The sequence below is a fragment of the Protopterus annectens genome, chromosome 14.part0, assembly GCF_019279795.1.
Source record: "Protopterus annectens isolate FY-2018-M chromosome 14.part0, PAN1.0, whole genome shotgun sequence".
Lineage (NCBI taxonomy): Eukaryota > Metazoa > Chordata > Ceratodontiformes > Protopteridae > Protopterus > Protopterus annectens.
Window position 1 is genome coordinate 451,512,389 of NC_056748.1, and position 72,089 is coordinate 451,584,477.

Consider the following 72,089-nt stretch of genomic DNA (forward strand, 5'->3'; position numbering starts at 1 on the left):
TCCACCGGCTCCACCAGCACCGACTCCAACGGTGCCGAGGCTGTTGGAGGAGGAACCAAAACAACAGGGTGGACAACCGGCTCCAAAGCCGACTGGGCTGGAGCCGATACTAACTTTTGAAAGAATGGAGACTGAAACAGCCTTTGAAGTACCCTGTCAATATCCAAATCAGACATCCTCGAGGACCGAGAAGAGACCGATCGGGCCCGTGTTGACTTCTCCGCCGGTTCTGAAAGACTGGGGGACCGGCTCCGAATAGTCTCAAGTATTATCGGCGCAGAGGGAGATTCCACCAGTACAGCAATTTCCCTCGGAGCCGACGGGGACTTTGACGCCGAGGTAGAAGAGTCTGAGTGTGCGATCTTTCTCGGCTCTGAAACCATTGGAGCTGAAGAAGGTGACCCACCTCTCGATGCTCGAGCTCTCGGCTCCGAGGACAGAGGAGTCGAGGCTGGAGGTACCGAGGCAGACCGTTCCGACCTCGTCTCCAAAGTCCGTGGAGCCGACGGAGAAGCCTGCCTTGATTTCTTTGCTGTCGGCTCCGACGGACTGGTCGGAGCCGAAGACTTCTTCTTCCTGGAGGGAGAGGGGGAAGAAGATAAAGCCTCCAGAAAGGAAGGGGAGATCATCCCTTTCAGTATCAATTTGTTTTTCCTCTCTTGGAGGACACGGGAGGAAAAAGCGTGGCATACACTACATGACTCTTGAAGGTGCTTAGGCCCTAAGCAATAAACACACAGAAAGTGATCATCCGTTATCGACATTTTGTACCCACACTTGGTACATTTTTTAAAACCTGAAGCTCTGTGTTCCTTCGACATCACTAGAAGCAACCAAAAACCAACTAGGGACAAAACTTAAGCACACAATCCAAATCCCTCTAACTTAAGTAGGATCGACCAAGGAAACTATAACAACGCTCTAACAGAGCGCGAGAGCAAGGCCCCTCTAACTAAAACAGGACCTAGACGTTTAGAGAAACAAATACCACACAAAACAATTATACAACAATTTTACAACAATTTTTTTAAACAGCAAGGCCTGAACACAGCCCGAAGAAGAGCGCGAGGGAACCCCCACCAGTTAAAGCGGGAACCTAATGCCAAGAAATTCACACAACTTTTTTCACAAACAAAACACTCAACAAGTGATAAGTAGCTGTTAAAACAGCTTTTGGGTGAAAAATTAGAGAAATTCTGACAGAAAACTTGTCAGTAAAGAGTACTTAGCCCAGCCAAGTCGAGACCGCGCCTACTGCTGTCAAGCGGCAAACGAGATCTGGGGAAGTAGTGGTGGTGCATCCTGGGATATAGAATAGCTCAGCCAATTAGAGACTTTGCTCTATAGTATAGCGTGCCGAGTCGGAGCCGAGGATCGGCTCCGAACCCATCAGTGCAGAATGTAGGCGAGATAGGATCACATAACATCCCTTTCTCTTGGTTTAACAGTAACAAATAGAAAAGCAATGTTAAGTAATTAATATATGTATACGTCTTTATTTAAAATCAGAAGCAGCAAGATGCTCATACTGTCAGCAAATGCCATTCTGTTTTGATTTTCTGGTTTTGTGATAACAATCTGCTGCTAAAAGAATGAAAGCCATACAGTACATGTAGTTGAATGTGATGATGATTTGCAGTATAATATCATCTGGCTTTACTTCAGTTATTCTAATCAGCAGATTGAATCACAAAATGTATCAACCCCCCCCCAACACATACACACACACACACACACACACACACACACACACATATATATATATATATATATATATATATATATATATATATATATGCTTTCAAAAAGGAAAAGTACAACCCCATTTACGCGAAAGTGTACTTTGGCGACTATTGGTTCAACGAACCGGTAATATCAACAACAAAAAAAAAAACCACTGCAAAAGCATTTTTGCCCCCTATGCCCCCCCACACCCCTGCTACTTTATATATATTACCTTCGAGATCACACTACAGTGGGAAGACAGGTATATTCCCTATTCCCTTATCCTCACTGTAGTGGGCTTTTTTTGTTGACATTACTAGTTCGATGAACCGGTAGCCATGAAAGTCCACTTTAGTTTAAGTGCACTTTCACGTAAATGGGGTCGTAATGTTCCTTTTCAAAAGCATAAGCTTTCGATAAGAAAAAGTAGACCCATATTTTTATATATATATATATATATATATATATATATATATATATATTTATAGGTTCATAGGTTCACAGGTGTGTACTAGGCTAATGGCCTTGGGGCCTTTCCAAGCCTAGCCATAGGATTAACCTGGCATAGTGTCACCCGACCTTAGTTCCCAGTGCCTCTGTCGAGTAGAGCCACTGGAGTTATCCCCAGGGTGAATTTTCTGTTTTCCATCCACTCATCAAAATTTCTCTTGAAGAGGGTCAGTGAGGTGCTCTGCTTGACAAGTATGGGAAGTCTGTTCCATAGCATGGGCAATCTCTGGGTTTTGAACCTGTCCCTCCAGCATGTTCTGTTAATTGTGGTAATGAGGTTGAGGTCTCTGGAGTGTGTGGTGCGGAGGGATTGGGATTTCATTAGATGTAGCATTTCTAACAGAGCTGGGTCAAAACTCGCTTTGTAAGTCTAGTAGTGATCGCCTCTAAGTATGCGATATGAGACAGAAAATAGTTGGAGTTTTTTGAGTCTGTCCATATAGGACAAGTGTTTAAGGTCCAGGATCCTCTTTGTGAGGTACTTTTGTGGCCTCTCCAGTTGTTGCAAGTGTCTAGTGAGGTACATGCCAAATGGGGAATTGTACATGATGACTAGCCCAATGAGGGAAGAGTAGATGGAGACAATGACCTCTTTCATCCTGGATGCAAAACCCTTAGTAATGAGATGCTCCACATAGAAGGACTTTCTGATCACTGACTGTAGCAGTGTGTCATTTGGCAGGGACAAAGCCTGAGGTGAGGCTGTGATTAAAGAGGGCACACAGGTGAGGTGCTAGTTCACTCTGTAGTTCATGTAGAACACAACCAGGGATACTGTCAGGTCCAATAGAAGCTGCATTCTTGGCCTTGGACAGTGCTGTTTTAACCTATGTATATACACACACTATATATATATATATATATATAAACACACACACACACACACACACACACACACACACACACACACACACACACACACACACACACACAAAATAAAAAGAAAAAAAAAGGAACTAAAAACTGTAATATGAGGCATGACAGATTAACAACAGCAGAGCTGCCCTTTCTAGCAGGACCATTACTTGTGAAACAATTTTTAACTCCCAGTGTTGGATGTAAGAATGAATAAGTAAATCCTTTATTTTACAACAGATAAATGACTTCTTATTATTTCATGTCACTGATGTAAGACATAAAGCAAATGTAGTCATCGCAAACACTCATTTTAATTTTGAGTGCAAGTAGTTAAGTAGCAAAATAATGTCTCCAGTACAGTGACCCTCCACATTGCAACAATTAAAGGTTCCCGATTAGAAGACTGTAGACGCATTCTTTCAAATGCATCTTGGTCAAAATCAAAAGCCTGAAACAGCAAAATATCGAAGCGGCATTTAAGAGAATTCTTTCATTGGGAAAGAAGTTGCTTGGCCGCTTCGTTACTTTGCCATTTTCGGCACTGTAGTGTGATCTCGGAGTTGGTATATTTAAGTAGGGGGGGGGCAAAGCCCCCCACTTAATGTAATCTTTAAAGTGTTTTATTTATTTATTTTTTTGTTGGAACAGCAATTTTTTTTCCCTAAGAAAAAAATCGCTGTTCTGACAGTTCGAAATTGTAAGCTTTCACTTACATAGGGTCGATTAATCACCATTCACTTTTTTAAGCATTCGGTGATCTAATATAGACCCCAATTAAAGCATAATATTTACTAACACCATGCACTCATACCTCTCAACTTGTTTTGTTTGAGAATAACATACTAAGCCAATAACAATGGGGATAATGGCACAAATCAGGAGTACCTTTTAAAATTACTCTGTTTCACCTTTAAGTGCGTGTGTGTGTGTGTGTGTGTGTGTGTGTGTGTGTGTGTGTGTGTGTGTGTGTGTGTGTGTGTCTGCTAGTTAAAGGACATCAGGATTTGCAGCTGTGGACAGAAAAGTGCTGACAAGGTGACAGATAGAAGGTAGTGACACTAAACAAACAGATTTGCCCACATTAACCATAGGTTCATATGTTCATAGGTTCATACTAGGCTATCTGCCCTAGGGCATTTATAAGCCTAGCCAAAGTGTGTTTGGCTTTCACCACCCATTTTAAATTAATTTTGCTATGCCCTTTTTCGAGGTTAGTATTCTGTGCCTCTGTCTAACAGTGACACAGAAGTGATACCCGGGGTAAACCTATGATCTCCCATCCACTCATCAAGATTCCTCTTGAAGAGAGTCAATGAGGGACTCTGCCTAACCTGGACTGGGATTTTATTCCAGAGTGAAGGGAGCCTCTGGGTTATGAATCTGTCCCTCCAGCATGTCCTATTTATTTCAGTGCTGAGGTTCAAGTCTCTCGAGCGCGTGGCTCGATGGGATTTGGATTTTCTGAGGTGCAGCATGTCCATTAATTCCGAGTTAGACATGGCTTTATACGTCAGGCACAGATCGTCTCAGAGCAGGTGGTATGCCACTGAGTAGAGCTGGAGTTTCTTTAACCAGGCAGCATATGGCATCTGTTTGAGCCCTTTGATCCTCTTGGTGAGGTACTTTTGGGGTCTTTCCAGTTGCTGCAGGTGTCTGGTAAGGTACATCCCATAATGGGCATTGTACTCAATTATGGGCCTGATGAGGGATGAGTAAAGAGGCACGATGACCTCCCCTGATCTAGATGTGAATCCCTTCATGATTAGGTGGGCTATATAAAATGTTTTTCTAACCACTTTGGTCACGTGGTTGTCAAATGAGAGATTGCTATCAACTTGGGTCCCCAGGTCCCTAATTACTTCTTCTGTACTTAATGGATTACCACCTATGTGGTAATTTGTGGGCACTTTGTTTTTGCCAAAGGGGATGACTATACACTTTTTGGCGTTTAGCCTGTGGCCATGGCTCTGGCACCAGTTGTCTGTTTCTATGAGGCCCTTTTGGAGGATGCTTGTGTCGGCTGGAGAGTCGATTATGGCGCCCAGTTTGCAGTCATCTGCGAACTTGGTCAGCCACAGTCCTTCCATGTTGGCCTGTACCTCTGAGAAATATATACCGAACAAGAGAAGTCCCAGGACTGAGCCTTGTGGGACGCCACTTGTAACTGGTTTGGAGTCTGACATGGCTCCAGCAATTCTAACCATGTGGGTTCTGTCCTTGAGCCAGTTTGCAACCCATCTAGTATGTACTACTGTTTGTGTGTTGGGGGGGGGGGTGTAAAAGAACTACAATTAGACTACATAGTTGATTACATGATTAACACCTAATGGTACAGATTTATGTATCTATAAAAACCACCAAACACATGGACCCTGATAAGTATATCCTCATAGGTGCATTTATAAGTCTTACAGCAAACCAGTTTTTCAAAGTTCTCACATTCAAGTTTTACTACTGAATTTCCTAGCTACAAACACTACAATCATATAGAAGCTAGAAGCAAGATGACAATTTGAATATTAAAAGCATCTGTATTCTAATATATAATCTAAGATATATTTCATTTTTAACCTATTACAATTATATGTTTATGTTCCTATAGAATTCATCTCATTCATCTCAATCTCTCCTGAACTATATCCCATCAGCTACAATCTATGTTTCCATTACAAACTAATCTTTCCTTATAAAACCTCAACACCCACTCTATCCTCCATATCCCTCACAAATCTTTCAACACACATCACTCAAGCAAAACAATCCAAATACCTCTACTACATAATCCAACTTCTAACATCCATACTCTTATCTGGAGATATACACCCTAACCCATGCCCAAACACCTCCTCCTCTACATCTAAATCCATCCTACTAGCATCTCTTAATGCACAAAGCTTGGCTAACAAAATTCCAAACCTACATGCCTGGTTACTCCACAACAAACCAGACATCCTAGCCATTTCTGAAACCTGGCTAAAACCTCATATAAAAGATGCAGAGATAGTGCAACCTAATTACTCTATCATCAGAACAGACAGAACCCAAAAAGGGTGGTGGAGTAGCTCTACTCCACTCATCCTCTCTATGCATTGCTTACTATAAAAAAGCCATCCCCCAGTTCACCAATGCAGAATTAATACTCACTCAACTTCAGTTAACTTCAGTTAAACAAACACAAATATATATGCATAGCCTCCCTTTACATTCCCCCTGGAGACAGTGTCCCAGTACTTGAAGATATCCTGTCCTGGCTTTCAACTAATATCTCTAATGAAACTATTATCATGGGAGACACCAATATTAATTGGCCCTCCATTCAGTCCCCTACTCACTCCCTAAACATCAACCTGTATAACTACTCCCAACTCATCAACTCTGCGACTAGGCCCTCTAAAGACTTCACTAGTGGCAACATCTTAGACTGGATCCTAGTCTCTCACCCCCACTACTACCCTGACAGTGGAACTCTTCCTGACTCCCTCAGCGACCACCTTCCCATCTTCGCTAGGCGTCTTACCTCTCCCTTACAAGTTACTCATAATTACATCACTACCCGATGCCATAGAAACTTCAACCCAGAAGCCTTCTCTGACTCCCTAAAATCACTTAACTGGTACCCCTTAAAAACTCTACCCCTAGAAAACGCAATTACACACTTTAATGCTACTTTCTTAAATCTTCTAGATACTCATGCTCCCTTAAAAACCAAAAGAATAAAAAACAAAACCATCCCCTGCCTAACAAAAAACACACTAACCACCATGCGACTTATAGACAAAGCTTGGTCACATTACCAAAGGAACAAATCTACCTCCACCCTCAATGAGTACAAAACTCTTCACAACTCAGTTAAAATGCTTATCACAGCAGACCGTCAAAACTACTCCTTACTTCAAAGCAACCATAAAACCAACCCACAAAAGTTCTGGAGAGGTATAACTACCCTCTTAAAACCTGGTACAACAGAAAACCCAATCCCTTGCCCAAATGTACAAGACATTGATCTTGCCACCCAGTTCAACTCTTTCTTCATAGACTCTATCTCCAAACGTACCTCTTCATTCTCTAATAACAATTCACCTCCTACTTACACTTCTCATCACCCATCACCCACTCTCTAATTCCCCATCCTCTCAACCTCCTCCATTCCCCATTAAACCTATCCCTATTTCCACTGTTCCTCACCCATCACCCCCTCCATTTTCATTCTCTCATTCCCCATCCTCTCAACCCCCTCCTTTCTCCATTAAACCTATCTCTACTTCTACCACAAATAAACTCCTGCAGAAACTAAAACCATGCACCAATGCCCCTGATAACATTCCCTCATACTTCCTCAGTATAGCTGCCGAAGCCATTGCCCTCCCTATCAGTATCCTAATCAACCGCTCTATCCAAGAAGGTCTTGTTCCACAAATCTGGAAAAAAGCTTACATGATTCCCCTGCATAAAGGTGGCAATAATACTAATATTACCAATTTCCGGCCCATTGCCATCCTCTCTCCCATTTCAAAAATCCTAGAGAAATGTATCCATCTTCAACTCCTTCCCTATCTCTTGGACAACAACCTATTAACTCCTACCCAACACGGATTCAGGCCCAATCATAGCACCATGACTGCCCTCCTATCCTTCCTGGAAACTGTGAATAAAGCTAGAGATTCTGGCTTCACTGTATCTATCATCCTACTCGACCTCTCTAAGGCCTTTGACACTATCTCTCATAACCTACTCCTTACTAAACTGTCTAACCTAAACCTATCACCTTCATCTCTCAATTGGTTTACCAGCTATGTCTCCAACAGGCAACAAGCTGTCAAGTGGAAAAAAGCCACCTCCTCCTTCCTCAACACCCCCACATGTGTCCCACGGGGTTCTATACTGGGCCCCCTCCTCTTCAATATATTCATTAATGATTTTTTCCACTCAGTCCCTTATGCTAACATTATTCAATATGCAGATGATTCTACAATCATCTGCGCTGTCTCATCCATCCCAACTCTCTTAAAGTTGACTCAAGATGCCTTCTCTACCACAGAACAGTGGATGAAAGACAACCATCTAGCACTCAATGCAGCTAAAACAAAACTTATGATGTTTACCCCCTCTAAAACTAAACCTTTGATAGAAAACTATTCTCCATCACCAGCCAAAATAATACACCTCTTGAACTGGTATCTGAAACCAAACTACTAGGAGTCCAAATCGATGACAAGCTTAAATTCAATTCCCATCTACTACTAAACATAAAAAAAACCCACCAAAAACTTGGCATGCTCTACCGACACAATCGGTTCCTCACCTCAGCTACTAAGTTTACTCTCTCTACTACATTTCTCTTACCCTCCCTTCTTTATGGTGCCACTCTTCTAACAAACCTACAATCATCTCTCAAAACTAAACTGTCCTCTTGTTATAATAAAATAGCCAGATTCACCATTAGCAACAAATCATCAACCCATCACTGCACCTCTCCACAAACTAAACTGGCTAGAGCTTCCCATCTACCTCTCCTATACTCGGCTCACCTATGCACATAAACTCATTTTCCAGCCATCCCTCTGTCCCTCCCACTCTACTACCTTTAAAATGCACCACACACAAAGACTTCTAAGATCAACCAATCAAAACCTAATAGAAGTTTACAGACCCCTTCGCCCCCCAGGACAAAATCTCCTGTCCTTTTCCCTAGCACTCCTATGGAACTCCCTCCCTCCATTCGTACCATCACTAGCCTCCCATCCTTTAAAAAATCGCTCCACTCACATCTAACATCCACATGGGAATGCTCCTGCTCCCATCCCTCATAACCTATTCCCCAATTCCTACAGTTTTCCATCTCACAAAGTCCAGATAGCAAATTCATATTTGCTTCTAGTAAACAACTTCTTATTTGCATCTAGCAAATTACTTCTTATTTGCATCTAGCAAATTCTAAGCCTACTGCATCTAACTACTTATTCTTAATCCTACTAGAGCAATGTTCCCCTCAAAAAAAAAAAAAAAAAAAAACCTTCTATTTTTGACTGTAATCTCAGTATTTTTTTGTTCTGTTTTTTAACCAGAATTGTTAAAATGTTAATCACTGTAATCTTTTTGTAATCTGTGTGTGGAGCTTTTCTCCCCAGGACTCCATTGAAAACAGGTTCTTTTGGCCCAATGGACTATCCTGGTGAAACAACTGCAAATAAATAAATAAAAATTGAACATTGATTTTTTCTTTATTTTTGAAATATGTATAAACACAAGACATTTCTATTTTCTTTACATAAGAACAACGCTTGCCTGCCGATTTATATAAGTTTCACCCAATAAAGATTTGTTGCTACTGAGAAGTGAAGCTAATTTTTAAAGCAACAAGATTTGTTGTTTTGGTATAAAGAAAGTGAATAGTTTTTTATTAGCAAAAGTGAAATAATTTTGACCGCAACAAGATTTTTACTATTTATTACTACTGTTTGGAGTTTAATTTACAAATATTTCTTACTAATACTGCTTAGCTTAGCTCTAGTAGCTCAAAGGCTATTCTTTCATATTTTTTCTAGTTGTTTTGACCTGAATAGTTGGACCCTGTCCATTATCTGACAGTTTAAGCTAACTAAACTTCAGGGTGCTCACAGTGCTTCATTTCTAAGCTTGGTTATCACACAGTATCTCTGACAAAGCACTCTGTAGGGAATCTTTAAACTCTGCCAACTCATTACACTGCCAGAAAATATTACCTCTTTCCTCCTCATCACTCCTCAGACATTTACTGTCTACTGGAGGAAAAATTCTTTGGAGTCTACTTGGGGTATAAAAATACCTATGTAAGCATTTCCAAGCAAAGATCCTACATCTTCTAGACTTTGTTACATATTTGTGAGACATACTTACATCCCGAATTTTTTTTTGTGAATTGCTTATCCAATCTCACTTCCCAATCCTTTTAACCTCCTTGGATTGATTGATAGTTATCCTTTTTTAATGGCAGCTTCTGTTCTAGATTCTACTAAAAACTCTACCAGTGCTGGTCTTTTGTTTAGGACCCCCCCATTTCTTTCTCTTTGCCTATACTCTGATATCAATCCTTGATAGGGAAGGCAATCTCTAACCTGCAGTCCATATAAATTCTTGGCGTCTTCCCATTCTATTACCATTCCCCCACTTACAATACCTTGGTTCCTTTGCCAGTTTTCTCCAATAAATTTCACCCCCCTCTTTCCTATTGTCTGTATCCTTAAATACAGTCATCGCTATCAGCCGAATCTCCTTTCTCCATTCCCATGTTGGCTTAGTTCTTGGAATACTTTCTGCTACTTTATGAATATAATATTCTGTACAATTATTGTTATTCTCCTTAAAAGTCTGCATTTAAAATCCCAGTCCCTCCTTGTTTCTTGAGCTTCTCCCCTGTTTCATCATCATCCATTTCCACTTTGAATGATAGTTTTCTGCTTGTGTTTTGTATAGCAGCCTTAACTGTGACGCTCTGAAATACCCCTTCAAATCAGGTAATTCCAATCCGCCTTGTTCAATTGGAAGAATCAGCTTTCCTACTTGACACTTGCCATCTTCCCCTCTCATATAAAATCCTTTAGCTCCTTATTAATTCCAATCCACAACTTCACCTCTGGGTGATGAAAATATGCCTCACCTGTGTATAAGACTATATAGACTAAAAGCATTTTAACTGCTTGTATCTTACTATCGATATTCATATAACCGACTTTCCTTTCCCCAGTTTTTGTATTATCTTTTTAGTCTCTTCCCATATATCCTTAGCTGCCACAACAGAATTATTTTTAATCCATACTCCTAAATACTTCATTTTATCATGTCTTCATAAATATGGATATTGCTGAGCCAATTTGTGTGTGAGTACATAATTTACCGCTATTGCCTTTGTATTAGCTTCATTCATTTAATTTTGTATCCCCAAAAGATTTGAAACTGTCTCAAAATGATCCACAACATTGTAATATCCCTTTCTGGTTTTGTCAGGAATAAAATAATATCATCGGCAAATAGAGCCAGCTTTTCTTGACTACCATGCCAATTATGTCTTTGAATTTCTGAGTCCCTTATTTTCTTTGCCAGTGGTTCTAAATATAATGCAAATAACAATGGGGAGAGAGGACATCCCTGCCTGGTTCATCTGCTCAAGAAGATTTTATCAGAGAGGACCCTACCCACTTTAATTTTCAGCTCTGATCTCTCATATATCTTCCTAATCAAACTTTTAATTTTATCATGGAATTCAAATGCTTCCGTTGACCTGCTCATAAAGTCCCAGATTTATCTCTCAAATGCTTTCTCTGCATCAAGGCCAACCAACATCAGTGGTATTTTCTTACATTCTGCTTCCCTCTGGATGATCAATGTTCTGTTAATGCTATTAAATATTTATTTTATTTATTTATTTTACATTTGTTAACCGGGAGAGTCCGACTGGATACATGTCCATTTTCAGCGGAGGCCCGGGGAGAAAAGCCTTCTCTCCACAAAGCCACAATGATCCATATCTATCAATGTTGGCATCACTTTTGCCATTCTTTTAACCATTATAGACATAAACACTTTACAATCATGGTTTATTATTGAAATGGGCCTGTATGAAGCTGGATCTGATAGATCTTTACCCTCTAAGTATTGTAGATACCACCACTTTCTCCCAGGATGTTGGTACTTCTCCTCCTCTTAAAATATTATTAAACAAACCCTTCAAGATCTTTATCAGTTTTTTCCTTCCTAGCTTCCAAACTTCCACAGGAATACCATCTATTCCTGGGAATTTTCCTGTAGATTGGTTACACATCACCATTTTATATCATCTCCTCCTATCCTGTCAGTAATTGAGCCTCATCTGCCACTGACCTTGGCATATTTAATTTTTCCATAAACATTTCCATTTGTACCTTTTATTGATTTCTATATTTCTCTGTTTTATACAGACTTTCATAGAATTTCCAAAGTATTTCTAATACTTCTACAAGATCTCTTGTTATCTTCCTTGCTATAGGTTCCCTAAGGTTGGCAACAGCCCTTTCTACTTTCTGGCATCTGAGTCATTTGTGCTGTAGAGTTATTATCAAAAACAGTTGCTTAACAGCAATCTTTCAAACATATTATTGAGGTAATCCCTTATTTTCTGTTTAGCATTCTGCAGTTGCTACTCTTCCTGTTCTGTTGGATTCCCCCTATTTTGCAATACTTCATCATGTGTCAATCCCTCTAGATAGTTCTAGTTACGTCTTAACCATATCTCCCTTTCTTTTATTTCCACCCTATTTTTAAACTCCTCTTTAATTCTATCCCATTCCCTAGCTATATTTTCAGAAGTAATTTCTATCTTTTCTAATAGCTCCTGAATAATTTCCATTACCCAATCCTTAAATTCCTTGTTCAACAGATAGGTGGTAAAGCTCCACTGTCTCATTTTTATTTTATTACCTTATGTTTTTTATTTCAGTTATTATTGATGCATGATCTGAAATAGTTATTCATGCATATCAAGATCTTCAATTAATTGCACATGTTCCTCTGAAATGTAAATTTTGTCTAGCCTAGCCCAGTTTTTATATTTTGTCGAATAATATGTAAATTCACTCTGAACTCCTAGTACTGAATTTGGTTTACTATCAAAAGGTAGAAAGTAAGGTACATGACAGGCACCTCCTCGAAAATGGTAGGAGCGACAGTCAGTATGTCGACATTCAAATGTACATCAGTTAATAAGGATATACACAAGGCAGGGACATGAAGCATGGTTGGCAACAGCAACTGTCTACATTAATATCGACAAAACATTGTTGATGTTGCTTCGTTGCCCTTTGGACCTACTTAATATTCATGAGTCGAGTATATGCGTTGCATAAAACGTTTGGGGTTTTCAGTTTCAAGCTTTTGATAGCAATCCAGTGAATTCACATCTTCCATGCCAAATATTTTCATAAATTTCTTCAAAAATCGACACTCCTTTGTTATATTTTCCCTTCTGCCTCCCTCCCCAGACACATCTTCACTGCTGAAGATCAAATTCCAGTCCCCATCTATAAGTAATATTCCTTGCTGAAAGCTGATTATTTCCCCCAGAATTTGCTTAAATTCCATCACAGCAGTGTTCAATGGAATACTAATCCTCATCCCTTTACCAGTAGTCCCTTAGTACTACAAATCTACCATTATCTTTTTTATCCTCTTATATCAGTACTGGAGCTCCTCTTGCAATTAATATAAGTACTTCTCTTGTCCTCTGTCCTATGTATTCCACTGAATAACCATCCTGAAAACCTTTATCAAATTCACATGTTCAGTTCTTTCTAAGTGTGCTTCCTGTAGCATAGCTATTAGTACTCTACATTTTTAATACAGTTCACTGCTCTTTCTCTTTTGTATTTATCAGTGAAACTATTGACATTTAAAGACATTATGGGTCTATATTATTAACTCAAACATTTAGAATAGCAAATACAACTCCGGTGACACATAAACATTGATCTACAAATCAAGCGAACTACCAAACCATCAAAAATGAAGACATCCTGAATAATTTCCACTACCCAATCCTTAAATTTCTTGTTCAACAGATAGGTGTTAAAGCACCACTGTCTCATTTTTATTTTATTACCTTATGTTTTTTATTTCAGTTATTATTGATGCATGATCTGAAATAGTTATTCATGCATATCAAGATCTTCAATTAAATGCACATGTTCCTCTGAAATGTAAATTTTGTCTAGCCTAGCCCAGTTTTTATATTTTGTCGAATAATATGTAAATTCACTCTGAACTCCTAGTACTGAATTTGGTTTACTATCAAAAGGTAGAAAGTAAGGTACATGACAGGCACCTCCTCGAAAATGGTAGGAGCGACAGTCAGTATGTCGACATTCAAATGTACATCAGTTAATAAGGATATACACAAGGCAGGGACATGAAGCATGGTTGGCAACAGCAACTGTCTACATTAATATCGACAAAACATTGTTGATGTTGCTGCGTTGCCCTTTGGACCTACTTAATATTCATGAGTCGAGTATATGCGTTGCATAAAACGTTTGGGGTTTTCAGTTTCAAGCTTTTGATAGCAATCCAGTGAATTCACATCTTCCATGCCAAATATTTTCATAAATTTCTTCAAAAATCGACACTCCTTTGTTATATTTTCCCTTCTGCCTCCCTCCCCAGACACATCTTCACTGCTGAAGATCAAATTCCAGTCCCCATCTATAAGTAATATTCCTTGCTGAAAGCTGATTATTTCCCCCAGAATTTGCTTAAATTCCATCACAGCAGTGTTCAATGGAATACTAATCCTCATCCCTTTAACAGTAGCCCCTTAGTACTACAAATCTACCATTATCTTTTTTATCCTCTTATATCAGTACTGGAGCTCCTCTTGCAATTAATATAAGTACTTCTCTTTTCCTCTGTCCTATGTATTCCACTGAATAACCATCCTGAAAACCTTTATCAAATTCACATGTTCAGTTCTTTCTAAGTGTGCTTCCTGTAGCATAGCTATTAGTACTCTACATTTTTAATACAGTTCACTGCTCTTTCTCTTTTGTATTTATCAGTGAAACTATTGACATTTAAAGACATTATGGGTCTATATTATCAACTCAAACATTTAAAATAGCAAATACAACTCCGGTGACACATAAACATTGATCTACAAATCAAGCGAACTACCAAACCATCGAAAATGAAGACATCCTGAATAATTTCCACTACCCAATCCTTAAATTCCTTGTTCAACAGATAGGTGGTAAAGCACCACTGTCTCATTTTTATTTTATTACCTTATGTTTTTTATTTCAGTTATTATTGATGCATGATCTGAAATAGTTATTCATGCATATCAAGATCTTCAATTAAATGCACATGTTCCTCTGAAATGTAAATTTTGTCTAGCCTAGCCCAGTTTTTATATTTTGTCGAATAATGTGTAAATTCACTCTGAACTCCTAGTACTGAATTTGGTTTACTATCAAAAGGTAGAAAGTAAGGTATATGACAGGCACCTCCTCGAAAATGGTAGGAGCGACAGTCAGTATGTCGACATTCAAATGTACATCAGTTAATAAGGATATACACAAGGCAGGGACATGAAGCATGGTTGGCAACAGCAACTGTCTACATTAATATCGACAAAACATTGTTGATGTTGCTGCGTTGCCCTTTGGACCTACTTAATATTCATGAGTCGAGTATATGCGTTGCATAAAACGTTTGGGGTTTTCAGTTTCAAGCTTTTGAAAGCAATCCAGTGAATTCACATCTTCCATGCCAAATATTTTCATAAATTTCTTCAAAAATCGACACTCATTTGTTATATTTTCCCTTCTGCCTCCCTCCCCAGACACATCTTCACTGCTGAAGATCAAATTCCAGTCCCCATCTATAAGTAATATTCCTTGCTGAAAGCTGATTATTTCCCCCAGAATTTGCTTAAATTCCATCACAGCAGTGTTCAATGGAATACTAATCCTCATCCCTTTACCAGTAGCCCCTTAGTACTACAAATCTACCATTATCTTTTTTATCCTCTTATATCAGTACTGGAGCTCCTCTTGCAATTAATATAAGTACTTCTCTTTTCCTCTGTCCTATGTATTCCACTGAATAACCATCCTGAAAACCTTTATCAAATTCACATGTTCAGTTCTTTCTAAGTGTGCTTCCTGTAGCATAGCTATTAGTACTCTACATTTTTAATACAGTTCACTGCTCTTTCTCTTTTGTATTTATCAGTGAAACTATTGACATTTAAAGACATTATGGGTCTATATTATTAACTCAAACATTTAGAATAGCAAATACAACTCCGGTGACACATAAACATTGATCTACAAATCAAGCGAACTACCAAACCATCGAAAATGAAGACATCAAATGCATTACGTCATCAAAAGCGCCATTCAGGTAAGTCAAACCCAACTAAATAAAACTATATTAACACAATTTTTTCAGGGGGGCAAGCCCCCCTGCACCCCCCCATGTGTGGGGGCTGTGCCCCCCACACACACACCCTACTTAAATATATCAACTCCGAGACCGCACTAGAGTGGGGAAAGGATATATTTCCTCATCCCCACAATCATGCTGCTGGTCAACAAATACATTCAATGTCTTCAGGTTCGATGGTTTGGTAGTTCGCTGAATTTGTAGATTGACATTTATGTGTCAATGGAGTTGTATTCACTATTCTAAATGTTCAAGTTAATAATATAGACCCGACATTACAGAAAGCATCATTATATTACAAAATTATTATTCCCACCTTTTATGTATAATAGCTTTTTTTGTTAAATGTCTAGTTCCAGCTTTAAAACATACACACACCCAATATCCCCATAAAACCTATTAACTTAATAACACACAAAAAATGTGCATCTTCAAATATTGAAGTTTTACCCTCGTAATAGGAACAAATCTTCCAAACTGACAGCTACATGCAAACACACACACACACACACACACACACACACATCAGACTTGAGATAACCTAAAATAAAGGTTATCCATGCTAAGATGCATGGTACAGCCTGTGCATCTACTAAGTGCAGTCTGGCTTTGTCTTATCTTTATAGCTCTCTCAGCTGAGAAAACACTTGAATGCTTTCAGAAAACATTTTCTCCAAGCCATTTCTCTTTATCAGATTGTCTTCTTGACACGAGAACCAAACACAAAACTGCCAAGTATACATTTACTAAAAAAAAAAGCCTTATAACATTCAATATTCTTTTTCATTTATTTGCTTTCTCTTAAAACTTGTTACTGGATTAATCTAAGGGCCTTAACCCAGTCACTCTCCTATGCAAGACCGAGAAAGACTACACACATTTTTCTTTTGTGATGTTCTTTTAACTATATTTTTTTACATTGTAGTGCTTACATTTCTTAAAACCAAACAAGGAGAAAGAGAGAAGAAGGAAGAAAGGGAAAAAAAGAAAAAAAACAGGAGCACCTATTTACATTAGTATTCCCATTACACTGAAAATAACTGAGAAAGTTTACTTTATAACTGAGAAAGTTTACTTTATAGGATGTAAAGAAAATCATGCACTATTAAAATAGTAACATTATGAAAAAAAAATGTTTTACTTACAGTTAACTTGCTCTCACCTCTTCCCCTCTCCTGAGAATTTTTCCGAACATTAATGACATGACATAGGGCATATGCTTTAGAGTCCCCTGCAAGTTTAACAAAGTCCTAAAAAGTCCAATATTTAAAGATTTTCTTTTTCTGTCATGTTTCACAAATATAATTATTGCTTTATAATCCCACATTTGTCAATTTCCAAGTTACTGGTTTTATTCCTGTTCATCTCCATCTCTCAAATCCTGTTTGTGCTGGATTTCCAATGTACTCTCATTTTTTGTAGTTGACTCTCATGTTTTTTTTTTTCCTTCTCTCAAGCATTTTCCTTTTAAACATTGGAAAATATTTCACTGGCACAGTCTCTCTGTGGTCTTGGTTACCAGAAGAACAAGCAGCAAAATCTCCTTCTCTTTCACAGCTCACGTTTTGTTGGACAAACTTTTGTATTTCTTCCTCTGCATGTACTTCATCAAAAAACGAGTTTATCCCTGCATAGAAAAATATTCTGAAGATAGCTAGGTACAGAAGTTTGAATCTCATACCTGCCTCTCAACATTCCCTGAATAATGGAATAAATTTACTCATCTTCTGCCTGGTGTATAATCAGTAGTCATTCTCCACAGTCTGTTGTCTCCCACTTTTAGTACTTTGTCCTTCTGCTAAAGTTTCGCCAGACTCAACTCCTTCTGCTAGTAAGACTGCAACTTTCCTATTAAAGTTCTAGGTTGCTTTCTCATAGCCATGTTTGGGGCATACATATGATGTTCCCTTTCAATTAAAAGTTCCTGTTGTGGAATACCAGTCCAGTTGCTTATTTCTGCTTTCATAAAATTAATACAGTCTGTTCCTTCCAGCTTATCTGGTACAGCAGAAAATCTCAGGTTTTCCCTGCCTTCTCTGTCCTCTAATCCTATTATTTTTTAAACATCTATTTTTGTGTAGTTTCATATTCAACCAGCCATTTTCTTCATTTTGAATTCTCAGTTTTGCAGTTTTATCACCTTATCTGAATATCTGTTTAAAGTTTCTTCCATTTTTTCCAGCCTTTTATTGTTTGAGTTGATATATGCCATCAGTGTTTGATTTATTTTAATCAGGTCTGTGTGCAGTTGCCTTATACTTTCCATTAGGTTACTAGAAGTCATGACTGGAGCTTGCACTGTTTTTTGATTAACAGCAGCAGTACTTTTCCAAGTCAGTGTTTCTTCATCACCTTTTTTAGCTGACTTTCCTTCAGGTTCTCTGTATTTTTTTCTTGGCATTCAGGCAGTGCACTTACTAGCCAGTTACTGAAATTACCCAGAAATTTAGATCCACTGGATTGCTTTGCTAAATTTCTGTTTTCAAACTGGGATATACACTGGCTACTCTAAATCAGCTACATGTATTATATTTTCCCTCACTTTTGTTATCTGAGTCATGTTTATGAATAGTCAGAGTGGACTACTTCACTTACTGAGTAACAACTAAATAAATTAAATAAATGCAAAAATCTGACAACACATAAATTTAGTAGAGTGAAATAAGCTATTGCTGTAACAGCCATTAATGTCTACTATAAAAATACAGTATCTCATTAAAACCCAATCTACATATTATATACTGTACATCAGAAACAACCCCATGCATCCATGCATAGTCCTCTAAGTGTCAAGACCTTAATTATGAATTAATGCTGGAACTGTCCATATGATTTACTTTGAAGCACTTAAGTGACACTGATCCCTTCCGTAGGAACCATGAAAGCTTGTTACAGCTGCAGACAGTCATGAAAAGGAGACATATACACCCAGCATGTAGTATTTATGTTGCACATGTAGATTATTTTAGTGGAGTTATGTTGAAGACATCATGGTAGCTTACTGGTTAAGCTTTTTACCTCACATCTCTTTATTCTGGGGTTTAATTCCATTCTCTAGTCACTGTCTGTATGGATGTGCTCTAGTTTCCTCTCAAGAAATGGACTGCATGATCATTGTTTTACATATTGTTTTACATATCTCGTCTTACTTTTAATCTTTTGTTTGGCCTGGATAGTAACTTGAAAGAGTCTAATGACAAGTAAACTTACCCATTTAACAAATGAATATATGAAAACAATAAATACCAATGTAAAAGATTGTGTCAAATTTCCTCAGCTTTTAAAACACTTATTCATTCATTCTTCAAATAAAATTCCAGGTTGCAGAGCAGATGAAAACTTTCCTCACTTGTCTAGAGGAAAACAGTTTTTAGTACTTAATAAATAAGCACCTATTCAGGCATGTCTAAAGGTCAGCTCCTAGTGTTTTCTCCTGTATACCTGATGAATCTGGGCATCTTGGAACAATGCAGCAATTGCCTCATGTACACAGACAAGCCTCTCCTCCTACCACCCAACACTACAACCTGTGAGAGATGCACTTATGTAGCCAAACTGGAAGCAAAGCTCTCTTTACCAAAGACAGGCCTAGACAATCAAGAGGAGAAGGTAAACACTTGCACCGCACCACACTCATCACATAGTCCCTCAAAACCTACACCACCAAAACACACACACAGAACAACAAAACACACACCTACATTCATGGAGGCTCTCTGTACTAATCTGCCCAAACAACAGAGACCTCCAAAAAATGCAAGCAACCTCCACCCCCCAACACAACCCAAATGACACACAGTCCACATACTCAGTGTGCCACTCAACTACAACCCATAAGGCATAACGTACCCAACACTCTAGTCATAGGTGACTCTATAATCAGGCACACTGATGTTCCACTCACCAGGCTAAACAAGGAAAAAGTTACTGTCAGCTGCCTGTCAGGTGCCAGGATCTGCCACATAATGCACGCACTCAGGTCACTCCACAACAAGTACAAATATGACTCTGCCATTGTCCATGTTGGTGTGAATGACCTGAGACGTACCTCCCTGGACTACATGAAAAGAGACATGGAGGAGCTCTCTGATCCTGTAGCCCAGGCAGGTATGACACTAGCCCTGAGTAGCATCCTGCCATCACCCAGAATGACACCACAGTACAAGGACAAAATGATTGACTTTAACAATTGGCTAAGCTTCTGGTGTCATTCTAAGGGAATCCAATATCTGTCTGCCTGGGATGACATGATCGACAGACCACGCTGCTTTGCCAGAGATGGCCTGCACCTGTCGCCCTTGGGATTCCGGATACTGGCAAAGGCTCTTGCCACCCCTATAGTGCCTTTTTTAGGCAAGGTTCAAATGACAAATTCACCACCGTAACAGGTACAAGCAAGCAAAATCTGAGGGCAATGCTAGAAGTCTAAACCTCAAAATGCACTCACTCGAGGCACTCCTTAAAATGAAGAACATTGACATCTGTGCAGTGACAGAGACCTGGTTCAAAGCTCCAGAGAGCACCCCTGCATTACCAGGCTATAATTCATACCACACCTTTCGGCCACCAAACCCGGACCGAAACACTAAAGGTGGAGGCGTGTCCATATTCATTAAGGATATCCACACCTCCAAGCTAGTTGCTCAGCATAATGCATCCAAGATTATCCAAGCTCAACTAACTCTGGGCAAAACCACTATCCAGATTGTAGCTTGCTACAGACCCCCCACCATGCCCCAGGATTCCCACTCCTCTTTTCTTGATACACTGGAAAATATTAAGGTACAACCCAACACTCTAATAATGGGTGATTTCAACTACCCTACCATTAACTGGGAAAACTACTCATGTACCAACTCTTTTGCTCAACGTTTTCTGGAAATCATCAATTCCAATGCTTTGGATCAACTTATCCACACCCCCACCAGAGGCAGCAATATCCTAGACCTGGTCATCACCAACATGGGTGACCGGTGTTCCACACCAGAGGTCAGCTCCTCGTTGGTCAGATCCGACCACAAGCTAAACACCCTAGACATCCACATCCCACTCCCACCCTCCATTAGGAAAACAACCATAAAAAATTTCTCCAAAGCCAACTTCATGCTTCTTAAGACAGAAGTGGCAAACTTCATGACACCCATGCAGATGGGCAATAGAGGTATGACTGCTGAATCCTACACAAATGCACTTTATAAGCACTTACACGAGTGCATGTATAGTGCTATCCCGAACAGAACCAAGATGCTATCCTCCAAAAAAAGGAAGCCAGTCTGGTGGTCTTCTGCCATAAACAAACTCTACAACAGAAGAAAGAAACTGTTGCAAAAAAGAGTAAAATCCCACAATTGGAGGAACTCCCTGGTCAGCCTCAGTAAGAAGCTGAGATCCCTCATAAAATCCTCCAGAGCTAGTTATGAAAACAAAATTGCCACTGATTCTAAAGACAACCACAAAGCATTCTATAGCTATGTCAAAAATCTCAATGGCAACACTCAGATCTGCTCTGAATTTCAGCACAATGACACTAAATATACAGAACCAACTGATATTGCCAACATCCTGACAGATAGGTTCAGTGCTAACTTTACCCCCGTCTCACCCCCTAAAGGGTCCATCTTTATACCGGAAGAATGCAATGTTCCTGTAATCACGGCTGCACAGGTAAAAACTTCACTCTCTAAATCCAAGAACACAGCATCCATGGGACCTAACAACATCCCAGGCTGCCTTCTACATGAACTACAGAATGAACTGGTACCCCACCTAAGTACCATGTTCAATCATAGCCTCACCTCAGGCTTTGTGCCCAATGAATGGCGCACCGCAACAGTTATCCCACTCCACAAAGGGGGGGGGGCCACCACAGACCCCGGGAACTACCGCCCCATTAGCCTGACGAGCATCGTCTGCAAGGCCATGGAATGTATCATCATGGAACTCATAAACAAAGACATTGGAGATCTCCAAACCCTGGACCCCACACAGTTTGGGTTTGTAAAAGGCAGATCACGTCTCCTAAACCCAATAGACTTCTTTGAAATAGTCACCAAAGCCATAGATGAGGGTAAGGTGGTTCACACAGCCTATCTAGATCTTGCCAAGGCGTATGACACTATCCCCCACTCTGGAATTATAGATAAACTCACTAAACTAGGTATAAATCCCTATGTCACAAGATGGGTTGCCAACTGGCTTACTGGAAGAACCCACACTGTGAAAGTAGCAGACTCCAAATCAGACGTCAGACCAGTGACAAGTGGAGTACCACAGGGTTCAGTCCTGGGTCCTCTCCTGTTTGGTATCTACTTCTCTGAAGTACAGGTCAACACAGAAGGTCTTTGGCTAACTAAATTCGCAGATGACTGCAAACTAGGAGCCATAAATGAAACTCCTAACGATGTGGACATCCTACAAAATGGCCTCACTGAGACAGATGCCTGGTGTCAAAGACATGGTCTCAAGCTCAATGCCAAAAAGTGCATTGTCATCCCCTTTGGTAAAAATTCTGTACCCATGAACTACCACATAGGCGGTAGTCTACTTAACACCGAAAGTGTAATAAGAGACCTTGGGACACAGGTGGACAGTAGTCTCTCCTTTGATAATCACATCGCCAAAGTGGTCAGGAAATCCTTCTACGTGGCACACCTCATCACAAAAGGCTACTCATCCAGAAAAAAAAAGAGGTCATTGTTCCCCTCTACTCATCACTCATTAGACCCATTATAATGTATAACGACCCTTTTGGTATGTACCTCACAAGACATCTACAACAACTCGAAAGGCCGCAAAAATACCTCACAAAGAGGATCACTGGTCTCAAACAGATGCCTTACGCAGACCATCTCAAAAAACTCCAGCTTTACTCCATCACATATCGCCTACTCAGAGGCGATCTCTGCCTAACATACAAAGCTATGTCAAACCCAGAGCTGTTGGACATGCTCCACTTAAAGAAATCCCAATCCCTCTGAGCTACACGCTCTAGGGACCTAAACTTGTCACCACAATAAACAGAACATGCTGGAGGGATAGATTCCTGTCCCAGAGACTTCCCATACTCTGGAACAGACTACCTATCTATGTCAAACAGAGCTCCTCATTAGCACTCTTCAAGAAAAATCTTGATGATTGGATGGGTAATAGGAAATTCACCCCGGGGATCACGTCTGTGCTTCTGCTTGACAGGGGCACAGGAAAATAATTTTCTTGGGTGGCGAAAGCCAGGGTACATTTTTGGCTAGGCTTGTATAGGCCCTAGGGCCAATAGCCTAGTACCTATCTATGAACATATGAACCTATATTATATATTCACATAAAAATAAATACACATTTAAACAAATATTAGAAACTTAAACATTTAAATTCATTAGGCCAGTCATTGAATATAACGTCCCTTTTGGCATGTATCTGTCCAGACACATGCAACAACTGGAATGCCCACAGAGATATCTTACTAAAAGGACACAAGGCCTAAACAACATGTCCTACATGGACTGACTCAAAGCCTTGTCACTATACTCAGTATCCTACAGACTACTAGTAGGTCACCTGTATCTGGCATACAGTGCATCCTCCAACCCATTATTTGTGGAATTACTACACATCAGCAAGTCAAATGGCATCATAAATAGTTGGACTAGGGATCTATACCTCTTCTGCAACATCAACAGAATGGTTTGGAGGGACAGGTATGTTTTGCAGAGCATACCATTGCTACTGAACTGACAGCCCAGCCACAAAGTTCATTCCTGTCCACTTTCAAGTGCAACTTAGATCTATGGATGTGAAACAGAAAATTTAACCCAGGATTGTACCCTGTACTATAAATGGACAAATTAAGCTCCTAAACATTGTATCTCATGCATTGGTCCCCTCAAATTATCTATGATATTATCTCAGTTATTCTAATTAGGAGCAAAATATAATTATCGATCATGGGATGGGTAAGACATGTCTGTAACTGAATGAGATAGGTTGTTTGGAGCACAAAAAAGGAAATTGGCTAGGCTTAAAATGGCTCACAGGGCAGCTAGCCTAGCATTTACTTATGAACTTTGAACATGCTAAAAAAATCAGCCTTAACTGTGTTATACAGAAGGGCCACCATTGTCCAAGTTGGTGTGAATGACCTGAGCCGTACCTCCCTGGACTACATGAAAAGAGACATGGAAGAGCTCTCTGATCACGTAACCCAGGTCAGTATGACCCTGACCCTGAGTAGCATCCTGCCTTCACCAAGAATGATACCACGGTATAAAGAAAAAAATTATCAATTTCAACAATTGAGTAAGTTTCTGCCGTCATTCAAAGGGGAATACAGTGTCTGTCCTCCTGGGATGACATGCTCGACAAGACACGCTGCTTCGCTAGAGATGGCTTGCACCTGTCACCCTTAGGCTTTCGAATACTGGCCAAGGCTCTTGCCACCCCCATAGTGTCTTTTTTAGGCAAGGCTCAAAAGACAAACCCACCGCCGTAATTAGCACAAGTAACAAAAAACTGAGGGTAGTGCTACTCAATGCCAGAAGTCTAAACCTCAAAATGCATGCCCTCAAGGCACTCCTCAGTATGGATAAAATTGATATATGTGCAGTAACAGAAACCTGGTTTAAAGCTCCAGATAGCACCCCAGCACTACCAGGCTACAACTCATACCATACATTTCTGCCACAGAACCCAGACGTGGTGGGGACGTATCCATATTCATCAAGGATACCCACACCTCTAGGTTAGAGATCATCCACATGCAACTAACAATGGGCAAAACTGCAATTCAAATTGTAGCTTGCTACAGATCATCCACCATGTCCCAGGGCCCCATTCCACGTTTCTGGAAACACTGGGAAACATAAAGGTCCTACCAAACACCCTAATATTGGGTGATTTCAGTTACCCAAACATTAACTGGGAGAACTACTCAAGAACTAACTCCCTTGCCCAACATTTCCTAGACTTTATAAACTCAAATGCCCTGGATCAACTGGTCAACACTCCCGCCAGAGGTGACAACATATTGGACCTGGTCATCACCAACATGGGCGATCAGTGTTCCTTACCGGAGGTCAACCCCTCGCTGGTTAGATCTGACCATAAATAAATCACTTTGGATATCCACATTCTGCCCCCACCCCTGGACAAGGAAACCACCGTGAAAAACTTTTCAAAAGCAAACTTCACGTTACTTAAGACAGAGGTGGAAAGTTTCAAAGCCTCCATGCTAAAGGATAACGCTGTCTAAGCTGCAAAATCCTTTACTAATGCATTCTATGGGCACCTACAAGAATGTATGGATCGTGCTATCCCAAGCAAAACCAAGACTCCCTCCTTCAAGAAAAGGAAACCAGTCTGGTGGACCCCTGCTATAAACAAGCTATACAATAGAAGGAGGAAACTAGTACAGAAAAGAGTAAAATCCCAAGAAGGGAAGACATCCGTGATCAGTATCAGCAAGAAACTACGATCCCTCATAAAATCGTCCAAGGTGAGCTTCGAAAGAAAAATTGCCAAGGACTCCAAAGATAACCACAAGACATTCTTTAGCTATGTCAAGAATCTAAGTGGCAATGCTAAGATCTGCTTGGAGTTAGTGCAGAATGGCACAAAATACACTGAACCAACTGATATCGCTAACATCCTGGCAAACAGGTTCAGTGCAAACTTCACCCCCCCCTCTCACCCCCAAAAGGGCCCATAACCATCATACCAGAAGAATGTAGAGCCCATGAAATCACAGACACTCAGGTTAAAATAGCCCTCTCCAAAGCCAAAAACACAGCATCAATGGGACCGGGCGGTGTCCCAGGCTGTGTCCTACATGAGCTCAAAGATGAACTAACCCCTCACCTAAACACACTGTTCAAACTCAGCCTCTCCACAGGTTACGTACCCATAGAGTGGCACACAGCAACAGTTATTCCGCTCCACAAAGGTGGAGCCACAACAGACCCTGGGAACTATCACCCTATAAGCCTGACTAGCTTGGTCTGCAAGGCTATGGAGCACATCATCATGGAGCTCATTAACAGAGACATTGTGAACCTCCAAACACTGGACCCTAACCAGTTCGGCTTTAAGGGCAGATCATGCCTCCGAAACCTGGAGAACTTCTTTGAGACAGTTACCAAGGCTATAAATGAGGGAAAGGTGGTACAAACAGCCTACCTAGACCTCGCAAAGGCCTTCAACACCGTTCCCCATTCTGGTATTATAGACAAGCTCACCAGCCTGAACATAAACTCCTACATCACAAGATGGGTTGCCAACTGGCTCACAGACAGAACCCACATGGTGAGAGTTGCGGGAGCTAGGTCTGACTCTAAACCAGTTACAAGTGGCGTTCCCCAGGGATCAGTCCTAGGACCCCCTCCTGTTTGGCATATACTTTTCAGAGGTACAGGCAAGCACAGGAAGACTATAGCTGACCAAGTTCGCAGACGACTGCAAGCTAGAGGCTATAACTGAGTCTCCAGCTGACACAGACATCCTCCAAAAGGGTCTCACTGAGATGGATACCTGGTGTCAAAATCATGGCCTCAAGCTAAATGCCAAAAAGTGCATAGTCATCCCCTTTGGAAAAAACAAAGTACCCACAAACTACCGCATAGGTGGTAGTCTCCTAAAAACGGAAAATGTAATAAGGGATTTAGAGACCCAAGTAGATAGTAATCTCTCCTTTGATACTCACATTGCCAACTTGGTTAGAAAATCCTTCTATGTGGCCCACCTAATCACAAAAGGGTTCGCATCCAGATCAAAAGAGGTCATTGTGCCCCTCTACTCATCACTCATCAGACCCATCATAGAGTACAACACCCCATTTGGGATGTACCTTACTAAACACCTGCAACAGCTGGAAAGACCACAGAAGTACCTCACCAAGAGGATCACTGGCCTCAAACAGATGCCTTATGCAGCTCGACTGAAGAAACTCCAGCTGTACTCGATTGCATACCGCCTACTCAGAGGTGATCTCTGCCTGACACACAAGGCCATGTCCAACCCAGAATTGATGGACATGCTCCACCTAAAGAAAACCTTATCCCCTCGAGCCACACACTCTAGGGATCTAAACCTCACCACAACAATAAATAGGACGTGCTGGAGAGATAGATTCCTATCCCAGAGACTTCCCATGCTTTGGAACAAGATTCTAATCTAAATTAGGCAGAGCTCCTCGCTAACACTCTTCAAGAGAAACCTTGACGAGTGGATGGGAAACAGAAAGTTTACCCCAGGATCACTTCAGTGGCTCTGCTGGACAGAGGCACAGGGAACTAATCTAATGGGGTGGCAAAAGTCAACACATTCTGGCTAGGCTTATAAATGCCTTAGGGCAGATAGCCTAGTACCTACCTATGAACCCATTTGTCTTCTTTTCTTTGTTAGTGCCACTTAGCATGCATTTTGCCTAAACAAACTCTAATATACTCAGCTGTTACTATATTGCTGTATTTGGAAAAGTTCCTCTTCTGAATTGTTTTTGTGCTGCACTTTGACCTCATATTATACTGGACAACCTGCACAAACTGAAAAAAAGGAAAAAAGTAGGTACATCCAGCCAAAAATGGGGACGTCTAATTAGCATAACATTTGAATACCAAATAGCACATAACTGTTCCTGCTTTCAGTAAGATGTGGGATACTACTCAGAAACACATTTAAAAAATAGAGACTGACAACAGTGATGGAAAAAATTAACCACTTATTAAAGAGACCATAAAATCTGTAGACTTTACATTTCAAAATTCTACCACACAGGGTCATTTACTTTTGCTTCTGAAAAAGGAACTTGTAACATATGAGTCCTCTTTATATGTTGATCATCTAGTGCGGTTTTCAAAAATCACGTGATGAGAGGGATTCAATAAATTGCATGAAGTGGTAAATTAAGCCTAAATATATGGGCAAACTTCAAAAAAGTAGGCACATCATGTGAGAGGTAAATCATGCCTGAAAATAGGTATGTTCCTCCAAAATACAGTTCATTGAGAGGTCTATTTCCTATTGCCAACTCCAGTATGTTTTATGGCAGTGATTTCTTCTCTGCTGTTCCTTGGATTAGATTGTGCCTGTTGTTTGTGCCAGCTTTTATAAACTGTGTGTGTGTGTGTGTGTGTGTGTGTGTGTGTGTGTGTGTGTGTGTGTGTGTGTGTGTGTGTGTGTGTGTGTGTGTGTGTGTGTGTGTGTGTGTGTGTGTGTGTGTGTATATATATATATATATATATATATATATATATATATATATATATATATATATATGGGTCCCCTGCAGATGATCAAAATCTTAAAACTTCGACTTTCATATGGCTGAGATCATATGATCGAAGTTTTAGAACTTCGAACATACTGTACGGAGATCTCTGTACAGCGCGAAAAGGGAACATTTCCCTTTCCCTTGCTGTAGTGCGATCTTGCAGTTGGTATATTTAAATAGCAGGGGGTGTGGGGGATGCAGGGGGGCTTGCCCCCTGCAAAAACATCCAGGAAATTTTTTTGTTTTGTTTTATTTTTTTTTTCAGGTGTTCAAACTTTTTAAACATCGATCATATGGTCTTGGCCATATGAAAGTCGATGTTTTAAAAGTTCGATCATCTGTAGTAGACCTATATATATATATATATATATATATATATATATATATATATATATATATATATGCATACACATATATGCATATCACAATTTTCCCCTCTTACTCTACTGTTATACTTCCCACATACACATTTCACCTGTAAAACCCATTTCCATACCCTACTCAAGCAACTTTACTGCTATCATATACACACTCCTGTTTCTATTTTCCTATTTCCCCACTACCATTTAACATTTAGCATACTTCCCAATAACCATTCTCCCTCACATACTGCTTTGCACTATATCCATTTATATTCAGATCCCTCCTAATCAGTATTCAGTACCTATCTATAGTTCTACATTTCATCTTCTACTTTTCCCGGAAAAACCTCACTAATTCATGTCTTAACTACATCCTCATACTCTATCCTTTCAAACACCTCTATTGTCGTTTTAGGTTGTGTTTGAAATGTGTGGTAATGTTGTCATGTTTTAGGGTGGGTGGGACTGAGTTCCAGTGTTTAGCAACATAAGCTGAGTAAAGTAAGTAGCCTGCATTGTTATGAGACTTGGTCCTGGAAAGGAGATATTTGTTTTGTGAGTAGAACTTCCTAGAGGAGTAGTGTGTTTGAGGATGTTTTGTAGTGATGGGTGTTGGGTTTGTGTATTATTTTGTGGACAATAAGCAGTTGGTAAGGTAATTAGGTAATTCAGACCAGTACAGGTGCTTCAGTGCTGGGCAGTGATGTGAACAGATTGGTAAGGTGGAAGCAAACATAACTATTTTATTGTAGCAAACCTCTAGTTTATTTTTTAAGGTGGAGTGAAAGCTAGTGATAATGGGTGCTGCATAGAGAAGTGAAGGGAGAAGATAAGATGTTGCTAAAGAATTCCTTGACTAGACAGTGAGAAAGGATTTGTTTCTGTAGAGGAGCACGATTTTGATGAAGTTTCTTGATGACTTGAGTAATGTGTTGATCAAATTTTAGTTATCATCATTTAAGACACCAGGAAGCTTTGTGCTGGAAACTGTTTCAATTGAAGTATTTGCTGATGTGATTTTGAAGGATTGTTTCTGTGCTGACAGAGGAAATGGAGTCCTGGGTCATCCTGTGGAGTACTAGATTTGGTGCAGAGCATACGAGCATGAAATTGTCTGCATATTTACTCTGGAGGCTTGTTTGAAAAATTTGTGTAGATTATTAATGAAAATGTTGAGTAGTAAAAGGCCTAGAAGAGGTCCCCGAGGTACGACAGCAGAGAGAGATGGAAAGGGGGGGTCTTGTTTCCATCTTATAGCCTGAAGTCTGTTAGTGAGGTAGCTTTGGAGCCAGCTAAAGATGAATGGAAGAGTCCTAGGGGAAAATATTTCATAGACAGGTGTTGGCATGAAAGTATGTTAAATGCTTTTGACATGTCTAAGAAGAGAGAGGATACTAGGTGTGACAACCCACCACTGGACCAGTAATCAAGGAGCCTCAATCCTCACCACTGGCACCAGTGGGGGGCATACAGTGAGAAGATAACAAGTACACACACAGTATTTCCAGATGCAGCTCCCTGCATCACGTGCAATTTCCCTTAAGAGCACACGGAGACCACAGTCAGTCTGGGGTTGGTTTCTCCCTCATTCTCCTAATCCCCAGTAAGGCTTGCCACTGGCACAGCTATAGAGTTGAGATATCAGCTGAGTGGCCAAGCCAAGACCTCCAGTACCCTCTCTGCCCAGCAAGTGCTTTGTATCTCTGCCCAAGTGGTTGACACACTCTTTGAAGTTTGATTTATACACACACACACACACACACACACACACACACACACACACACACACACCTGGGAAAGACTGGCCCAGGTTTACTAGCTATATCCCATTTTTCCCAGACTATAAGGTAGTTATCACTGCCACAAGTCAACTCCTTATCAGATACTTTAAGGCCCTGTGTAATATTAATATTAATACAAATGGTAGTTTGACCAAGAGCAAGGCTATTAGAAGTGGCCCATACAGTGTCACCAAATAAATATGCAAGTACTCTTAAATCTTAAATAGCTCAAGACAGATCAGCCACAATGAAAGGTTTAAATGTTTTTAATAGTAACTAATCAAAGATCAAGATAATACTCAGTATATATTCACAATGACATCAGAGTTCAAAATCACAGGAAATATTTAAAATAACATTGCAGGACAGTCTCAAATAAATAAAGAAAAATATCTAAACTAAGCTTTGCTATATTCTTGACTATATCTAAGAGAGTTACTATACCATAGAAACTTACTTACAGAGCAAGGCAGATGTGGTGAATGGCTCTTGTCAAATCCAAGACAGAATTCAAAATGTTGCATCTCACTAAGATATGCCTCAAATTAATCTCTCAAATATTACTGCTGGGATAGCTTGCAGAATGACATCATTTATTCTCATCTGACTCTATCCCAGGTGAAACCCCCACTGCTGGAATCTGGCAGTATTTAGCATCTACCTGTGAAAATACATAGACCTCAGATCTCAGATGCTGGAAGTCATAAAACAATTACATTCCTCCACATTTCAAGACTAGTAATTATTTCACCCTAAAGACAATACAGAAAGCTCCCTAGTACAGACATTATGTATCTAGCTCAATGAAAACTGAAATATACCATCTTTTACTGCTGAGCCATAAAGTAATTTAATTTCAGCTATTTTTCTGAAGTGAACCTCCTGTATTCCAGTTTCCACTGTTAAAATATATACATTTAAACAGTTACAGTAGTACATGTACATTTCTGTTCTATTCCAATAGGGTACGCTGTGGTTACAGTTCAAACAGAACTTTGCAAAAACCTTTTCAATACATACTCTTGTACTAGCAGTTTGATATCCACATGACAAACAGTTCTAATACATTTGTAACACAAGCATCTTATAGAAATCATGTTGATATTCACAAATGACATATAATTATTTACAAGATTCCAGATAGCTGTGCTGGCAGTATCCCCCTTTGTCAGACTAGGTTGCTGGTGCTTATAATATAGGTTTATAGGTTCATAGGTCTGTACTAGACTAAACACCACTGGGATCTTTTTAAGGTTAGCCATGCATCCCAAATCTCTGACAAGTTCTGGTACCCTTGATAAGTGCAAGCAGGGCTTGGGAGATGAAACATTTACAAGTGGGGGTCTGGGAGATGATCAATTTACAGGCTGCCTGTGCTCATTAGAGACATAGGCGCCAAACCAGGGAAGAATTTCCTGTTCCACATCAAATTGTATAGGGAAGAAATCTGCTTCATATGGATGGGGAACCTGTTCCAGAGGAGTAGTCATCTGTGGGATACATAAATGTCTCATTAGCAGGCCATATTTACATCACAGGAAACATTTAGTCAAAATCTAAGTCAAAGTAAACTTTATTGTCATTCAGAAATCACATAAGTGCAAAAACTGAATGAAATTCCGTGTCTCCAGACTCAATATGCAGACAGCATATAGACTATTTTCACAGACATTTACACATGTAACGCCTCGCTATTACATCACAGACATGCAGGTAGACAGACTAATATTGGACATAATAGAACACATCTTAACACTTTTCAAACTGAACACTTACATGCATGAGACTTCAGTATTTCACAGGTACTTGGTTAAGACATTGCATTGATCCTTGCACAGAAAGAGACATTTGAGTATTACAGTGTGAACATTAGAGTATTGCACTATGGTTAATTTATGAATTTGCATGTCTTGTACTGAAAGAAAAGATATTTTACTGCATTGCTACTGCCCTAGATGGCCTATAAGTTACAGTCATGGTGAATATTGCACTAAGTATTAGGTGAGACTGGTAACCAGGTTCTTGCACAATTTGAGACAGTTTCTCCTGACCCAGTTGAGCATCATGGGGTGTAGTGGTTATTAGAGTTCAGCAGCCTATTGACATTAGGGTAGAAGCTGTTCCTGAATCTTGTAGTTCTGCAATGTATGCTTCGGAAGCGCTTTCCAGATGACAGATGCAAGAACAGTCTGTAAGCAGGGTGAGTGCAGTCTCTAATTATTCTTCTGGCCCTGCTGAGACATCTGGATAAGAACAAGTTGTGAATATGTGGTAAGGTGGTCTTAATGATCCTCTCAGCTGTTTTCACCACTCTGGAGGGATTTGCGCTCAGAGGTAGAGCAGCTTCCATACCATACTACGAGGTTGTTCATCAGGATGCTTTTTATCGTACCTCTGTAGAAGGTAGTGAGAACTGTTGATGGGAGATTCGCTCTCCTCAGCCTTCTTAAAAAGTGCGCTTTCGTGACTATGGCAATTGTACTTATGTTCATCAATGTGCACTCCCAGAAACTTTGTTCTTCTCACTCTTTCAATTGTTTCCCCATTGATGGAGAGGGAAGAATGTTCCTTGCAATTTTTCCTGTACTCCACAATTATATCTTTTGCCTTGTTCACATTTAGTGCTAAGTTGTTATTTCCACACCAAGTAATCAGTTGTTCCACGTCATCTCTATACGCTGTTTCATTGTCATTACTGATGAGGCCCAGCACCGTTCTGTCATCAGCAAACTTGATGATGTGATTTGTATTGTACCTGGCTGTACAATCATGTGTTAACAGGGTGAACAGCAAAGGACTTGGTACACATCCTTGTGGAACTCCAGTGTTAAGAGTGATGTTATCTGAAGAGTTATTTCCTATGCACACTTTCTGAGGTCTTTCTGTGAGAAAGTCAAGAATCTAGTTATAAAATGGTGTGCTGATGCCTAGTTGGCACAGCTTCATTACCAGATGAAGAGGGATGACTGTGTTAAAAGCAGATCTGATGTCAATGAATAGCACCTTCGCGTAGGTATTTTTATTCTCAAGGTGTTCCAGCAATAGATGGAGTGCTAGAGAGATGGCATCTGCCATAGAGCGGTTTGCTCAGTAAGCAACCTGCAGAGGGTCAAGATCAGCAGGCAGCCCAGATGTTATGGCATCCTTGACCAGCCTTTCAAAACAGTTCATCACTGTGGAGGTGAGGGCTACAGGGCGGTAGTCATTTAGGCAAGATGGTGGAGACGTCTTTGGTAATGGAATGACTGTTGTATTCTTGAAGCATTTCGGAACTATTTGCTGACTCAGAGAGTTACTGAATATATCCATAAGGACATTTGTTAACTGTACTGCCCAGTCCATGAGCACATGCCCTAGGATATTGTTAGACCCAGCTGCTTTTCTCAGGTTAACTATGAGCAGTGCCCTCTGGACATCAGCTGGGTTAAGGGTGAGCATCTTCTCATTATGGCTGATGGGCATTTTCTTTGCTGTTGTTCTGTTCCCTTCCTCAAATCTGCTGAAGTAGACATTCAGCTTATTTAGGAATTCCTTGTCCTCACATTGCAAATATAGGGGTCTGTAGTCAGTTATGGACTGGATACACTGCCATACGCGCCTGGGGTCTTTTTGGTCAGAGAAGTAGCTCTGGATCTTTCTGCCATAGGTGCATTTTGCTTCCCTCACTCCCTTGTTCAGATTTGCTCTGGCTGTTCTGAGGGCTTTCCTGTCTCTAGACCTGAAGGCTGCATTCCTTGCTTTCAGCAGTTCGTACACCTCTCTCATCAACCATAGTTTCTGGCTGGCTCATGTGATGATGGTTTTGGTGACTGTCACATCATCCACACATTTCGAGATGTTGCCCATCACTGCCTCGGTGTACTCCTCCAGGTTGATACAGTAGTTCTCAGTAGCCGCCTCCTTGAATATGCTCCAGTCTGTGCTCTCAAAAGAGTCCTGAAGTGCTGAGACTGCACCCTCTGGCCATACTCTTACTTGTTTAACTGTTGGTCTCCCTCTAGTTAGCAGTGGTTTATATGCTGGTAGTAACAGTATGGAGAGGTGGTCACAGTTTCCCAGGTGTGGGTGAGGCACTGCTTTAAATGCCAGCTTAACATTGCTCTATATCTTGTCCAATGTGTTCTCACCACTTGTTGCAAAGTCCACATATTGGAAATAGTGGGGTAGAACTGTTTTCTAGTTGGCCTGATTAAAGTCACCTGCCACTATATGAACACAGTCTGGATTCCTGTTTTGTAGTTCATTTATAACCTGGTATAATGTGGTTATTGACTCATTTGTATTAGCACTGGGAGGACTGTAGACAGCTGTGATGTAGATGCTGTTAAATTCCCTGAGTAAATAAAAGGGTCTGCATTTCAGTGACAAAAACTCTAGCTTAATTGAGCAGTGTGAGGATACTATCTCACAACTGGTACACCAGTTGTTGCTGATGTATATGCAGACCCCCTCCCCCTCTGGACTTACCACTGAGAACATGTATTCTGTCTGCTCTAAAAAGTGATAGCCCCTCCACATGGACTGCACCGTCATTAATGTTAGAGTTTAGCCAAGTTTCAGTAAAAATAAGCACACAGCATTTCCTCACCTTGTTCTGAGTAGATAATTCCAGCCTTATATAGTCCATGTTCCTTTCCAATGATCGAACATTTGCCAGCAGAATGGATGGGAGTGCAGGCCTGTAGGGATTTGCTTTTAGCCTTGCAGAGATTCCAGCCCTAGATCCTCTTTTGCGTGTTCTCTCACACCTCTTGCCTTTCCTTCTCTTACCATGATCCAGTAATGTTGATTCAGTACATACCAGGCATTTTGTTCCATGTTTGAGTAAGATTCCCAGCTCTTTTAACTCAAGAAGTGATGTAGACCTCACAGGCCCCACAGACAGCAGCTCATCAAACCTGTTACACAGCAAGCCTGAGGATCGAATTTCCAGAATAGTCTCTCTACTATAAATTAGCTTAATGTTAGCAATCTTCCCTAATTTACTTTTTTCTCTTAATTTAGACATAGAATAGGACAAACATTGCACATTTCCTTGCTTAGCCAAAGTAGCCACTGCTCTACAGAAAGCCACCATTTTTTTTTCTTTTATCTCTTTTGAACAGGTAATTCTGGTGCTGTTTGTTTTGCAGATATGCAGGAGGCTCATCAGAGTATGGTCTGACAATGCTTTATATGTCAGTCATAGATATCCCCTCAACAGCCTGTAAGAGACAGAATACAGGGATATGGCTTTGAGGCAGTCTGCACAGCACCTTTTACTTACACCCCGTATTCTTTTAGTGAGGAATGTCTGTGAACGTTCCAATTGTTGGACATGTCTGGTTAGGTATATACCAAGGGGGGCATTGTCATACCTCTCAAACTCTTATCAAAAGAATTCTGGACAAAGCCGAAAATAACAGGGGGGCAAAGGCCCAAAAACAGGGACAGATTTTAAATATTGCTAAAAAGTTAGAAAGTTGCTAGAATAACAGGTTTTCTATTTGCATGCATTTTTTGAAAGATATGAAGTCAAACTCAAATGTATCTCATAATTTAGTGACTTCAGTCCTCAGTGATGTTCCAGAAAACCACAAATTTTTTGAGGAAGAGACCAAAAATATGAGGCAAAAATCAGGACAGTTGAGAGATATAGCCACTGTACTCAATGGCAGGTTTGATGAATGCTGAATAAAGTGCAACAATGACCTCCTTGGATCTAGGTGCCATACCTTTGCATATATGTTGCACAAAGTAGAAAGATTTTTTTATTGCAGTAGACGTGTGATGGTCAAAGGGTAGATTAATGTTTATGTGTGCCCCCAAGTCCCTGACTACTGGGTCGACTCTTAGGGGAGTGCTGTCAATGTGATAGCTATCAGGGGTGGATGACTTCCCAAAGGATACTATTATGCATTTCTTGGCATTTATTTTTATTCCATGGCTCTGATACAAGTTATTTGTTTGTGTCACCTCTTCCTGGAGAACATTATTGTCAGTGGAAGATTCAATGACTGCATCTAATTTGCAATCATCTGCAAATTTGCTGCTTCATCTCAGCTGAGTAAAGGACAGCCACTGTCCTCCCTTTAAGCAAAAGCAGAGCGTCTACCAATCTGGGAAATTATAGACCCATCAGCCTAACTAGCCTGATCTGCAAGGCCAGGGAACGGATTATCATGGACCTCATTAACAAGGACATTGGCAACCTCCAAGCACTTGATCCAACACAGTTTGGCTTCATCAAGGGGAGGTCATGTCTGTTAAATTTGGTTGACTTCTTTGAGACAGTCAGCAAAGTCATGGACGAGAGGAAGACAGTGCATACCGCCTACCTTGACCTGGCCAAAGCATTTGACACTATTCCCCACTCAGGCGTAATAGATAAACTCTCTCAACTAAGCATCAAGCCATATGTTACCAGTTGGGTAGCAAACTGGCTCACTGATAGAACCCACCTAGTCAAAATAGGGGAAGCCACCTCAAGCACTAGACCTGTAACAAGAGGTGTACCCCAGGGTTCAGTCTTCGGGCCTCTGTTATTTGAGATATACTTTTCTGAGGTGTAGGCCAAAACCAGTGGGCTATGGCTGACCAAGTTTGCAGATGACTGCAAGATGGGTGCTGTCATCAGTTCCCCTAGTGATGTGGACTTCCTCCAAGAGGGTCTCACTCAAACGACTGGTGCCAGAAACATGGCCTCAAACTGAATACCAAAAAATGCATCACCATCCCCTTTGGGAAGAGTGACATCCACAAAAATTGTCACATTAATAAAAATGTCATAAGCATGCAATCAGTTGTGAGGGATTTGAGCACCCAGGTTGATAGCAACCTGACTTTTGACAACCATGTTGCTTCTGTTGTACAGAAAGCCTTCTACATGGCCCACCTCATAAGTAAGGGTATCTCAACCAGGGACAAGGAGGTCATAACATCCCTGTATTCTTCCCTTATAAGGCCCATTATTGAGTACAATGCCTGTTTTGGCATGTACCTCACAAAGCACATGCAGCAGTTGGAGAGACTACAGAGGTTCCTCACCAAGAGAATCCAGGGCCTCAAACATCTACCATACACAGACAGGCTAAAATTTCTATCCCTCTACTCAATTTCATATAGACTCCTCAGAGGTGACCTCTGTCTGGAATACAAGGCAATCACAGACCCCTCATTGATAGGACTGCTGCATATCCGCAAGTCAAGCTCCACTCGAGTAACCTGCACGCGTGGCCTCAACCTGGTCTGTGACATCAACAGGACTTGCTGGTGGGACATATTTGTGTCCAACAGACTCCCCCACCTGTGGAACAGACTCCCTCTCCACATCAAGCAGATTACCTTTTTACCCCTTTTTAAGTACAACCTGGATAACTGGATGGGAAACAGAAACTACACCCCTGGGATTCCACCCATGTCCCTGCTGGACAGACACATCAGGTGCTGACTTGTCTAGACATGGGCTAAACTCTTGGCTAGGCTTATAAAGGCCTCAAGGCCAATAGCCTAGTAACCTTCTATGATACTATGAATTTTGTCACCAAGAGGCCATTTACATTGGCCTGGACTTCAGAGAAGTAAATGCCAAAAAGGAGTGGTCCCAGAACCAGTCCCTGAGGGACTCTGCTTGTGACTAGCCTCTTTGTAGATGTGGACTCCATCATTCTAACTTCCTGGGTCCTGTCTTTGAGCCAGCTGGCTATGCCCTGGATAACATAAGGGTTAATACCTAACCTCCTGAGTTTGTCAACAATGCCCAAGTTGGGTATTGTATCAAATGCCTTGACCAGGTCAAGGAAGGCTGTGTGAGCCATTTTACTGTCATCACTTGCTTTGGTGACCATCAAAAAGAAGTCCACCAGGTTGAGTAGGCATGATCTGCCCTTGAAGAAACCAAATTGGGTTGGGTCCAGTTTTTGGAGGTTTCTTATGTCATTACTGATCATTTCCATGTTAATTCTTTCCATTGCTTTGCATATGAAACTGGTGACACTTATGTGTCTGTAGTTTCCAGGGTCTGTAGGTGGCCCACCTTTGTGCAGATGGATTACTGTTGTTGTTCTCCATTCATGAAGCACAAAGCCTGCTTGGAGGCTACAGTTAACAGAAATTCCAGACGGCCTAATAAGTCATGTTTCATGCTATTTAGAAGGCATCCTGGGATACTGTCTGGGCTCATCAATGCAGTGTTCTTGGCCACAGAGAGAGCATTGAGGACCTGTTCCCTAGTGGTAGTGGTAGTTGCTGGAGTAATATTTGATGGTATTCCTGGTGGGGGGTTGAGGGGGGAGAGAAGGGTAAAATTACATCTCAATTTGTCTCCCAGTAGGTTTGCTGTATCTTCTAGCTCAGTACAGGTGGCTCCATTAACAATGAGCTATGTACATAATTGTGTATTACCTTTGAGGATGGGAAATAGCTAAAGAATGCCTTTTAGTTGTTTTTGGCCTGGAAGGCCAAATTTACCTCAAACTTGTTTTTGGTAGACTTTATTTTTTCTCTGCATTGCTTGTTTAATTTGAAGAAAGAGCTTTTATCCTGATGTTCTTAATTTATGATATTGGTAAAATTGAGCAGAACAGTAGTGATGTTGTGGTGAGGTCAGAAGCCATGTAGACTGCTGGAGAGGAGATCACTATTGTGAATACAGGAAAGGAGTTGGGAATGAAAGCATTTTCCTAATATTTTAGAGAGTGGAGGTAGAATGCCTATAGGTCGGTAACTGGAGAGGTCAGTGGATGTTCCCCCTTTATGTAGAGGTATGACATGGATTTTTTTCCACTTGGCAGGGGTGTAGCTTTCTGTAATTAATTTGATTATGAGTGTAGATACATGGTGTGCAATAGCATCTTCAGCAATTCTGAGATATTTTGGTGTGGTGGCAGTCTGTCAGCAGCTGGTGTGGAATTTTTTAGTTTTAGGAGATGTTTTTGATAGAAGAGGTAGATACTGGTTGAAGGGAAAAATGGATTTGGTTTGGATTAGTTCTGTTTAGGATACTGAGACTGGTAGATGGTTTGTTGTTAAGTAGGGAGAGGACAAAGCATATGAAATATGTACTAAACTGGATAGCTAAAGGGACTGAGATGCTGGTGGTAGTTGGTGAAGGAGTTGTACTTTGGTCTGCGAGTAATAGTCTTGTGACTGTTTTTCAGAAAAACTTAGGGTACTTTAGGTAGTTCACTTGGAGCTTGAACAAGTATTTAGTTTGGTTTTATCTCATTTTTGTTTAGAAATGTTCCTAAGCTGTCTAATATTGCTATTTTTGTGGTATTTTGTCAGTAGACCATGCTCTCCAAGATTTGTCTCTGTTTAGCATCAGTTGCCTGTTTCCTCTTTTGAGTCATGGGGCGGAGCTGGATTTGATTCATTTTGATCTGATAGGAGCTAGCTCATTTAGTATGTTAAGGAATGTTATTAAAGTGAGTTACAGCATAACCTAGGGGTGTGTATTTCAGAAAATCCCAGTTGTTTTTGTTGAGGTAGCTACTGAATGCGTCATTATTGAAAGAGGAGACCATGTGCACATTATTATAAATTATGTGTTTATGTGCATGATTAGATTGTCTCATGGCAAAGGTCAATAGATTGTCACTAATGTTGTCAGGTAGGCAGTCAGCAGTGCTAATTTTGTTAGAGGTAGTGGTAAGAGTGAAGTCTAATGTAGACTCCCTACTGCTGCATTTGTCTATTCGAGTACCAGTAGTGAGAACACGGGTAAAACCAAAGAGATTAATGGGCAGTGTGCAAGAGTCAGAGGTGATACATATGTAGTCTACATTAACATCACCTCTGATGATGGTTGACTTGTTAATATTGAGATCCAATACAGGATTTCTTCTAGTAATGGGATGTTGTTTCCAGAAGGGATACATATGTCAGTAATGCATATGCTCTTGTGTTTGCTGATTTGCAGGAGAGAGAGAGAGAATTATTTCAGCATTGGGAAAGTTGGGGTGGGTGAAGGGGTAGAAAGTGATTTCAAGGTGTTTTTTTTTTGTATATTGTAATCCTACCACCAACTTTCTTATGCTGTCATTTCAAAGGATGTTGCAACTTGGGGGGAGGACTTCCTGGTCTTTAGTACATGTTTTAGTCAGGTTTCTGTGGCTATTAGTATGTCAGGGTGTGTGAAGCTATATAGGCATGTGTCTGTGGTACTTTATTGTAGATGCTCCTAAGATTTAAGTTCATTAAAAGTAGACTATTACCTTGTTTGAGTGAAAAAGGAGTACTAGAGATAGCTGAGAAGTAGGATTGCAAATATGTAGAGAGGTTCCAGGATTAGGATGGCATTACTTCCATCAACAGCAAGCTTAGAGGAGAGGTGTGTGTAGTGAAATCATTTTTATATCTAGTTTTCACCTTTAAATTATCTTTGTACAATGTAGGTTATTCTTTGATATACTTGTAATTAAAGAAAGCATGGGATGTGATAGTGTATAGGCTGGTGCTATAGCAGGGTGAGAGGGGGATGATTTAGAATTATGGTGCAGTGTTCCAGAGTTAACAGTGAGGTTGAGTAACAATGAACTGTGATAAGATCTGGCTTGGGCAAGAACAAATAGTAGACACGGTAAGTGAAAGGGCAGCATAATGCAGTTATAGCAGAGAAAAGTAGGTTTGAAGAATTTAATAAGGGGTGATCAGTAAAATAAATTAAGGTATTGCTGTTTAAATAGAGGTGGGTCGATGGAATAGTAGGGAGAGGAGAAAAAGTAGTGTGAGGAGAGAAGGGCCAAAAGAAAGATGGTGTGATGTAATATAACTAAGTATAAAAGGGAAAAGCAAATAGGGTGGCTGTAACATGTTTGATTGTTTGTAGGTATGGAATGAGTGGGTTTAGGGAAGCATAAATGTAGATGTAGTGGAGGTAGGTGGTAATTGGGGTAGGGTAAGGGAGCAAAGTGAGCCAAGTTAGAGGAGGGTGAATGAAGCAGGTTCCAGCCCCTTAGGGTCAGTGCATGGCCAAAAACTATCAATACTGTTCACACTGCTAGAATCTGCATTCAAGTAACTAAGAGTGCTTCCCAATGTAAATGCAAAAATAAATCATAGACTGTGTAGTATTAAAAGTAGTAGACTAAAACAATAAAGCCAGAAAGACATAATAGTAATACAGCAAGCAGTTCTCAGTAATACTTCAGGGCATGGATAAGGGAAAAAGCAAAGCAACACAGAACTGCCTACTCAGGCAAAGAGGGAGATTTACAAAAACAGTAGTTGGAAAGAGCAATTAAGAAAGAGCAGGTTACCAGCAAGAGCAGGGTATAGCTCATTAATTAGTGAGGGAAGGGAAGGGGAACAATTAAGGGGCAGTGGAGGCTATTTTTGATTCTACTCTGAAAAACAGCCAAAAAGCAGACTATGTACTGGCCAAGCAGAGAAGAGATATTAAACTTGGTACTACTTTGAACAAAGCATGATAAGGATAACAGAATGAACAAGTAATTTCTCCTTACAATGAGTAAAAAGGTCTAGATACTAGACCCTTTGGGGGGTGCAGTCCACAAATTGAGTAAAAAGACAAGTCTGTAAACTTTTGCAGGGCTGGATATTTTATATACTCTGTTGCAGTATTGGGGGGTGCAGTTTATGACTATATTGAGTGAAAAGACAAGACTGTCAACTTTTGCAGGACTGGATATTGTGTTTACTCTGCTGCAGTCTTTGAGGGGGTGCAGTTCATGACTATCTTGCTAGTGCAAGTGACTGAGGCTGGACAGCTGGGGACTAACTCTCCAAAGAAAACATAATCATGCTACTCCTCAGCTTATTCTGTTCACCTCCTCCTGAGTTGCTACTCATTCCACCATGATTCTATAACAGCTCTCAACAGCTCTCCAACTACGTCCCAACCACCTACTCATATTTCTTCCCTATGCTCCCCATATATTGCACTAAACCCATTTAATAACTTCCCATTACCTTTACCCCAAATATAGACTGATTACCTCCATTTCAACTCAAATAAAAATAAAATTAAGTGGAAAATACTCTCCGAAAACAAGAATTAATAATACCTCAATATACTGAAATCCTCCTAGAAGGAGACATTCACTCCATGTTTCTGAATGTACTTGGTTAGCAGATGGGCAAAGTATGAATTTACATAGCATGGTTTTCTCTCAATAAGTGATGCATTTTTATAAATGAACTACTGCCAGTGCTGACAAGGAGAATTTAGTGGCTATACTGTATCTGGACTGCAGTAGGGCCTTTAGTATGCAGCAAAGAGGGCTCTACACTGGTGAAATGAATAAGAAATAGCTTAACTGATAGTAGGCAGAGGGCAGCAGATGGAGACAGCTGTTGAGAGTGAACCAGAATCCAGTAATTAATAGGATGTCACAATGTTCCATGCTGGAAACCATTCCTTTTGAGTATATTAGTGTCAAACATCACACTAGTGCTGGAGAACAAGATTATCCAGTGTATTAATAACATCAAGACTGAAGTGATGATTAAGTACAAAAGAATCAACATTCTGCACAATGTAGTACGGTTTGCAGGTAGTAACATAGGTGGTAGCAAGTGCACTTCAAAGTACAAAAGCACGTGTTTTTATGCACGTCAATGTGATGAATCAAAGAAGGCTTTGTACTAAGATTACTATTAGGGAGGATAATGGACAGGAAATCCTTTAATTGCTGAAAAATGAATCATATAAAACAAATGAGAGGGCACAGCTATGATGTGATGCATTGTCACCTTTCCATTGTATAACATGTTTATAAAACCTCCTATAAAACTGTGTTTTCCGTTTGGAGAACATACAGGGAAACAGACATTAAAGTGGCTAGGAATGTGCAATAGGTGTTCTACCAACATGATAAGGGGAGACTGGAACATAGAATATGAGGAAAGGATTAGTAGACCGATTGTACACTCAAGTGGGAAACAGAAGGAGAGGTAGAGACATGATAGAAAAGTCCAATGTCATCAGCCACATTAATATGAGATACAACTAAAGAGGAAAAATGAAGGCAAAAGTAGGAAGGCTGACAATTTCAAAGAGAAATTTATTTTATGCCATAATCATTCATTTGCTTATGTAAGTCAACAAATATCACATTATTTGCTTTCCCTATCCATTATCAGCACATAAATATGTTTTTCATTTCTATAGCAAAAGTCTTTTTAAAATTCAATAACTGTTTTAGCCTGATTTGTTTTATTAGTTGAAGTGTTCCAGATTTTAACCACATTTTTCAAAAGCTAGGTCACTGTTTTAATTAGTCTGTTTAGATTAGTTTTTATTTATATTTCTGAACCTGGAAACTTAAGCAATTACAAAAAAGGCAATAACAATCTCTGTATATGTGCATGCATGCTATAAAGCTACAAGTAAATTGCATGTATAATATAATTTATAACGTAAGTAAAAGATGCTACATGAGGCAAATATGCACACAAGTTCTAAGAAGCATAATTACTAGAATGCCTCATCATAATAATTTCATTTGTCAAATTCCATACATAGTACTATACTGAACAAATATACCTATACAAATATGCTCATTTGACAATTAAAAACAAAAAATGAACAGGTGCCAAGTCCAATAATCACTTTATTAAAAGTTAAGCGCTTTCGTCGGTAAGATATCTGACGTCTTCAGAACAGATACATTACTCAAAGTCTTGCCTTAAATAAATTAAAATATATCACATGATTCTGTTAATTGTCTCCTAATTAATCCTTAAAACACTTGACTGAACACCACCAATAAAGGCAAAAAGAAATAAAATAAATAAAACACATGCCATATTTATATATATATATATATATATATATATATATATATATATATATATATATATATACAGTAAGACGTCCTGTTCGATTCTCAGCTAGAGCGTCGTCTGTGTGGAGACATGCATGCATGGGCGTCCCTTCATTGAAGGTTGTGCATCAGGGCCGGCAACTCTGCACGTAAAACTCTACTGCCAATCATTAGAAGGACCGGAGTTCTGCTGTGGCGACCCCTAAACAGGAAAAGCCGAAAGATACAAGAACATATATATATATATATATATATATATATATATATATATATATATATATATATATATATATATATATATATATATATATATATATATATACATATACACACACACACACATGCAAGTACTACTATTTTGTGCCCACTCACATAAAATAAGGCTTACCTATTACAAACTTGAAGTTACTGAACTTCGAATACCATATAGTCAACACCATATGATTGAAGTTCAGTAACTTCGAATACGTAATAAAAATAAAAAATAAAAGGAATGTCAACTAATTGCTATAAGCAGGGGGGCAAGCCCACCTGTACCCCCCCATGTGGGGGGCTGTGCCCCCCAAACCCCCCGCTACTTAAATATACCAACTCTTAGATCTCACTTCAGTGCAATACAGTGCAGAAACAGAAAATTTTTGTTTCCTACACTGTAGCCTGATCTCGGAGTTAGTATATTTAAGTAGCAGGGGGTGTGGGGGTGCAGGGGGGCTTGCCCCCCTGCTTACAGCACTTACTTTTGTTTCCTTTCATTTTTTTATTTTTTTATTACGTATTCAAAGTTACTGAACTTTGATCATATGGTGTCGACCATATGGTATTCAAAGTTCAATAACTTTGAGTTTGTAATATAGACCCAAAATAAGACATTTTTTTAATTTGTATCTTTTAACCACAAAATAAAAATAAATTGTAATGAGTTGGATATCACTTGACTGTTTTTTTTCCATACTGCATAAACAGTTGGGATCCAAATGTTTTACCGTGATGTCATAAAAGCAATTCAGTTTTTAATTTTAATATACAACTAATAGAAATAGTGTCATTAAGCCACGGGGGTATGGCAGCATTACACTTCAGTTGCCATTTTAATTCCTTATATTCCAGGCATAAATCTAATGACCCACCTGTCTGGCCAAGATCAACCTTGTCAATAGGTATATATTTAAATCTGTGTGTAGGGTGATTCTTAATATGTCTTGCTAGGGCATTCTTATAATCACTTTTCACTATATCATACTGATGTTGATAAATTCTTCTCCTAAATTTGTTTTTCGTCATGCCAATGCAAAATCTCTCACATGCTTGACATTTGGCAAGATATACTAATCCTGCCCTCTGGCAGTTTCACAAATATTTCTGGTAATTGTGCTCATTAGCTACCATACATAAACCACATCAGCAAGAGAAGCAAAAGAAAACATAATACTTTTCTAGCAGTCTTCAAATTACGCCTGATCTTATCTTCCAAGACAGTAACTGGAACAGTACACAAAAACAGATGTTAAATCCAACCAGTTTTGCAATAAAACCCTTGTTGAGCACTCAGCAACAACAAATGAGTACTATCCAAGCATGAGCAGCTAACACTGTGAGTCATACAAGAGGCGTGAAGCTGCTGTTGCTAATAATACTGGACCAACCACTAGTGTTATTGACAAGGGAAAATGTTGTCTACTTCACTACCAAGACTTGCAACTACTGTAAGAGCAAATCTACCAATAGAAGATGCTTTGCACTTTGTTGTAATGTTTCTCAAGCAAATATCTGAGTCGTGGAAGGCCTACTGAACCTGTCATGGCCTAGCGCAGGGCTCCATGAGGGAGCAGGCAATACTTCCCCAAATTGATCCAATTGGACTAAGGCCAACCCTGCCCATTACCAAGAATAGGTGTCAATATTGAAAAATGAAGGAAGATTGACAGGCCTCGTTGCTTTGCCAGAGATGGCCTCCACCTGTCACTGCTAGGATTCCACATCCTGGCCAAGGATCTTGCCTCCCCTATTATACCATTTTTAGGCAATGTCCCAAAGACAAATCTTCCAACATAAAAGATCTGTCAAAAAACAAATTGAAGGTCATGTTGCTAAATGCTAGGAGCTTCAACCTGAAAATACACTCACTGGAGGCTCTCCTTGCACTGGAAAAAGCCGATGTCTGTGCGGTCACGGAAACCTGGTTTAGGTCTGTGGAGAGCACCCCTGCCTTACCAGGTTATATCTCATTTAATACATTCTGACCCCAAAATGAGGTCAGGAAGACTAAGGGTGGTGGACTCTTCATCTTCATTAAGGACGGGTACACCTCCAGACTGGTCTGCCAGTATGAGTTACTGGAATTACTCCAGGTGCAACTGACACTTGGCAAGACACACATCCAGGTTATAGCCAGCTATAGACCCCCCCCCCTCCATGAGTCAGGAGACCCACTCCTCTTACCTGGATCTACTTGACTCCATCAAGGTACAACCTAACAACCTGATCCTTGGTGACTTCAACTACCCACCACAGACTGGGTGAACTACTCCTGCACTAATGCACTCACTCAACGATTCATTGACTTCATCAATTCTAATGCACTAGACCAGCTTGTCTCATCCCCCACAAGGGGAGATAACATTCTGGACTTGGTTCTCACCAACATGGGTGACTGCTGCACCACTCCCATAATATGTGCTTCCCTGGTGAGATCATATCATCGGACTGTCTCGTTCAAAGTTTCTATCCCACCCAACCACCCCCCAGCTGTAATCAAGCTAATAAACTTTTCAAAAACTGACTACAACCTCAGAGAATGCAGACAATTATTCTGAACAGTACACCAATGCAGTATAAAAGCACCTGTACAACTGCATGGACTCAGCCATACCCAGCAGAACTAAAACCTGCTCCTCAGGGAAACACAAACCTGTTTGGTGGGTATCCTCTATCAATAGGCTTTACAACAAAAGGAAGAAACTGTTGTCCAAGAGTAAAAAGGAACAAATTCTAAATTGGAAAAACTCGCTCCTTAGCCTCGATAAGCAAATTAGATCATTAGTGAAAACCTCCAAAGCCAATCATGAATCTAAACTAGCCTCTGAAACAAAGGGAAACCACAAAGCCTTCTTCAGTCACGTCAGGAACCTCCATGGCAAAGCCCAGGTTTGTTCCGAATTAGTACTTAACAGTATCACTTACACTGATCCGGTTGATTTAGTCAACCTGCTAGCAGACAGGTTCAGTGCAAACTTCACCACCTGTCCCCTCCAAAGGTCCTTTAGACATCCTTGATACTTGTCCTGCTCCTCACACCTCCACACATCAAGTGTAAAAGGCCCTATCCAAGGCAAAGAATGCAGCTTCCATGGGACCTGACAGTATCCCAGGCTGTATTCTGCACCATCTCTGGTAAGAACTGGCTTTGCCACTGAGCACTCTATTCAACCAAAACCTAAGTACAGGCTTCATTCCATCAGAGTGTAGAACTGCCATTGTCATCCTCTTGCACAAAGGTGGTGCCACTACTGACCCTGGAAACTATCACCCCATTAGCTTGACAAGTCTGATCTGTAAAGCTATGGAGCGTATTATTATGGCTCACATAAACAAGGACATAGGCAATATCCAAGCACTTGACCTCACCCAGTTTGGATTTGTCAAGGGCAGATCTTGCCTGTTGAACCTGGTTGACTTATTTGAGCCTGTCATCAAGGTCCTGGATGAGGAAAAGTCAGTACACACAGCTTACCTTGACTTAGCCAAGGCCTTTGACACAATCCCCCACTCGGGCATCATCGAAAAGTTAACACAACTTGGCGTAAATCCCCATCTCATCAGGTGGGTGGCCAACTGGCTCACCAACAGGACCCTCGAGGTCAAAACAGGAACCTCCACCTCCGATAGCAGACCTGTCACTAGTGGAGTTCCCCAGGGACCTGTCCTCAGACCTGTTTGGCATCTACTTCTCAGAGGTCCAGACAAAGACAAAAGGCCTGTGGCTGACCAAGTTTGTGGACGACTGTAAGTTGGGTGCTGTCACTGACTCCCCAAATGATGTTAACATACTGCATGAGGGTCTCACAGCAACTGACTGGTGCAAAGTCATGGCCTCAAGCTAAATGCAAAAAAAATCTATCATCATACCATTCGGCAGAAACACATCTCCTACTAATTACCACATAAACAGCAACCCCCTAAACACACAACCTGTGATGAGAGACCTGGATACTCAGGTTGATAATCTCACATTCGACCATCATGTAGCGGAAGTGGTCAGAAAAGCCTTTTACCTGGTTCATCTCATAAGTAAAGAGATTGTATCCAGAAAAATGGAGGTTATTATCTCTCTATACTCCTCCCTCATTAGACCAATAATTGAGTATAATGCCCAGTTTGGTATGTACCTCTCCAAACATCTGCACCAACTGGAAAGGCCACAGAAATACCTCATAAAGAGAATCCATGGCCTCCAACACCTTTCCTATGCAGATAGACTCAAATCACTATCTCTCTACCCGGTATCACACAGATTGCTCAGAGGTGTTCTGTGTCTCGCCTACAAAGCAATCTCGGACCCTGCTCTACTACAGATGCTCCATATCCTTAAGTCTAACTCCTCACACATTACCCACTCAAAAAGCCTGAATCTAATATGTGAGATCAACAAAACCTGCTGGAGAGATAGGTTTGTCTCCCAGGGGCTGCCCCGTCTCTGGAATACACTTCCCATACACATCAAATAGAGTACCTCGCTGACCCTCTTCAAGCACAACCTTGATGAGTGGATGGGAAACCACAAATTTGTTCCAGGGGTTCCACCTGTGTCCCTCAATGACAGGGGCGATAAGTGCCGACTGAGGTTTCTTTTTAGGGATAAACTCTTGGCTAGGCTTGTAAGGGCCCCAGGGCCATTAGCCTTGCAACCTCCTATGATCCTATAGGAAGGGAAGGAAGGAAAGAATGTGTTTCAGTCATTTGCTTCATTTTACTTTATATCATTTGTAATGTGCCCAGACACAGGCACATTATTTGTTTAACAGATTTCCCCACATTTTCTGTAGTATACAAACATTCTTTATAGTTAATTATACCTCCAGTTGTGTTGATAACCATATTTTCAGACTAGTAGCAATCTTGTTTCATGCTCTGATTGGCCTTTCAGTACTTTAGAAATAGTACGCTTTGTTGATTTATTGTAGTATTGGTTTTATAAGTAGAGTTTTAATGTTCTTGTGTCTCTTTAAAAGGGATCTACATTCCTTAATATGACCCTAGTATAAAGTTATGCTATATAGCATATGTATGCTTATGACAACTAGCACAAGTGAAAAATGGAACTATCTGAAATGTACTAAATGAAAGTGTGACAGAAAGATGGCAGCATTTAAAAAAAAGATATACAATTAACTTTTAAAACTTTTGACAAAACATCCACTTACTTAAAGAGATGTACACTTTTATAGATCAGCTAATAGCCAGAAGAGGTGAAATTATAAATGACATCAAAATAAAATGTTAAATCCAAGGGTGCAGACAACCCAGCAGACTATTAAAAGTAAGATGTAGGAAGGCAATTAAGTTAGTTAGCAGCCATATTTTATGTCTGATTCTTGGTATAAATCCAGAAAGAGAGCGTGTTGCATCAGCTTTCTGTTAGACAACTGGCTAATCTAGCAGTAAGTAGGTCATGCTATAAAAAGAATCTTGAGAGATGAGAGAGTAAAATGGAATATATTCCTCAACTGCCCTCATTTGGAAGGACTGTATACATTTCATCAGTCAGAAGTTACACATGAAGTAATTGTGCTGTGTCTTAATAAACACTAGGATTTTCAAACACAAATTAGACATATTGTTACCTAATTACTTAGAACTTTTTAAATCAATTCTGGGTGACAAAAGACTAAGACACATAAGTACACCAGAAAACAACTGGCACAACACTCATTTCTTTTCCTAGAACAGTTGTAATCTAGAAGATACATTATTCAGTGGATGCAGCAGTCCAAATTGTTGCAATTTTCCTTGCCATATATGTAGTGTTAGTTGACTTTGCACTGCTAGCAAACAACAGTAGCAAATCAGGGTGGTATAAGTTGTTTCAATTCATATTTTTTGTGTATGGATCTGTGACTAATCGCCTACAATTTACTGTCGGTTCATGATATATTCTCTTTACAACACCCTACTACAGTTTTAACGTTGAACTGTCTAAGACTGCTAAATATTGGAAATGTATTTTTGTTTACTGTGATTAAGTAAGTACAGTGGCAACGCATGACACAATGAGACTGAACTGTCAGTACAGCGTTGTGTCATCTTCATTACCATATACTAAAGTTCTCCTATATGCAAGATAAGACCAAAGGACAGCTTGCCTCTGAGTGCTTCCCTTGTTAAGCTACGGGCAGTAGACTTGCAAAAAGTATATTGTAAGCAAGTGCATATTTGTTGTGCTTCTGTGGCTTCAGAACAGGCAAACTGATTGCTCCAAGGGGCAAATTGATGTAGCCCTAATTAAAAAAATCTGTTTAATCCTATACAGATAAGAATTGTTTTTTAAAGTATCTGTAAATGGTACATAGTGTAAATAAACAAGTCAACATACATTTATTTTATATCTCTTAATATATGGTATTTATTTTAAATCAAGTTTCCCAGAGATTACAGTATAATAATAGCTTTCTACTTATAGGAATGAAGCTGATCAGATATAAGATGTCTATAAAATATTAACTTTTTCCACTCATGGAAATGAAGTTGATTGGATATAAGACATCTACAAAATATTAACTTGCCTGCAACGTGGATGTAGTTCTGACAGGTTTTGGTATAAAAAGAACACAGTTATCACCTGTACTATCCAGACAATTAAGCATAGCTTTCAGATGGGGTATTTACCAGTAAAAATGCAGTCTTGCAGCACTGACGATGTCTCTTTCAAAAGATCCCTTACTGTGCCACTTCTAGTGACATTGTGGGACAAAGCACAGACTGGTGCAGACAATCTAAGTTTGATTAGTGGCTCAAGTGTCCAATGGAGCTGGCTGGGGAGGATAGGAGTGAGTAGTCTCTGACAGCAAACCCTTCCCTGGAGAGGGAGGTAGCTCTACCTCTGCACTGGGATGACAGTCAGCAAAAGCACCAGGTGTTATATCCACTGAGCATGAGATTATGAACATATGCTATCACTGAGCATAAGCAAGTAGCTCAGAGATCATGCTACCCTGTGGTAAGCAGCAGTACTGAAACTTGGAGAACTGCTGCAAGGGAGATAATGGTAGGCTACAAAGTAGGATGTGCATGCTGCTCCATTCCATATTACCTGACTCTCACTGTTGGGGAATGAATGGGTCTACTGAGCTACCTTGGCAGGAGCCAATAGGCCAACTGCATGCACACAGAGGAGCCATCAGACCAATCCCACAGACAGAGGAGCCATCAGACCAATCCTGCAGACAGAGGAGCCATCAGACCGATCCTGCAGACAGAGGAGCCATCAGACCGATCCTGCAGACAGAGGAGCCATCAGACCAGTCCTGCAGATAAGAGGAGTCACTGGACTGATCCAGCTAACAGAGGAGCTATTGGACTGATCCTGCTGAGAAAAAAAAACTGAAAAAGAAAAGAAAAAAGGGTACTATTCTGTTAAACCCCCACCAATTCATCGCACAGCAGAGACTTGAATTAGCTACTTCATGTCAGGGGGAAGTAATAGGTGCCCTTTTATTGGTAGTGTAGTTGAAGCCCGATGTGTCCGCCATGCTCATTGGTCAGCAGTCTGTCAGTCAGTGTGAATATTGTAGTAAGTGTACCTTACCTTGTCAATGGCTCCTCCTGCCAGTGATCTTCTATTATCAGACTGATAGACAGAGCCCATTCCAAAGTAAAATAGCCTGGAAATAACGTCTCCGCAGAAACAGAAGTGAACATGCCTGGTCCCGTATTGAATGAAAAAGTACCCAAAATTATTTTACATTGCAAGTGGGATCACAAGCAAAAGGGTTATATTTGGGTCTGACTGTCCAGTTGTCCCAATCCTTGCAAACAGTGTGAAAGAACTTACACCTACCGCAACAACAAAAAGTCATTTGTCAGTTTTGGAGATGTAGTTGTCACACAGGAAATTAAATACTGGCATCGCAAACTGAAAGGGTTATTTACCGGCAAAAATAAGTACTGCACAATGTTTAGAAGATGTAGCTGATATGTTGTTTCTTGAGGTGATAGCTTATTCACGAATTTACAATCCCTTACTGGATATAAACTCTTCAGAAACTTTAATTTTCTTATTCTGTAGTGTATGAATACTTAGAAATGCAACAGCGTGAGGTACAGCTTCAGTTCACAGCAGCGCAAAGTGGTAGGGCTTTAACGGAAAAGTACCGAAAAAAGATCCCTTGCTGTGCTTACTAGTGTTGCTAATTTTTGGATTCAGGGTGTTCTAAAGAAGCAGTTTATATATTTATCTAAATAACTGAACATTATAATGAAGTGAAATTCAAAGCTTGATACACAATAATGTTCCACTTTGCCCTCAGCTAAGCAAGTTATTTTAAAAGGCAGGACATCAGAGAATACTAACAAGTATAAATCAAGGCAATGTCCTCCAAAAGTATACTGAATGAGATTAGACGTTCCAGACTCTACTGTGTGAATTCTAGAACTACAAAAAATATAAGCACAATTCTATACATGTAACAGTGAAGTGCAAAACTCACTGTTACACAGTAAAGTTATTTTTACAGGAGGACAAGTCCATCCTGCACCCCCACACCCCCACTACTTATATATACGGGTCTATATTAGAACACCGAACATTCAAAATGTCGAGTGTTCTAATATCGAACCCTACCAATCGAAAATACCAAACATCAAACGTTCAGAACAGCAAAATTTTTCTAGGGAGAAAATTCGCTGTTCCAAAACCCATACATACAACACAAGCACACCAAACAAACAGCAATCCACACACATACACCTAAAATCTTACACCTAACCCTACACTAAACTATACACACACACTACTAACTATCCACTTACCTTAACCCAAACCCTAACCCTAAGGTCCATCACTATCGCACACTCACCTCTCCCGCGCCCTAACCCTCATATCCACACAATCGCAAACATACCTAACCCGCACTCAATCGCTCACTTACCTGAACCCGACCCGTAATTTTCCAACAGAGCGCTGAAAATACCGAAGAAACAGAAACAGACAACCGAATTCATTCCAAGGAAAGAATTTGGTTTTCTGCTTCTTCAATATTTTCAGCGTTCGCTGAAAATAGGTCGATATTAGAACACTCAACATTTTAAATGTTCGGTGTTCTAATATAGACCCTATATATACTAACTCCAAAATCACTGCACCTCAAAGGAGGGGAATTCTCCAAGATACAACAATTTGAGACTTATTATATATTTCCCCTTAATTGCACTTCGTTTCCTGGAGTTCAAGGACTCATACTGTTAGGCTTTGACATTCAGGAGCAACCCTTTGTGAGGACTGCTGAATGACATCTGTAATACTGAACCCATCTTTATGGTACATAACTATAATAAACCTGCAAACAGATTGCATTGTTCATTTGAAAATAATCACTTATGTGTATGGCAAAAGCTAAAGAGAGAGAGTGTTTATATTTGTTAAGTGTTAAGGTTGTTGCACTTGTCTGAAACTAAATTATAAGAAGAGATAATAAATGAAGACAGTAAACATAAAATGAAATTTTGGGGTTACCGTTATTAAAAGTAATGTCTGTAGTGTCATCCTGAGAAAACATAAGTGCCAGCAGAATAAATGACCCCCTTTACAGCAGGACACAGCAGATAAATGGTATCAAGATATGTGAAAAACAGCTACAACCATAATCATATGTAAGTAAATGTTAAAAAGATACTACAGATTAACAGAAAATTTAATTCATGTGTCAGACTGTCCTAGCAAACAAAACTAGTGTCCTGTTTATCAGTCAGATGACCCATCCTCTGCATTACCTTCATCAAGACCATACTGGATAAGCATTTCCCTATTATAAGGCAGCGCATTCGGAGACAAAAATGACCCTGGCTTGACACTAACTTTAAAAAATACCATTCAGATAGGGACCTCACCTGGAGACAAGGGAAGTTGCCTCAGTCTATAGCAGCCTGCCACACATTCTAAGATTTCCACCATGTCTGCAAGTTTTAATTAAAACAGACAGATCTAGATTTTTGTACTCAGATCTTCATGCCACAGTCATACAGCCTAAACACTTTTGAAAGTTTATAAAGAGCCTATCCTGCTTTACCACTACTACATCACACAAACAATTGCAACATAAGCAATTTATCCACTCTCAGTAACTTTAAAAGCAATTTCTCTGGTTATCTCTTCTGCCTCCTCAATACAAGCCAATTCAACTCCTCACACTCCATAAATCCTCTTCACATCCAACATCCCTCTTTCCACAAACTGGACTGTCTTCTGCCTTAGAGAAATCTCAACAAAGTCAGTCAGAAAAGTCCTTGAAAAACTCAGCACTAAATACAACCAAACCACAGTAGCTTACCCTCAGCATTCCTAAAAATCTGTGCTAAACAACTTTCCAAAACAATTGCCCACATATTCAGTCTCTCAGTCATCACAGATAATGTACCAGCAAAATTCAAATACTCTCATACCCATTCATTAAGCCTTCTTCTTCTTCTGCCCCACATGACAAATATCCTATCTCTATCCTCTTCCCAGTCAGTAAGATTTTTGAAAAACTTATTTATGACCAGGTTTATGACCACATAAACAAATATGATTGCCCGACAGACCCACTGCATGGGCTTTAGGAAAGGTCGTAACACCTTAACTGCAATTTATACTGTTACAGACACAACCTTCTCAGCTATGGAAATCGGTGGCTAATGTGGTCAATCAACAGTGATTTATGCAGAGCCTTTGAAATTGCAGACATCTCTATTCTCCTTCACAAATGTAATGCTCTATGTTTTTAGATACCTCCATACTCTGGTTTAGGAATTACTGCAATAACAGTACCTTTATAGTCCAAACTGGTACTCTACAAACTGACTGCGGTTCTTTCTCTGCTAGAATCCCACAAGGGTCCACTCTTGGGCCTATGTTATTCTTTCTCACTAACAATATTTCCACTTCTGTCCCTTCAGAAGAAATAATGCTTTATGCAGACAACATCATCCTGTTCAGAACCGGACCATCCTCTGTCTTAGGCCAATCTGACCTTTAAAAGGGTAAAAACAGGCTGGAAGGAAGCACTCAGGTTCACAGTTTCTTCAAGGTTTAATGGCACAAATAAGTAGATGAGCAAAACACCAATAACGCTGATAACACTCCAGATATGTTTTCGTTCACAAAAACTTCATCATAATAATAAATTACATAGCAAAGGCCCATTAAATAGTTCTCCCAATCAAAAAATGACCAATAAAATAACAATACAATTTAAAAAGACATTTTTAAATTCTGATTGCTGCCACCTGGTGTCAAAACATACTAATTACATCCTAAAAAAATGGTGTAAAAACTGTACATGCAATCACTCATATAATATCAATAAAATATCCCAATAGTATATTTATATAAAATTAATAAAAATACATATTTATACTAGTAAAAAATGTGCATTTGTAAAAGAAATATAAGTAAATCTGTTTCAAAAGTTAATTATAACTTGACAGACCTGAGTTTTAGTAGAGGTGCTATTGAGATGTATTCATTTAACCCGGGGGTCCTGCTTGCATCTAGGGTAATCTGCCACAATAATTCCCTATACTCAAGGATAGTCTCCTATGCACCCCCCCTCACATCCTGAATAGCAATCTCTAATACAAAAAACTCAAACCTTGCCTCTGGGCAGTCCAACGAATGTTTATACAGAGCATTTTTGACATTACATTTCTTAACATCGTACATATGCTCATAAATGCATCTTTTCAACTTTCTTTCTTTCTTTCAGTCTTGCCCATGTAAAAGGCTTCACAGGTCTTGCACACAACTAAGTATACTAGCCCACTAGTATTACAGTTACTAAAACTTTTACCATACACCCATTTATTCCTACTTTTTAAAAATACCCGATCAGTGTTAGAAATAAAATTGCACTGTGTGCATGCTCCACATTTAAAAGTACCTTTTCTCTTAGTGGTATGTGCAGGCTTTTGTTTACCCCCACCCTCCAAGAGGTCTTTCAGGCTTTTTCCCCTTTTATAACTAATCTTCAGGGGTCCCTTGTCAATACCTTTGAGATCCGTCAATGAAGTGAACCTATTCCATTCCTTTGTTATTGTGTCCGCTACCATTTTGGAGTCCAAATTAAAATCTAAAGTAAGAGCTTTGGAGTAACCCGAGGGGTTAATGAGAAGTTATGTACTTACCATAACGTTCCATGTTAGTTGTCTTCTTCTCGCCTTCTTTCTTGCTGGATGGGTTCGGAGCCAAACCTCGGCTCCGACTCGGCCTATTACTAAAGCTCGAGAGCTATTTTTACTGGCTCGAGGCTATTCTATGTCCCATAATGCTAGGCGTCATATACCCAGATCTCGTTTGATAGCTAACACTATGGACATACATGTCCCCACCATGACAGAGAATATATATATATATATATATATATATATATATATATATATATATATATATATATATATATATATATATATATATATATATATATATATATATATATATATACATATATAAAACTCTTATAAGAGTTACCAAGAAAAGGAAGAGAGGTAGCTAAGGAGATAACTCTCGTGATAACACATCTCAGAAGATACTCTCGGTCTTGCCAGGCTAGGGGGATGGAGGGTGGGATGCAAGAAAGAAGGTGATAAGAAGACAACTAACATGGAACGTTATGGTAAGTACATAACTTCTCAATGTTAAGTTGTCAATCTCGCCTTCATTCTTGCTGGATGGGACAGCGTCCCTAACACCTTAGTCCTGGGTGGCTCAATGGAACAGACTCTTGAGTACAGTGGAACCAAAATCAGCCCAAATTCTAGAGGTCATGTCCAGCTTGTAATGAGAAATGAAGGTATGAGGAGAGGCCCATGTGGCCGCTGCACAAATGGAATCCATTGGCAATCTTGCCTGAAAGGCTACTGAAGAAGCTAATGCTCTGGTTGAATGAGCTCTGGGCTTAATAGGGAGCTCTTTACGCTTCAATTGGTAAATCAACATGATAACAGAGGTCAACCACCTGGACAAGGTTACTTTGGAAACTGGCAGGCCTTGCTTCCCTTCCGCGTAAGACAGGAAGAGCTGTTCTGATTTCCTCGTCTGCTTGGTTCTATCCAGGTAAAAGCGTAATTGATGGTGAACGTCCAGACAATGTAACTTCTGTTCAGATCTATTGGTATAAAGTGGGAAGAAGACAGGAAGATCGATGGTCTGATTCAGATTTTTTTCAGAGACTACTTTGGGTAAAAAGGACGGATTAGTCCTAAGTGACACTCTATCTTTGTGAAAAACAAGGTAAGGAGGGCGAACACAAAGGGCTTGAAGTTCCGATACCCTTCTTGCTAAAGTGATGGCTACTAAGAACAGAGTTTTCCAAGAGAGCAACTTTAACGAACAGGAAGCCGCAGGCTCAAAGGGAGGGAGAATTAAAGACGACAGCACCAAATTTAGGTCCCATGGTGGGGGAGGATCTTTTACCGGGGGCCTATGTAAGAGGGTTCCTTTTAGAAAGGCTTTACAAAGTTTGTGTGACATAATGCTGGTCTCTGACAATCCAACATGAAAATTTGCAATAGCTGCCAGCTGAACTCTGATGGTGGCTGAAGAAGAACCCATTTGAAAAAGTTCTGCCAAAAATTCTAAAACTGTATGGACAGGAGCTGTAAAAGGGTCAACTTGTTTCTCCCCTGCCCAAACAGAGAAACGCTTCCATTTGCTAGCATAAGTCTTTCTGGTAGTAGACTTGTGCGAAGCGAGGATGATGTCACGAACTGAATGAGAGATTGAGGGAAGCCGGGCTAGGGTTGGAAGTGGAGCAACCAAGCTGTGAGGTTGAGAGATTGAAGAGATTGATGCAGCCCGCCCGAATGATGTGTCAGAAGATCTGGCGCTGGGTCCAGATGCCAGAGCTGATCTAGTAGATGACGTTGCAGGAACGGAAACCAAATTTGTCAAGGTCAGTAAGGGGCAACAAGGATCATTCTGGATCTCAAAGCAGTTGCTTTCTGGATTAACTGAGTAATTAAGGGAAAGGGGGGAAAGCATACAGAAGACCCCGGGGCCAATCATGGACTAGAGCATTTCTGGGGAGAAGATCTGGGAGAGGGAAGAGGGTGAAGAAGTCTTGGCACTTGCTGTTTTGAGGGGGTGTAAAAAGATCACAGCAAGGCTAACCCCACCTTCTGAAATTTTTTTCTGCTACTAGCTGGTTGAGAGAATGGCTCTGCTCAGCCTGTCCACAATGACATTGGACTTCCCGGGGATATGCGTTGCTACCAGAAACCATTGAGAAGAGATTGCCCACTGCCAAAGTCTGAGTGCTTCCCGACATAGGGGGTAGGACCTGGTTCCGCCCTGCTTGTTGATGTACCACACTACAGACATATTGTCTGTCTGAATTGCAATAGTCCTGGTGGGTACAGAGTCTTGAAGGGCCTGCAACGCTAAAAGTGCCGCTCTCATTTCCAAGACATTTATGTGCAGGTGGCCTTCAAAAGGTTGCCATGTGCCCTGGACTGTCCTGCCCTGAAAATGCCCCCCCCACCCGATCAGGGAGGCATCCGTTGTCACAGTAGCAACAGGAGGAGGAAGGACAAGAGGTCTGCCCTGAAGAACCTGAGGGGAGACCATCCACCACGAAAGGTGCCTTTTGCATGACTGAGTGATTAGAATGCTGTGTGACATTGGAAGCTGTTGAAAGGACCACTGCGAAAACAGCATCCATTGCAGGATCCGCATGTGAAAGCAAGCTAGGGGGAGTAATGTGATGGCTGCTGCCATGAGACCTAGGGTTTTTAGTACAAATCTGGCCTGGACTCTGCTCTCTTGTAGTAGGATTTGAACATGATCTGAATGTCTGAAATCCTTTGTACAGGCAGGTTTGTTGACAGTTCCACAGTGTTTAAAATGGCACCTATGAAGGTAATAGATTGACAAGGCGACAAGGCAGACTTTTTGGAGTTTATAGAGATACCTAGCTCATTGCAAATTTGGAGGGTATAATCTCTGGAATGGAGTAGCTGACACTTGGTGGTGGCAGTAAGGAGCCAGTAGTCTAAGTATGGAAACACCTGGAACCCTTGTCGTCTCAGGTGAGCCGCAACCACTGCCATGCATTTGGTAAACACCCTGGGGGCTGTGGTGAGGCCAAAGGGCAGGGCTCTGAATTGGTAGTGACTGGCTCCCAGCCGGAAGCGGAGAAACCTCCTGGAGCACCTGTTCATTTTGATATGATAGTACACATCCTGAAGGTCTATAGAGCACATCCAATTGTCCTGACCCAGAAAGAGTAGAATGGACTGAAGCGTGACCATCCGGAATTTCGTTCTTTGAACAGACTTGTTCAGCCTGCTGAGATAGGTCTCCAGTCCCCTGTCTTTTTTGGTACCAAAAAGAACTTGGAGTAGACTCCGGATCCTTGCTGGTCTGCTGGGACTGGCTGGGTGGCTTTTTTTTCTAGCAGCTTTGAAATTTCTAGTGCTGCTTGATCCCTCAGACTGGGTGGAACGTCTGGAAGGGGCCCTTTTGGCTGTTGTGGGGTGTGAATAAAGGGAATTTTGTAACCCTCGGATATGATCAACCGTACCCATTTGTCTTGCGTGAGGGAATGCCAGGCTTCTGGGTACAGCGATAGTCTTCCCCCGACTGCCTCCGAAGGTGGACAGTCGGGCAGCTCCTCAGGGGTGTTGGAAGGGTTTGTCAGAGAAGGGTTCTCTGTAACCCTGATTCTGCGGACCCCCCCCCGCCCCTCGGGCGGCGTCAATTATTGTTCCCTCCTCTGCCTCTGGAGGGAAGCTCACCACGTGCGTCAGGCAGTACTCCCTGAGGTATGCGGAACCACATTTTCCCACTCTTCTGACCCTTAGGGTATGGTCTAGAAGGGGTAGAAAAATGGACTCCCACAGCAGAGAGAGTCTTGCCTTCCTGCTCGCACCTGGTCAAAACCATCAAAGGGAGTGTTAGTGAAGGACGCCTTGAAGGGGTCAGCAAAATTGTGAAGCCGCATCCAGGTGTGTCTCCTTAGAGCAATGCCCGTGCCTGCAGCCCTACTCGCTCCATCAGCTGCATAGGAAATGATCCGCATGGAGGAGATGACAATAGAGTTCAGGGTCCCCAGCTGGGAGTTGATCTTTTCCTGAGACCCCGCAGTTGATGGGTCCTGTAAGGTATCATCCAGTTCTTTGAGAAGGTCTCTCTGGAGATGGGTGAAATGGCACAAATAATTCAGTGACCGCATAGCAAAGGTTGCTGAAGAAAACATCCGCTTGCCATACCTGTCCATAGTCCTAGATTCCTTATTAGGAGGATGGACAGGTACTGAAGGGTCAGCCGACTCCTTTTTAGTGGCCGCCGCCACCACCATGGCATCAACAGGGACGTCCTTATTTAGAAACTGCTTGTCAGAAGGAGCTGTAATACATTTTGTAGGCTTCTGGGGAGTTGGTTCCATAGTATCCGGAGCCGTCCACGCCTTTCGAGCCACCACATCCATGAGTGGGTCGAAAGGTGGAGACACCCAGGAGGTGGAAGGGTAAGAACCGAATGCATCCAGGTACACCGACTCGTCCTCGGAAGGGTTAAGGGCAGACCAGTTTCCCCTCTGCTTAAGAATCTCCAGGATGTCAGAAAAGGAGACATCCTCAGAGGGGGACCTTGGGGACCCTTCTGACCCATCCAAGTCGGTGTCAGACGTGACTGACTCAGGGGAGTCTACATGCTTCCTCTTGCATTTTCTCTTTCGAGGGGGTCCCCTGAAGGATCAGGGGAGGCCTCGGAAGAGGAGGATACACCCAATGGGGCTACCTGTAGCGTTGGTTCTCCACGCTCCAGATCGGAAGGGTGGATAGAGACTGAAGCAGGCACCATAGAGGGAGGAGCCGAAGGAGCCAACCGTGGAGCAGGCACAGGCACCAGCACACTCCTCATGACCTCAAAGGCACCCCTATCAGGCAGGGAAGGGGGTCCCCACTCCGAAGAGACAAGGACTCCTCCCGGCACTGAGAGGGACAGCTCCAAGGCTGATGCCGGGGCCAAACTCACCTGTGCCGAGGCTCCGAGAGGGAGAACGGGGTCGGACAAGGGTCCAATGCCACTCGCCCCCTCGGAACCAATGAGTGAGTCCCGGCGCCCGGATCCCTCCAAGGATGGAACCAAGGAAGAGATTGGAGCTGACGAGGGAGCCAAAAGGAGTGGTATCGGCTCCAACATTCCGACGGTCCCGACCCCTACGATCTCCGGCTCCAAACTCAAAGGAAGAGTCGGAGGAGGAATCGAAGAGGGAGTAGTGATAGCCACTGCCTGATGAGGAGGGCTATGCAACATTTGGGCCAGTGCCTGCGACTTAAGTAGTCTGCTAACCACCCTCTCGAGGTCATGATCTGACAGCCTGGAGGACCGAGAGGAATGGGACCTGTGACTCCTCTCCGATAAAAAGGGAGACTTCAGAGCCAAATGGACAGATTCCAGGGAAGGAGACCTGGAACGCTTTCTGCTCGAAGACGGCTCCGACAGCAGAGTCGGAGCCGAATGAGGCCTCGAATCATCGGTTCCGGCCGGAATCGATGCAGAGGTAGTAGTAGTAGCGCCACTTGGCGACGGCTCTGAACATGGACCCGACGGTTTGGCGGGCTTGGAAGGTTTACCCGACAAAGGCTTAGCCAGGGAACCTTCAGGCTTCAACAAGCCTCTCAAAATAAGTTTGTTTCTGCGTTCCTGCAGGACTCTTGGACTGAACGCATGGCAGACAAAACAAGAGTCCTGCAGGTGCAGAGGGCCCAAGCAATATACACAAGAAGTGTGACCGTCTGTCAGAGACATCTTCTGACAGCACAAGTCACACTTCTTGAAGCCTGAGACCTTGGTGTCTTTCGACATCCTGAAACAAAGGATGACGGGCAGAAAAAGACAATTCTAAGAGGTCTAGTCACAATCAGCCAACACACACACAGACAAAGAGCTTGTAACAGGCCAAGAGAAACAAAAACCCAACACTTTTTAACACAGTAGTTTAACTCTAGGCACACACATACAAGAAAAAATCTACAGAAAATATCCAAAGGGATTTACTGCTACAAAAACTGTAATAGAACAAGTTCAGCCAAAGGCCTAACTATTCAGTGAGGGGAAAACTGAAGAAAAAAAACTACCTAAGAGGGGATTCTAAACAGGGATCTATAGGGTAGGAACTAGGAATAACTATCGCTAAGGTTAGAACCAAAAAACTGACTAAATACAAGAAAAAGATTAACACAACCTGGAGCCGGCAAAAAGACGCAACCTCATAGCTGAAGCGGCAAACGAGATCTGGGTATATGACGCCTAGCATTATGGGACATAGGACAGCCTCGAGACGGTAAAAATAGCTCTCGAGCTTTAGTAATAGGCCGAGTCGGAGCTGAGGTTCGGCTCCAAACCCATCCAGCAAGAATGAAGGCGAGATTGACAACTTAACATCTTCACTTAATACATGTTGATTTGTGTCCAGTCCTTTACCCAACAATGGGTAGTACCTAATGTGGCATAAATTACTTACATAGGTACGACTGTCCACCAATAAGTCCTTCGGGTAACCCCTTTGAATAAATAAGCTTTCAATAAAGTCACACTCCAATGAAAAATCAACATCCAGGGAAGTCATTCTGGATGCTCGAATTAGCTGACCTTTGTAAATGTTTTTTTTTCTGTATAAAAGGGTAGGCACTTGAAAAATGGAGATAAGAATTTGAAAATGTGTCTTTATGATAGACTTAATGCCCCCCAGTCTTAATTAGACTCACATCCAAAAAATCAAGTCTCCATATTTATAGAACTAGTAAATTCCAAAAAGGTGGTAGTAGTATCCAAATAGTTCAAAAATTCATGTAACTTCTCCTCGGTATCAATCCAAAAAATAGCTATATCATCTAAAAATCTCGGATAGTGGGACCAACAGTTGCTATATACAGATTTTAAAACATATTTTTTTCTCTCACCAAGCTAAAAATATACCCTTGATTTGATGAAAGAATCCCCCCCCCCCCATAAAAATGAAATTGTTTTTTAATACCATTTCCATCAGTTGTGAAATGACTGACAACTGGTCCATAGATGGACAGGCCTTATCTAGTAAGGCTTCTTCCAACCAGGCTAATCCTACGTCCTGGGGAATAACAGTGACAAGTCTTTGATATCAGTCGTGACAAAAATAGTATTGTCAAAGCACTGGTCGATTTTAATTCCCTTTAAAAAAATCCCAGGAATCTTTTAATATAGTATTTTCTGTACCCCAAATTGACTTTAATTTTATGTCAAGAAACTTTGCCATGGGTGCAGTCTTTGACCCTTCAACTGAAACAATAGGTCTTAAAGGAGGGTAGGTAGGGTCCTTGTGCACCTTAGGTATACCCAAAATAGTAGCTATTCTGGGTTGAGCTACATGTAAATACTTGTGGGTGTCCAGATCAATCAATCCGTCCCACAGTAAGTCATCAATGACCAAATCGTTTTTTTTATATGCAACAAAAATCTTATTTCTGGACACCCTCCTGTATGTATTAGAATCAACCAAAATGTCTAACATCTTTCCTTCGTAGATAACATTATCCATCAAAACGGACCCCTTCCATTGTCCAGTTTCATGACACGCACATTGTGGTTCTGTTTGAGTTCCTTTAGGACCAACCATTCCCCAGCCATAAGGTTGTATTTAAACCTATGGGGGGAAGCACAAATAGCCTGTCTTAATTCTTTTTCTACTACAATTTCAAAATTTTTAATTTGGGGGTGTAGAGGTGGGTTAAATTCACTTCTCTTTAAAATCTCTGCATTTTTCTCTTTACCTGTACCATCGAACATAACACCAAAATGTAACTTTCTCGTAAAGGTCTTGACATCTAAAATCACTTTTGTCAGATCACATTTGTTATTAGGAATACATTTAAAACTCCGGGCTAAAAGATTAAAGTGGTCAACCGTAAGGTCTACACCACTGTAGTTAAAAATGTTATAACTATTAAAAGAATATTTGTTCTCACACCTAACTATGTTCTCAGTGGGTAAAACTAAAGTGGGTAACACTTTAGGAACGGTCGTAACACCTTAACCGCAATTTATACTGTTACAGACACAACCTTCTCAGCTATGGAAATTGGTGGCTAACATGGTCAGTCAACAGTGATCTATGCAGAGCCTTTGAAATTGTAGACATCTCTACTCTCCTTCACAAATGTAATGCTCTAGGTTTTTAGATACCTCCATACTCTGGTTTAGGAATTACTGCACTAACAGTACCTTTATAGTCCAAACTGGTACTCTACAAACTGACTGTGGTTCCTTCTCTGCTAGAATCCCACAAGGGTCCATTCTTGAGCCTATGTTATTCTTTCTCATTAACAACGATATTTCCACTTCTGTCCCTTCAGAAGAAATAATGCTTTATGCAGATAACATCATCCTGTTCAGAACCGGACCATCCTCTGTCTTAGGCTAATCTGACCTTTAAAAGGACTTCACATCCATTTTTACTTGGCTTACCCAAAAATAAATGTACTCTTTATGCCAATAAAACTGCCACAGTGCTATTTGGCTCTCAGCAGAAACTTAAAACTGCTTCTCCACTGTTGATCATTAACCTGAGTAAGCAACCATTAAGCATGGTCACACAGTGTAAGTACCTTTGCCTAAAACTTGATAAAACATTCTCTTTCTGAAAATACATTAAATATCTGGTTGCAAATGTCACTATCCAGTTGAAATGCTACTTCAGTTCAAACCACCTCAACAAAGAAGCCAAAAAACCTCTGGCATTTATCCCAAGGCTAGAATATGCCCTACAATTTGCATACAACTACTGAAATACAGACAACAGCAATTAATGCCATATCCTTTGTTGACTGTAGATGTAGATTTGTTTGCCTTTTACCCCAACTTGAACATCACTTTGTCACCCTGCAAAAGGAAACTGGCTTCCAGTCACAGCCATTTCACACTCCTTCCATCTACCCTTACTTTTTAAATATTATTCTGCTCATCACTAGCAAGTAAACTACAAATAAAGCCTTGCTCACTCCTTAACTATAACCACCCGCCCCACTCCTGATTGTTGTTTAGAGACTTAAGCCTCACTACCTACCCATCTCATTCCCTCCCCATGGCTGCTGTGCTTGCCCTTCCAAAACTTGAATACATGTTTGGGAAAAGTGCGGCAGCTACACTCTCTCCATATAGCTGCTGCACCTTGCCTGGACAAATATTCAGATTCGGATACAAACTGTAACCTATTTGAGATGCAAGTCCCTGGCTGTGCAACAATGGTTTCTGAGTGCCTGGGACTGAGTGCTTCAGTAGACCTCTTATATTCACATAGATTCATAGGTTCATAGGTAGGTACTAGGCTATCTGCCCCAGGGCATTTACAAGCCTAGCCAGAATGTGTTGGCTTTCGCCTCCCTTATTCCCTTATAGTCTGGATTCCTGAGCCTCTGTCCAGCAGGGCCATAGAAGTGATCCCGGGAGTAAATTTATGATTTCCCATCCACTCATCAAGATTTCTCTTGAAGAGGGTCAGCAAGGGGTTCTGCCTAACATGGACTGGGATTCTATTCCAGAGCGAGAGAAGCCTTTGGGATATGAATCTATCCCTCCAGCATGTCCTGTTTATTGTTGTGCTAAGGTTTAGATCCCTGGAACGTATAGCTCTGATGGATTTGGTTTTCTTGAGGTTGAGCATGTCCAACAATTCTGGGTTAGACATGGCCTTGTATGTCAGGCAGAGATCGCCTCTGAGTAGGCGGTAGGCAACTGAGTAGAGCTGGAGTTTCTTTAGTTGAGCTGCATAGGGCATCTGTTTGAGGCCCACGATCCACTTGGTGAGGTATTTTTGAGATCTCTCCAGCTGTTGCAGGTGTCAGGTAAGGTACATCCCAAATGGGGCATTGTACTCAATTATGGGCCTGATGAATGATGAGTAGAGGGACACAATGACTTCTCTTGATCTAGATGTGAACCCTTTTGTGATTAGGTGAGCTATATAGAAGGTTTTTCTAACCACTTTGGCAATGCGATTGCCAAAGGTGAGGTTTCTATCTACTTGGGTCCCCAGATCTCTAATTACGTCTTCCGTACTTAGTGGATTACCTCCTATGTGGTAGTTTGTGGGCACTTTGTTTTTCCCAAAGGGGATGACTATGCACTTTTTGGCATTTAGCTTGAGGCCATGGTTCTGACACCAGGTATCCATCTCCGTAAGGCCCTTCTGGAGGATGCTTATGTCAGCCAGTGAGTTGATTATGGCTCCCAGTTTGCAATCATCTGCGAACTTGGTAAGCCATAGTCCTCCCATGTTTGCCTTTACCTCAGAGAAGTATATACTGAACAAGAGGGGTCCCAGGACTGAGCCCTGTGGGACGCCACTTGTAACCGGTTTAGAGTCAGACATGGCACCAGCGACTCTGACCATGTGAGTTCTATCCCTGAGCCAGTTTGCAACCCATCTTGTGACATATGGGTTAATATTTAAGCTGGTAAGCTTGTTTATGATGCCAGAATGGGGTATTGTATCGAAGGCCTTTGCGTGGTCCAGGTAGGCTGTGTGGACTAGCTTTCCCTCATCTATGGCTTTGGTTACTATTTTGAAGAAGTCAAGTTAACAGACAAGATCTGCCTTTAACAAGCCGAATTGGGTGGGGTCCAGTGTTTGGAGGTTCCCAATGTCTTTGTTTATGAGATCCATGATGATGCGCTCCATAGCCTTGCAGACCAGGCTAATCAGGCTTATAGGGTGATAGTTCCCTGGATCCGTTGTGGCGCCACCTTTGTGGAGCGGGATCACTGTTGCTGTACGCCATTCTTCGGGTACATAACCTGAGGTAAGGCTGAGGTGGAACAGTGAATTTATGTGAGGGTTTAGTTAATTTTGGAGCTCGTGTAAGACACAGTCCGGGATACCATCCGGTCCCATTCATGCTGTATTTCTTACTTTGGAGAGAGCTGCTTTCACCTGTGTGTCTGTGATGTCCAGGGGATTGCATTCTTCTGGGATAGACACTGGCTCTTTTGGTGGGGGGGGGTAAAGTTTGCACTGAACTTGTCCACCAGGATGTTGGCTATGTCAGTGGGTTCAGTGTATTTTGTGCCATTTTGCAACAGCTCAGAGCATATCTGAGAGTTGTCACCCAGATTCTTGACGTAGCTGAAGAACGCCTTGTGATTGTCTTTAGAGTCTTTGGCGATTTTACTTTCAAAGCTAGCCTTTGATGATTTTATGAGGGATTGAAATTTCTTACTAGTACTGATCAGAGATGACCTCCCTTTTTGGGATTTTGCCCTTACATGCAATAGTTTCCTCCTTCTGTTGTATAGCTTATTTATGGCAAGGGTCCACCAGACTGGTCTCCTGTTTTTAGAGGAATGAGTCTTGGTTTTACTTGGGATGGCATGATCCATGCATTCCTGCAGGTGCTCACAGAGTGCAATTGTATAGGATTTTGCGGTTTGGGTAGCATTTTCCATATGCTTGGGGGCTTTGAAATGTTCCACCTCAGTCTTGAGGAGTGTGAAGTTTGCTTTTGAGAAATCTTTCACAGTGGTTTCTTTTGCTGGGGGTGGGGTCGGGGTATGGATGTCCATTGTGATTAGTTTATGGTCTGATCTTACCAATGAGGGGTTTACCTCTGGTATGGAGCATTTAGCCCCCATGTTGGTGATGACCAAGTCCAATATGTTGTCCCCTCTTGTGGGAGTGGTGACCAGTGTTCCAAGGCATTTGAGTTTATAAACTCAAGGAACCGTAGGGAAAAGGAGTTGGGGCTTGAATAGTTTTCCCAGTTGATGTTTGGGTAGTTGAAGTCACCCAATATCATGGTGTTTGGTGAGACCTTCATATTTTCCAATATTCTCAGGAATGCCGCGTGGTGGTCCTGAGTCTGGGTGGATGATCTGTAGCAGGCTACAAACTGAAAAGCAGTTTTACCTACTGTTAGTTGCACATGGATGGTCTCCTCTGCCTCATGCAATGACACTAACCTGGAGGTGTGAGTATCCTTGATGAAGAAGGATACTCCCCCGCCTTTAATATTTCGATCTGAGTTCCGGGGCTGAAAGGAGTGGCATGAGTTGTATCCTGGTAATGCTGGGGTGCTCTCTGGAGCTTTGAACCAGGTTTCTGTTACTGGACAGATATCGATCTTCTCCATGCTAAGGAGTGCCTTCAGTGTGTGCATCTTGAGGTTTAGACTTCTGGCGTTGAGTAGCATTACCCTTAGTTTTTTGTTTCTGGTATTGTCTATGAAGGTGGTTTTGTCTTCTGAGCCTTGCCTAAAAAAGGCACTATGGAGGTGGCAAGAGCCTTTGTCAGTATTCGAAAGCCCAAGGGTGACAGCTGCAAGCTGTCCCTGGTGAAGCAGCGTGGCTTGTCGAGCATGTCATCCCAGGCTGACAGATACTGGATCCCCTTTGAATGACACCAATAGTTTAGCCAATTGTTAAAATTGATCATTTTGGCTTTATACTGTGGCATCATTCTTGGTGAGGGTAAGATGCTACTCAGGGTCAGGGTCATACCAGCCTAGGATACATGATCAGAGAGCTCCTCTATGTCTCTTTTCGTGTAGTCCAGGGAGGTACATGTCAGGTCATTCACACCAACATGGAAAATTACAGAGTCATATTTGTACCTGCTGTGGAGTGACCTGAGTGCTTGTGTTATGTGGTGGATTCTGGCACCTGACAAGCAGCTTACAGTGACCTTCTCCTTGTTCAGTCCGGTGAGTGGGACGTCAGTGTGCCTGACAATAGAGTCTCCAATTACTAGTGTATTAGGTGTGTTATTTAGCCTTAGGGGCTGTGACTGTGTGGCACACTGACTTTTTGAAGTATGTGTTACGTGGATGTTGTTGTGTGGTGGTGGTTGCTTGGATGTCTGATTTGGAGGTCTCTGTTGTTTTGGCAGATTTTTATTTAGAGCCTCCACATATGTTTTTGTGAGTTTGTGTGTCTTGTTTGCTGGTGCGATTTGTCTATGTGAGACTTGCTGTGTGGTGTGAGTGTCTTCCCTTCACCTCTTGACTGGCTGTGCCAGTCTTGGGTTGCGGGAGCCCGGCCTTCAGTTTGGCTGTATAGTTGCATCTCTCACATATATTTGTGTTTGTTGGAAGGAGGAGACAGTTGTCTGTGTACATAAGGCAATTGTAACATTGCCTCAAAATTCCCAGATTCACCAACTGGACTGGAGAGTATACCTGAAACTGCTGTTTGGACATGCCTGGATGGTTTACAGAACTGATTGTTGATTGTCTGGAGTGGAGGAATAGGGAGCCTTGTACTACTGTATAATATAGGGGAGTGTAGTGCTAAACTTTGTTAGTGCTTTACTGAGAAATTTGAGCAAGTGCTGGGCTGTAGAAAGAAGATTGAGTGCTTATTTTGCAAGATAGACTAGTTCTAAAGGAAAAAATGAAGAGCAGACTTTGTGGAGCTGGGAATAGTTTAAATCTGCTTAAACGGCGCTGCGCAACGTTGCGCGATGTGCAAAATCACACAAAACCGTGCTAATGTGGGTTTTAAAGCAGGGGACTTGAAAGAGCTAGGAATTAGCCCAAAACGGCCAATAAACAACTAGTTTCTGGGCTGAGACCACTCCTCCAGGGACAGATAGGCTGCTCAAAGCTCCCCACTCTCACTGGTGAACAGAGACACTTCCTCCTATCCAAGTAAGGATATGGGCAACACAGGAACTTGTACAAAAGCCCAGAATTCAGCAAAAGCTGAACTTAGGACTATTCTAGCTCAGAAAAGGCGGGAAACAAGAATATATATATATATATTTTTTTGAAACAGTAGCAGATATTAACAGGAAAACACAGTAAATGCTTTGCACAGGCTAGAGCACTTGAGTGGGCAGCCTAAAACAGTTAAATTAAACACAAAACAGCTTTTAAAGTGCAGGTAAGCAAAAATGCAATAACAAGCTTTTTAAAGGTAGTAGAGCAGTTACAAACTCACTTTTCGGCGAGAATAAGCAGTCGCTAATGAAAGGCAGTGAAAAGAATACTTTATCTGGTAAAAGTCATTCTTTTTCATCACTCTGCCGCTTGCACCACTCTGCAGGACCACGAGGAGCTTTGCTGAGTCGGAAACAAGCGCAAACCCACGCTAAAGCGGGTTTTAAAGCAGGGGACTTGAAACAGCTAGGAATTAGCCCAAAACAGCCAATAAACAACTAGTTTTTGGGCTGAGACCACTCTTCCAGGGACAGATAGGCTGCTCAAAGCTCCCCACTCTCACTGGTGAACAGAGAAGCTTCCTCCTATCCAAGTAAGGATATGGGCAACACAGGAACTTGTACAAAAGCCCAGAATTCAACAAAACCTGAACTCAGGACTATTCTAGCTCAGAAAAGGCGGGAAACAAGGATATATTTTTTTGAAACAGTAGCAGATATTAACAGGAAAACACAGTAAATAATTTGCACAGGCTAGCGCACTTGAGATGCTTCTGACATAACAGAGGGAAACTCTAAAAGAAACTAAATTTCTGTTCTTTACCCCAAAACACATCTCTACCAAAAAACAGTATTCACCATTGTTTCTGTCAAAAACACCATGTGTCATACATGGTTAAAAATCTCATGAAAAGCTACATACATTATACAGAGTAAAAAAAAAAAAAACTACCTCACTGACATAGCCAGAAGACAAAAAGCCTCCACTTTCTTACTGCCATCTCTCCTCTATGATGACCCAATTTTCACTAACCTTCAGATCTCACAAATATCCAAACTTGAGCAATGTAATAATAAAATAGCCAAACTTGCAGTAAACTACAACAAGAGAACATGCCACTGCCTGGCCCTCAGAGAACTGAACTGGTTAGAACTATCACATCACATAACCCTTTCCTATCTAGCTGCAATACACAGACTTCTGTATAAGCCAGAAAACTGTACAGCCCTTAACAACTTTAATTCAACACTATTTCCCCAATACTATTTTATTTTCTAGAGAAAAATCACTATCAGTATAACTAAATCATCCAATAGTGTAGCTAAACTATGGAACTACATCCCACTGAAACCCATTTAGAATGCAAATTCATTTAAAGCACAACTAAAACACACCCATCAAACCAATAGATCTTCTCCTGTATATCTCCAGGATAAATTCCACTGTTATCTTCAGCTTGTTATATCTTCAAACAATTTCTCTTTATTCAGAATCCTATGCCCCAGAACCAGTCCTCACTATTGAATATACTGAAATATCAAAAAATAACTATGAATATTGATGTTTTTAGTAAAATTATTGTAGACATTACAAGTGACAAAACATATTTCTGTATTATAAAAGGCACTGCTACATTAACTGTATAATGCGAGCTAAATAAAGTTTTAGTACGGTTTTAAGAGGCATGGGTACAGTAAATGTATAATACTAACTAAACAAAGCTACTTTTGTGTTATAAAACAAAGAAATATTATAGTCTGGTCTCATTTTGATATGTGTTTTGTAAAGGATACAGCTTTGTGTATTACACAGACAAAATCAGGAAAAGTACAGAGTATAAAAATGTGCTAAAATGTAACAAGGATTAAATTTAAAAAAAAATCCAAAATACTGCTTCATGGAAAAAAGTTCCTGTCTGCCATGTCAGTGAGACTATGTTCAACTTCACTTTGTGTTGCTAATCTGTTTCGATAATAAATGTCTTACCTTAAACTGC